The 72,089-nt window shown below is 37.0% G+C and overlaps 1 protein-coding gene across 4 annotated transcripts; it reads right to left on the reverse strand.

Annotated features, from left to right (window-relative positions):
* Positions 1-8,843: 8,843 nt before the first annotated feature.
* Positions 8,844-53,978, reverse strand: ZNF280D (zinc finger protein 280D). Of its 4 annotated transcripts, XR_005955282.1 has the most exons (18): positions 53,761-53,978; positions 48,965-49,116; positions 45,143-45,208; positions 44,667-45,037; positions 38,200-38,317; positions 31,267-31,376; positions 29,439-29,668; positions 27,157-27,314; positions 26,595-26,695; positions 26,354-26,500; positions 25,675-25,809; positions 24,269-24,513; positions 22,991-23,131; positions 21,308-21,370; positions 20,652-20,770; positions 20,438-20,474; positions 18,063-18,160; positions 9,962-10,096 (listed from the first exon to the last, which is right to left on the reverse strand). XR_005955282.1 is itself a non-coding variant. In XM_041469065.1 (17 exons), exons 2-17 carry the CDS (start codon positions 49,107-49,109, stop codon positions 9,463-9,465), a joined length of 2,820 nt encoding a protein of 939 aa, XP_041324999.1. In that variant the 5' UTR covers positions 49,110-49,116; positions 53,761-53,977; the 3' UTR covers positions 8,844-9,462. The 4 variants fall into 4 exon arrangements, 3 of the variants coding, with proteins under 3 accessions (XP_041324999.1, XP_041325000.1, XP_041325001.1); XM_041469065.1 differs by lacking the exon at positions 18,063-18,160 and having other exon boundaries at positions 8,844-10,096; positions 53,761-53,977; XM_041469066.1 differs by lacking the exons at positions 18,063-18,160; positions 45,143-45,208 and having other exon boundaries at positions 8,844-10,096; positions 53,761-53,976.
* Between the last annotated feature and the right edge of the window lie 18,111 nt (positions 53,979-72,089).

A 72,089-nucleotide genomic window follows, 5' to 3' on the forward strand; every position in this document is an offset into this window, starting at 1 on the left:
CTTCAGTATTTTAAACTATACACTATTCTCAAAACTTGTGTAAATAATGGACAGGTGAGACTGAGAGTTTCCATCTGCTCTGGTAACAAAGAATTTTCTTTCTAGTCACTTGGTAAAAAACGATTCTGATATTGTGTTCTTCTATTAATTGATATATCCAGGTAATTTTCAATTAGTAATAAATAATTACAGGTTCCAAAAAGACAATGCTTATTAACAGTTTTGCAACCCATTAGAATACTCACTGTAGAACAAAATGAGCCCCTCATATGCTCATCTGTCCTTAAAAGAAAAATTACAGAAATAAAAATAATAATAAAAAATATTTAAAACAGTTGTTGTTAATGTGTTTGTGAGAGAAGGAAAGAGTAGCTTTAGCTTTCTGTGCCAAAGGTGACAAAATACTCTGGTGAAGTCAAGCCTGTTAATTGTTATTTTGAAGGTAACAACCACAACTATTGCAAATGAAGGGCCATTTTCAATCACTTGTAATAAAAGGGATGTCTAAAACACATATCCAGAAACAGGTTAAGAACCATCATACAAATGAAAGGCAATTTGCACACACACAGAATTTCACATTTGAGTCCAGAAATATCAGTGTTGTAAACTGATATTTAAAATTCAGCATATTTAAAACATAACAGAACTTTTGCAAAGTAACGTTTTCCCAATTGTCAACCATCTAAGTGAGCAAGGAAAACTGAGTCCAAGAGAGACTCTCTTCCTAGAGTCCACCTTCTGCAGTGAAATTTAAACTATGGTTAAACCCAGTTTTTTAGCTAACTACAACACAACACATTAACCCCTTGCTAGTAAATTAATTAAATTAATTAAATTAATTTTTTGCAGACTGAGGAAAGCAGAAAAGAAAATATCAAATTGAAGATCTAAGGTGAATAGAGCACTAGTCTAATTTCTTAAACAAGCTAAACCTATCCAGTGGCTGGAACACAGGGAGCACATGCTACTCATCCCAGAGCTGTCTGAAGGTTAAGTGAAAACAGGCTACATCTTGCAGCACTAACTCATCAGCTGCCATGGAGAAATCTGCTTAAGTACAGAGTGCTGGGAGTAGTTTGAAGTGTATACTCTTCAGAATGTTGCTGGAGAAATGAGGGAGTTACAAATGTATTTGAAAGAGAAAGGACCTGACTGTAATTAGGGAAGAAGTGAGCATTAAAGGCTTTTAAAATTTAATTTGGATACCAAATTACATCTTATTTCTCTTTCCTTAACAAACAACAAAAATCTTATGATCTAAAATAAGCTTCTTTAAAACTCAGAACAGCAGCTATTACTCTGTGGCTATATTGTACCATCGCCATGAAAGTATCACCCAATAAGGTCTTGCTGTACTTGCCCTACAAATATATGAACCAATCCCTATCCTAAAGAGTTTGTAGTTCGCATGTTATAAAGTCTAATTATAGTGTGAGCATAAACCACAAAACCTCCTACAAGTGGCAAAAATCCGAAAAAATCAAGATAATTACAACCCTTGCTCATCCTGATTTTTGAGGCTATTTTTAGAACAGCATAGGCTGATGTGCTCTGAGCTTTTTTATATTTGCATTAAGTCCTCTGTGATTCCTCCTCTGAAATGTGTGCATATGCTGAGTCCATGTGAGATGCTACCACTGGCGCTTGTCATAAGAATTAAATCCCTCTCAAGCTTGTTTACAGCTCAGCACTTGTCATACTGCTCCCCTGAGCTTCATGGCTGGTTGGGTTTTTTCTTTCTCTTTGGCTTTGTGAAAGATTTAATTTCTTTTTTGTTTATGTGTGTACTTACACTTGCAGGTGCAGAAAAGAAAAAAAAATCACTGTACCCAGATGTTCTGAAGCTGCAGTAGCATACATACAGCTGAAATTAAGGAGAAAAACTGTAGCAGATAAAACCAACTTTCTCATAGCAGATAAAACCAACTTTCTCATACATTCTATAGCATATGTAATAAAATTATCATGTTTCATTGACAAGAAGACTCTGAAATCCATTTTAGGAAGACCAGAATATTTTATAGTTGTTTTCTTTGCCCTTTTGCAAAGAGGTTTTAACATCTGAACAAGGTCCAATTACTCCTATTTTCAGTTTCACTAATATCCTGTTGCAATAGTTACAGACTCCATCACCACTGCAGCCAACCAAACTGTCTTAGCTCATTACTGAGTTTGCTGAAGCTCACAGTTTCACCCAAATTTTCACTCATAATTTGAAAATTATATTGTACTGTTAAAAACCCCAACAAACCCAAAACAAAAAAACCCCAAAACCAGCAAAAAACCCCCTGAACAACCCTCTTGCTTCTGTAGGAATAGGAGAAGTCATTGTCTGGATGGCCCATAGGGACTGCAGTTCTGATCTCTCATATCATGTCTAGTTAAGCGTGTCTCCATTTCACAACAGTCACTGCTTAACCCTGCAATTCCTTTACCCACCAAATACTGCACCAGCCTGTGAAAGGGTGAAAATACCAGTAAGCTGTGGTTCCACAGCTACTGCAGCCATCCCTGTACACACAGAGCAATGGCTTGTCTGCTCCACCTTCCCAGCAGCTGCAGGAACAGCCCTTCCCAGGCAGCACAAGAGCTGCTCGTGCCTTTGCTCCACCTCAGCACCTGCATGAAGAACCTTTCCACATGCATGTTGCCGGGCAGTCCAGTTTATTCACACAACTGTGCGTGGAACAAAAGAATTCTTCGGTGGATTTTTTTCTGATCAACTTTTACCTTTTGACTTTTCGAGTCATGCACAATTTGCAGCACAGAACTTGCTGACAATAGAATAACAAATACAAGCATCTGATGCAGAACCCACTGGAATTTTGAAGAGCACTCTTATGAAACCTAAAGAGATGAATCTGCATTTTTTTTAGCTGTTTTCAGCTTCAGTAACCTCCTTTAGAGCTCCACTGGACACTATGTGGAAGAGCCTGATCAATGGTTCTGTGACATGACCTCTACAATCACAGCATTCTGTCTGCTGGCACAGTGGGAAAGTAAATTTTTTTACTTTCATACCCAAGTATTTGTTGGGTTTTCTCTGTATTTCCAACATTTCCTGCTCTGCATGTTCAGCAGGGTAAATGAAACATAAGAGATCCTAGTGGGTAATGCAGGTGAGGTGCAGAAAGTGCTTTTCACCTCCCCATAGCCAGATACATTGCAATGATAAATATTTCACTTGATGGACAGGAACTATGTTTTGACCAAGTGAACTTCATAAATTATTGATCTTTAACTAATTGGTGTAAATTAAATTCAAGAATATCAGTTTACAGTCAGGTCAAATCTTTGTCTGTGAAGTGACTGGTAACAGTTTTGTCTGATGCTGAACAGTATCTCATGTTTCCTAATAGAGGTGTCTACTCTCATTAACCATACTCTTATTAAATAAAAGACTAAAAGTAGAAGCATTTTGCTTGTACATGTTCTATATTCCACTCACAGTAAAGTTCTCATTTTCTGCTGCTTCTTATTGATCTTTTATTGCAATGAGGTGTCTTGGTAATCCAATAACATCTTTGTTTGCTGCTTTGTATTTTCTCTGGAGATTCTGTCCAGAATTCCTATCACCTTTAGCATCACCTATAAGGAAGAGAATACAGCTCTTATGGCAGGGAGTCAGTTCAGAGTGGATATATTTTACCCACTCTAATTAAGGATAAGCAAAAGACTGACCTTTTAAACATTTTTTTTCATACTTCCCTCTCCTCATTCCCCCTGTTTTGCAGGTTAACATACATATAAAAGAGATGTGACCAAGAAATTCTCATAACAGTGCAAGTAGATTCTAAGCTCTTTCAAACAATACATTTTTTTTATGTACAGAACCAACACATTTGTAAAGACTGTGTAAACACATTAAATAAAGAATACATTAATATAAACCACAAATTATGTGAGAGGACAACAGATAATTTTACTACTGTCAAAATATGAATATCAATTAAGAGGCAACAATATGTTTGAAGCTTCCAAGATAGCTGAGTAGCTCACCTCGTCAAGAAGTATGCTTGGATTAGTAAAATGCTCTAATTCAAGTATAATGGCAATTTTAGAACAAACTGTTTAGACAACTTTATGCTCAAAACAGCCTAAGGAATGCAGCTGAACTCTTGTTTTTAACATGATAAAAACAAGATCCTCTTTGTGTTTTACTACTCCATTCAGGTACATCAGGGAAAATAAAATCAAGTTATGTTGTCATTACAGATGCACATAACTCTGTGTGTGTACACAAAGGAATGAAGGAACAGTCCAATGTAGCTAAGGCTTCACCTGACTTCCTACACTGCCACCATTTATCTATCAAGTATCTGTGTTTCTGAAGTTTTCCTTTAAGGATGAATTATTCCTAATTACTCACAGTACTGGGATTCATTTTGACTGCCTCTAGTCTGTCCCACTTCAATGATATCTAACAAATATACTGGATTTCATCAAATAACCAGGGAAGTCATACTATGTGCCTTCAACTTGCTGACCCCAAGAAGTAGTGAAGTCTTTCCAAGATTAGGTGGAAAGACAAATCTTGTCTGAAAACCCAAGAAAATGGTACACAACATTCAATCCTCATTTCACACAGTAAATATGCAGGTAATTAAAATTCATACAATTTAAAAACTATTAAGCATTCATGCTCCAATTTTACAGCATTAAAAGAGAGGAAAACAAGGGCTTCAATTTGTTGCTAGAATATCACGACAGAGCCATATGAAAAACTCACAAAAGGCTGTGGAACAGACCCGCACGTGATCTTCCTTTAATCAAAAGGACTAATTCTTAACTACACTATTTATGAGCAAAACATATGAAGGTTACATTTTCAAGGCTACCACACTATTAGTATGAGACAACTTCCTTCTTAAAGAAACTGCTTTATTCAGAAAAATTTTTGGAGAAACCAGCTCCTTTGACTTAAATGCCCAGCACTGAGAGTTTAGTGAACTAAAGTACGAAATGCAGTTTATTTACATTAGATTCATAACATAAGCAACCTAGCAATGCTGCTTAAAAATGGAGAATTGCTTGCTGAAAAGCTACTGGTTACGACCATGGACTTGATCTTATTTTGGCCTGATTACAGCCCACACATGTAATTTGAGCAGTCAATTTGCTTAATATGAAGATAAATTTGCCCAAACATAAATGCAGATACAGATATAACATCAGAGTTATCTTTCTGGTTGTCAGAAAAAACTCAGCCTCTCTGATAAAACGGTTTCATGTGGAAAGAGCCTCTCAACACACCCAGCACATTTTGATGCCAACAAACGCATTAGCTTTATGGCACCTCGAAGGCACAACTACATTCACCTCCCTCAAAGTATTTCATAGATAAACGCTTTCCACTTGTTTTCTTTAATCTGGTGCAAAAAGGAAATACCAACTTTCCAAGGTTAATTTGGGTCAATGAAATGACTGGGTACAAAATTTTAATTAGTTGTCTTTGAGCTATAATAGTGATCCAAAACTCAAAGGAACTCTGCATAGTGCCCATGAACTTGTAAACTAATATGAAATACCAGACAACATACTTTCACTTTTGCACAGAATTAATTGGGAAGATCAGAGTCAAAATCCTGCACAAAAACAGTGCTCAAAAGAGATAACATGCTATCCTTCATTGAGGGACTGAGAACTGTCCTTCTGAACTACATTAAAACTGGAATAAACATTTTCTTCAAAGCAAAAATCATTCAATGTAATCATAAAACATACTTACCTTTTTCTTTTATTAAGGGCATATGAAGCATACATCAAAATATACAGGCTACAACTAGACAAAGTAAGTTCACAAGCTGCAAAAACCAACACTAATGAAAACAAAAAGAGAACAATTAGGTATAAATTTGCCCACCACAAAAAAAATCTCAGTGGTCTGTAACAAAATTCTGCTGTCATAGCCTATGGTCACAGTCTTTAGTGGAATATTTGTGTATCTGATAATATATTAAAAAAAAGAGCCTTTTCTGCATGCCAGTATATAAACAACAATGCTTAAGGCCTGTAGAAAAGCTTTAAGATCTTTTATTTAAGGCGTTGGAGAACACAAGCATTTTTCAAGATTCTTTAGCCTGACAACATTTAGTTTCTGATTCCTTCCAGAAGTAGTACAACAGAAATGAGATTTAACACGTATTGCCCAAGCTTCTTCTCTCTCTCTGCCCAAGGAAAAGTAGGCAAAGTTCTGTCATAAAACCTTTCTTCTTTAAAATACATAACCCAATATGTAGAATTCAGTATGTGCTACTATTGGATTTTTTTTTTTTTTTTGCATTTACTCAGCCACTCCATTTAGAAAATCTGAAGCACAGGTGAACCAAAGCTTCTCTCCCAAGCTGCACAAGGCAAACAGACACTGGTTGCACTTGAGGAAAATCCAAGTGACTGAATGTTCCCTGATCACCATGATGACTGCAGTTTTCTATTCAATGTCAATAATGTAGACAGCATATACGTGGGACACAACTTCCTTAAAAATTAGCACTATATAAACAAGCTGCAGTGATTATTCAAGCCAATATGATAAAACTCCTGAGACAAGGGAAAGGGTGATTCTACTATGGACACCAAGAATTAAATGACTGGTTTTTGGTAAGGCAATGAATGAAAATTGGAGGTGAAATGTCTTCTCCAGGACAAAGAGAGGTGACACACTGTAAGAACTACTGATGGCTGGATGGAAAAAAAAAACTTTTAAATGACTCAGAAACAACAAATTGAATGATGTGCAATTATGTTCAATTAACTGAAAATGCATTAATGAAACTGGATCCTCCACAGCAGTTTCTGCCAAAAGTACCAATTTAACTTATCTTTTCTTTGGGAAACTTCCCAAATTGTGGAAATTTGTCTTTGAACTTGTGCAGTTTCCTGCAGTGTTTATGAGCAAATCTATTACTTCATATAGGAAAAACAGCAACGAGTTTTAGTTTTCCTCCTTCACAAAAATACCATGCCAGTGTTTTCATGATATTCCTTCACCGCATAAGAAAAGCTGATGCTTTTGCTAGAACAATCAAGTTCTTTCACCTCTTCTTTCAGAAGGATCAGAAGATATTGGAGTGGTTTTTACCTAATGTTACTTTTTGCATAAGCATTGTCAACATGGTTTGAAACAAATGACATTTTACGTAATAAGCAGCTGAGATGACACGGATATAATTCTGCCAAATAGGCAGGTCTTTGAGTTCTATTTACCACTTTTTCTCACCACTATGTGGCTAAATCCTTCCAAATTCTTATTAAAATGGTAGTTGTTTTAAAAGTGTAAATGCATAATAAAGGACACATATGTGGAAATTTCAAGTATCGCAACTTCAGTTGAACTTTATCTTTGGTTCCAGTTGAACTTTATCTTTTCTAACACCACACATCACAGTACTATTGAAAATATATAATTTGCATAGAAGATCACCAACCAGATGAAAAACACTACAGATTTCCCTGGGTTCCATCACAGATGCATTCAGAACTCCCTTAGTAACATACACATCCAGTTTTGTAGTTGATTATATGCTTTAAACTGCATAAAATAAAGCATCACATTGAGTAACCTTGCAGGTGGAAAAGCATGAAGACATCAGACCAGTTAACCAAAGCACTATTTAATGATTTCACTAAAATTTTTAAAGAACAAAGGAATAATGCAACTTATTCTTCTCAGCTTTTTCATGTATTGTGGTATCTGAAGTTCTTCAAGAGGCAGATCTCAAAGAGCTGTGAGTACATAAACTGTTGCACTTTTATTTTTTAAAAGTCTTCCACACGTGCATGGATGACAATGAAGATGCAGTCCAAAATTTAAATTATACATCTCTTTAGAGCTTGAAGGAACTTTTGAAGCTGTTGAGATTTGTTTTTTTTAGAGATTCCAATAGTACGCGGGATGGTCTCTAGATTTTAATACTGTTAGACTCACTTAGCAGCTGAGCTCGGTGAACTTAAGAGGACAAAGGAAACTTAAGCTGCAGACTGATGGGCCAGAAAAATACCTGTATAGTCTGGAAAGGTTAGCACATCATATCACAATACGCAGGTACAAAAAAAGGTTTATGCATAGGCACTTGCTCATTTAATTCTAAAATAAAACGAACAAACAAACCAATGAAAACCTAAAAAAAAAATCCCTGAAGAAACATAGGTCTAGAATTCAACAATAATGAAGTTATTTTTTGGGAACTGTCACTAAATCTTTTTAAAAAATAGGAGAAGACTATGCCCAAAGCTTCAAGTTGAGCATAAAATTATACACAAAGACAAATTTTTGTTGCAAATATTTACTCAAAAAGTAATAATTTACAGCAGTACTTTAACAGCTGTTCAAAACATGTAACATTCATTAAAAACAAAACTGTAAGTCAAAAGCACATTCTGAATGTTTCAAATGGAGCAATGAAATCAAAGGAGCAAGCTACTGTTAATCATATGCATTCCTAAATCTAGCTAACTAGAAGACAAAAATAACCCCCAAAACCAAACCAAAACGAGCAGCCATCTTTTTGTACATAAGTTAGACTACAAAAAGTCCTGAAATTGAACTGTACAATTCTACTTTATATGCCCTTGTATCCTATTAAGTTAGCAAGTAGCAGCTGCAAAATGGCAAAATGCATGCCAGGTGGTGTTTCCAGTTTGGAGTTTTCCTTATTTTTCCTTAAAACCATTTTTACATCAAACCATACTTTGGTGTGACTTACAGACCATTCCTACGGGTCTACGGCTAAGAGTAATTAAACCAATGGTAAAAGCCTAACAGCTACAGTACTTTCAGCATTATGTCCTACTTTATACAGCTATGTTCGGTATTTCTGCACAGCCTGCACAGTGAAAACTCCACAAATATATTTTTTTATTGTAATAATTTCACTTTCACTGAAAGTTTATTAAGGTAAGTTTACAGCCTGGCAGGATTACACCTGTACAGAGGTGCACAAATTCATATACTTCTGTTTACGTGCTTTTACAGACAGGAATGTGACACCAAGTTCCAAGGTTTATATTTACCTAAACTATCAGCAGACCAATAACCTTCATTATAAGTGTGCTCCATATCAGCATCAGAAGCGAATTCTTACTCAATCCCCAGTTCAATGATATTCACACTAAAGAATTTAGAAAAATACTTTCTGGGTGAACAAATCACCTTATCCTGGGCTAGTTAACTATAAAAAAATTAGAATTTATACCTCTTTTCAAGTATCAATCTAATAATATATCACATCCAAAAGACAGGAAGATATATTTTAACATGTTACCTTTTTGAAGCTTAATGAATTCAGTCATACATACACATACATGCCACCTCCATATGCAAACTTCCCTTTGGTGTCTCTCTCTCTCTTCTCCTCCCTTTTAAAATTTTTAGTCTTTAGCATCCATGAGCACACTCATCAGGAACGGTCCATGGTGTTCTCACCGTAGTTTAAAATAAACAGTAAAATTAACACAGTTTCAGCTTGCTTCATTCTCATCTGTCTTGTTTGCAGTTGTTTCCATTCTGCTGGGATTGCTTTCTCTAGACGTCTCATCTGTTTGTTCAGCGAGCTGTCCCGCCTTCTTGGATGAAGGTGCGACGTTACCTTTTTGGAGAATTTCAGTAGCTTCGTGCTCTAGTACTTCTGATGGAGTTAAAGGCTCCAGATGAATACTGCCTTGCTCACTTATGTCTGAACTAACAGATTCAGGTTCATCCCTCTTTCTCAGGAACTGCTCAAAACTGACATCTTCACCCAGCGTCAGCTTTAAGTCCCTCACATTCTTGGCTGAAAGCACAGTTTCATCCCAGGTACGCACTTCAGTCTGCTCATTCAGGACAACGTAAGGGGAACTTTGGCACATTTTCATCTCGCTCTCATCATGAATACATTTTTGTTTCTCATCTACTAACTGTTTCCTACTAGCTGAATCACAGTATGCTCTTTTCTCGTGCAAAGAATTCTTTGAGCTGTTGCCAGGGAGTTCCAAACTACGAACGTTTTCTGTATTTGACAGTGATGAGTCTTCCCTCTTTTCAACGGATGCAACTTTTTTAGTTTGATTTCTATTGCGTTCTTTTGTTTCATCTGAAGAGTCATGCTCTTGATTGCTGAAAAAAACCAAAACAAGTTATTTTTAGATATGATTTTTATAATTTTATGTCATAAATTAAATAAAGCAATGCTTGGCTATTCTCTGCAAAGTGACACTCAGAGGGGTATTAAAGATTTCCGCTTTGGGATTTGTCATGAGGCTTCATAGCAAGAAAGGCAGAATTTAACTAACAGCTATATTTCCTCATCTATTTACAAACTCAGCTTTTTATTTAGCAGTCAATTAATACTCTAGTTCTTGCATTTCAGCTCCAGAAAGGAAGGTTGTCTTGGTGTGACACAAGGAATTTCTCAAAATAACACCTGTAGCTCCTCTACCTGCATAGCCTCTTTGACACAGATGCAGATAAAATTGCTTTATACTTTTACACCACCAACTGACTCCGCAATACGCATGAGAATAAAGCTAACAGCTGGAAATCTAAATTAAACAATCCAAAATTTATTTGAGCAATCACGAACTGGATTCACTGAAAAAGTAAATCTGTGAAGCAGCATTTTCAGTCACCTTTCAGAGTAAAACTGTGTGTTTATAAAAAGGAAACACAGAAATAGAGATGTTCAATTTTTCAGTAAAGATTAAATCTGGCAAAAGTTTAATACCATTTTTAATCAACCAAAGTTTTTCAGCATGATAAGCAGATTGAATTACCTAAAATGATGATGGTGACAGACAACAGAAAGTGTAGGGGAGAGGAAAGGAAAAGCTGGAAGAACCAGAATTTGTCTGATTTCTAATAGAAATTCTATAAACAAAGTGAAATTAAAGAGTAAATTCTCCCAAATGACCTTTTTAAAATTTAAATTGAAAGCAATAATTTGAACAGTAACATGCAGAGAAAAGCTGTGAGAAACACAATATCACCACTTAGCTCATTAATCAAAATGCATTTTTATTTTATGTCTTCAAGTGGTTTTAAACATTTTTTGGCTAAAGCCACTCAAATTCTGTAAGCAACACACAGTTCAGAACTCTTAAAAGAAAGAGCCAATTCCCTGCTACTATGTTTTTTCATATATTTTCAAGCTGAAAACCTATGTTCTACTCATCCTTTGAATTTAATTTAAACTAATTTAAAACAATTCCAGTGATTCAATTATATCATAAATGATACTGAGTTCTACAGAAAATAGCTATTCCGGAAAAGGAGCTACAACCATTCAGAAATCTGTTTTCAAGTTTTACTTTTATTTAAATAAACTAATCCAAGAATATTCCATTTCTTACTTCTACTCTGGGTTAGAGGAGTAATTGAGCAGGAGAAGAGACTGTTGGGATACCCTTCAGTGGTGAAATTTCAGTGGTCACTGGGGTAGTCATAAGAATCTTTTCATCTTGTTACACTGACTTTCCATTTATTATAAGGAATGAATTCAAGAGATAGGCCAAACTCTTTACCAAATTACATCCTGTATTTGCTACTTCTGTCAAACAGAAATGTTAGGGCTTGGGGGTTTTTCTCATTTAGTGGAGTAGCTAAATAAAGAGTAGATGACATCCTCGAATACACAATTTATCTGTCCAAGTTCTTCTCTCTCAAACATCTAGAAAGAAAAGGGTAAATAAAGTAATATTGGAAGGAAAACTCAAGACTAAGTTCCAGTACAAAAGCCAACGCTCAGAAGCACCTGTCAGCTGAGGTTGAAATAACTGGTTTGTCAAAACTGTTCCTGATTTCTTCATCTATTCCAGAGAAACACTTCAGTTATAGAGAGCCATATAAACACTAGTTCAATATTTAGAACTGTTTTCACATGAAAATCTAGTCAACTCCTCATGAAACAGTGCACACACATATGACCTTTAGCTGCTACTTTTCAACAAGCAGCTTGAGGGCAAGATGAGTTGCAGAGCTAACAGGCACAATATTGTGCTTTACATGGGAAGTTTTGAACAGATATGAAAAACCAAAAAAAAAAAAAAGGTTTGAAATAAAGGGATGACTAATAACTAATTATCCACAAAGAGCAGTGTTTCCACACTGAAAAACCCAGATGGATTATATACATGCGTATACACACAGAGACAAGATGCACATCAAGAAACTCCTCAAAGGACAAATAGGCCCTTTACATATAAAACAGATTGTAATCAATCTTCTTCACCTTCTAGTAACCAAAATCCCAGCTTCATCCACCCAGCCCTCTTTTCTCACTCATTTTTGCCAAAACACAGAAAGAGAGGAACAAGTGGTAGGGGGAGAAAATAAATATATACACACATGTTGCGCAACAATCACATCCCAAAAACAATTGTCCACAAACAACAATGATCTTTCAAATTGCTAAACACAACAATAAGTTCTGTTAGTTCTCCAAAGAAATAATTTGCCTCTGCAATGAACTGCAGATCAATCAGCAGACTGTAGCAATTGTGATAATCTAAAATATCACACTAAAAGAAAAATCATACAATATTTCAAGAATTCTTTCTGTTGGTATGTCAGCAGCTGACAAAGAAAAGCCTTCTATCGAGTACTAGCAAGTAAAAGTACTCTTACAGTGTGCAAATAGGACTGGTTGCAGTGTAAGAAAACTAGAAATTCAGCCATCAAAAATACAGGAGAATGCAAGAACATTAACAGCTATATTACACAGAAAACAGTGAACATTTGGAATGCAAAATCTGACTTCTGTTTAATGAAACCAAGGAGTCCAGGTTCATGGCCTGACCACCAAGTATGGGAGATATTAATGAACTGGCTGCCATAGAGTCTACCTGAAATCAGGGCTTACAAGACCAAGGGAGCAGCCAAGCCACAGCTCTGAATGTGAGACATGAGTTTACCAAGTACAAACACCCGCACCTCAAGACACAGAAGCTGAAAAATTACAGCAATTTAGTTTTCTTTTTTTCTCATTGTACTGAAAAAGTAAGATTTAGGTGCAAAGTGAGGCAGAGGTAAGCTAGGCTCTTATCACTTGGTGCTTCAAAATTCTACTAGCTCAAGCTTTTTTGCTGCATTATTTAGAGTATTTTGTTCTTTTGTATTGGTTATTTCATATTAGGATTTGAAAGGCAATCCAGGGAAAAATTCTACAGCAAGAAAGAAAAAACCCCAACCCTATTAAACAAGTGACATTTACACATCTGCATACAGAGTAGTTGCAAAGTGTGTGCAAACACTCCCTTCAGACTGTGAAAAAGGATTCTCCAGGTAACAAAACTTGTATTACAGCTGCACTTATATTAACAGTTTGGTGTGACCCACTCCTTGTTGCTCCTACATAACTAGTTGAGGAATGATCTCCACACCAGAAAGGCCTTTTAAACCATGACTGAAGTATTTTAAGATCTGACATGCTAAATTAAGTGCATAAAGCCACCTGACAATATAAGCTCAGTTTTCTTTCATTTGTCTACCATAACCCAAACACCCAGAAGAGAGCTGTAGTTTACTTTAGGACAACAGTAAAACATTGCAGCTGACCTCCAACTGCTATCTGGAGGGGGATGCTTTCTGCAAAATACCTTTAGAGGCACAGTCCATACATTAGATGAGCTATAAATTATTTAAATTTATTGACTTTGAAAACCACATTAATTAAACAGCTTATCACAACATCACCAAAATTGATTTTCTGTGTTTCTGTAAGAAAATGTTATCGCAGAGATAGCAAGAAGTATCTCCTACAAACTTGTTAAGTCATCAGTTCTAACAAAATCTAACCTTTCAAAGGTTTCTTACAGAAAAAAAGAAAAAGCAAACAAACCCCTCAAAACTGCTTATGCCTAAATCTTCTTTGTCGATGTTGCATTAAAGGCAAATTTAATCTGCTGAAGTATGGTGCTGCTTCTATTATATTTAGATAATGTTATTAATCATAAATTAAATTATTCACAACCTCAGCGAGTCTTAATGGTTGTCTACAGGGTGCAAAATACTTGACATAAAAAAACAGCTTTACCACTTAAATTTGATGAAAACTATATACTAATATTAGATTGATCAACCACATGCATTTTCCTAAATCCAAAAAAGCAGTCTAATCCCAAACCTTTAAAAGAATTTAAGCACATAGTACCTGCACACCATGAATACTTTCTAACATTCATGTTCTAGCAGCTAACCAGCATCTTAAACTGTAGCATAAACAATCACATATTGTTAATTACATCTTAATCTGCAACAACAGATGACAAAAATATCTACAAAAAAGGATTGGTTTCAGTAGCACTGTAAAAATACTCTTCTAATCAACAGAGAAATAATCAGGATAAATCAAATGAGAACACATTTTTTGGGTCAGGACTTTAAATACTCTGAAGTATTTAATCAAGAGAAGCCACACCAGTGTAAGATGATGCAACACCAAATATTTAGCATTACTGATTTATAGGCAAGAACTTAAAACAAGTATGTTGGAAATAGCCATTTGTCATAAAACAGTCAGTCCTGTTAGACTCACTAACTTAGACATGAATAGATCAGATATTGCATATCTAAGGACAAAACATCCTGTTCTACTTGTCTCAATAAATTAAAGTTGTGCCACTAAATTAATGTTTGTGAATCGGATCCAATATGTATAGATTATTTTAAATCCATTATAAATGTTGTTTTACATGATCAAATTTGAGAGACTTTTATGTTCATGTTTTATATCTTATAAAGTAGATTCCAACTGGCTCACTTATGCTGGTTTGGAAATGAGCAGAATTTGTAACATTTTGTTGTAACCACATCTTTGCTATTTTGGTTTACTTTGGATGCATGATTCATTTTGCTCAGGTATGGTTTTAGAAAGCAGTCCCTTCTAATTTGTGATTGGCAGAAGTTGCATGAATAGACAGTAAATCATAGAAAATTATCACCTTGTGATGTTCCCAACACTTCTCTGTCACAAGAAATCTTAAATCCCATATATCTCAAACATCAACAAAGGCAATAATTTCTCATATATGTGAAGTCACAGTGGTTCTGGAAAGAACATTATGAAAATAAACCAAAGATTGTGACCACCTCCAGTAAGTACAGCCTGTTGGTCCAATAGTTTGAGCAACTCTGAAACCTTTCTAGAACTCCCCAAAAATTCTTTACTCTACATGAACTTCTAGTTAAGAACAACGAAAAATGCCCTTTCATTGTCAATCCTTAAAAAAAATTGCCCATAAAAAAGGAGCAGCTGAGCACAAAATTTCACCTTGAGATAGCCAACAGAATGGATCAGCCATAAAACCAAAGTGACTCAGAGTAAAAGTGAAGTAAGAACATTAATTTAGACACCTTGAAGTCTACATTCAGGTTGATCTGAAACTTTGATAGATGAAAAGACACCTAGGACTAACGGAAGAGATCTGGAGTCAGTAACAAAAGCTAGACTCTAAAAAGCAGTTAAGCACAAAAAGGAGTATCCTCATTCCTGGAATTCAGTCTCATTGCTTGTGCTGGTCTCACACAATAAAACTGTATATATTTGCACACATACACAAAGCTCAAATCATGAGCCACTGTCTTCCCAGCAATCTCTCATGTTTTCTTACAATCAAAGGCTCACTGGGTAAGTAGAACGAACTCAGCTGGAATCTTTCGCCAAACATTTCTTTTTTGTCCACACCTAACCAAAAGTAACTTTTTCTGGGATGACTGCAGTTTCAAGAATTTCTAGAAATCAACTTTAAGTGGCTCAAGGTATCTTCCAGAGACTCAACTGAATCATATGCAGATTAAAAAGTTTAAATTTATTTACACCCAAAAGAATGGAAAGGTCATTGGATTTGGGATTTTTAGGTGTCGGCTTTTTTTTTTAATTAATCCCACCTTCTTGCAAAAATTCCCTATTTTGACAGAAGTAACTTCAAATGCTACACAGTTACATTGAACAGAAAACCAGAAACAAACATTTACTTTGTTTGCATGACTTTTCAAACAAAGATAAAACATAACTGGCTAGTCAAACAGTGACACTCAATGTCCTAAAAATAAAAAAAAAGATAGGTTAAGCTACATACAAATGAAATTTCAATTCTTTGACCGTAAGCTGAACTGGTTATATATCATGTACATTCATGCTCTGCCCTTGCAGATATGGTCCAATATGTTGCATTATTCTTATAAATTGTTGGGATCATAAGAGAGATTTAATACTAAGTCAGGCATGTTTATTTTAATGATTTAGACGTGCTTTTATGAGTTTTCCACAAAAGTAACTTTTCCAAGATCCTCACATAAATGGAAACAGCATGTCACAAGGCCAATTGAGTCTACATGAACCATTTCCACAAATCTCTTGTATCTGTAAGTACCCTAAGAAGTGTTTAAAATGCAAGTTTGAAACTTAAATTTCTGTAGCGAAGCTGCAAAAGAACAGAAGGACAATATTCCAAATAAGCATTAAAATAAAAGACATAGAATTCACATAACTTCAAATCCAAGTTTCTATCTAGTGTCACCTCTGGGAAATTCTTAGAGAATGTTTCTGAAAGCCACAAAACCTGCAATCACATTCCATTCTTCTCGTTGTCAGAAACCTGAATGAAAGCGAAATAGGAATTCAACTTCCTCTGAAATGAACAGCATGCTCATAATGAAAACAAAGCCACTATGCTTTTTTGAATGCTGCTGTGTCAAAACAAAATTAAGTCCTGCAAGAAAAACCTGTAGTAGGTAAGTGATGCTTGAGTCTGAACAGCAGCATTCAAGATGGAACACAGCTTCTGTCAGAAGGAAAAAAAGTAGCAAAAAGAGTAAGACTTGAGGGTACTGAGTAAGTGTGCAGATGCTCAATCACAAAATATGTGGAAGAGACCATGGATGACAGGATCCTTGTCATTATTAGCAATACTAAACAGCTGCAGAAGCTCACTATCACCAGACCTGTGATTGAGTACTAAAAGTCAAGAGGACAAAAAAACTGGTCAAAATGAATTAATCTCAAAGAATTTGATTATTCAGAAAAAGGAAGTGCTGCAAATCAAGAAGCTTGCATCCACCAAAACCAAATTCTTACAACTAGGAAGTTGTATCAGTGACGGATCCTTAAGTGAGGTAAGCTGTATCTATTATGCTGTTTTCAGGCTAGGAAATGAGAGATTCAACCAAAACATATCCACTGTTAAACAGGAGGCTGGGTTTGGAGGAACATTACAAGTTGATCATGGCAAAGCAAAGCTCATCAAATATCCTGATGGATAAACTTGCCATAGATAATCTAGAACTGAAGATGAAATCAGAAGCAGTAAAATCAAAAGCAGCAAATGTCCCACCAGCTTGAGTAGAGCCTCCTTGAAGAAGAGAGATGATCCCAAAAGAACAAGGTGTGAAATCAACTGGAACTGTAGCTGCTCCACCCTCACAATATCAAGGCTCAATAAATGTATGTATTTCCATTACATGCTTTCCTCCTCTCACAGTATTTTGGAGCAAAAAGAAGCTTAGCTACCAGAGAGCAAAGCAGCTAATAAATTTCTTTGGCCAAGACTCAGTTTATGTAGTTACATGCAACAGAAGACACTGAAAGCATATTTTGCCACTATATACCATAAAGTCACTGGCAGAAAAAAAAATGTAACTTACTTGAATGTTAAATTGATCAGGACTCTTGCATGCTTTAGTGAACACCCAAAAAACGACAAAGCCTTTTAATTTCAGAAGGTGGGATCAAGTTCAGAACAAAATGGGCTTTGATGTCAGCCCATATACATCACCATTTACTCACTACTCTAGCTTGGGATGATACTGATAGACTGGAGCAGGGAAGAAATGCCGCACATGAGCAGCAAGGGAACACTGCACCGTGTAAGTGACACTCCTGGTAAGCCTCTCTTCAACAGAGCACAGCCCCCAAAAAGCTGTCAATCAATGCTGTAAAGCAGAGAACATTATCAAAAAAGGCCTTTGACTACAATATTTGGAGAAAAGACCAGACGTGCTGTCTAGAAGATGCAAGAAGAGAATACCACAGCTTCAATGCATGAAGAAAAAGGAAAAGGTCTGGTCAGATCCTTGTTTGCTTACATACCAAAATAATCCCAAGCTGGACTGGGTTCAATTTTCTGGTCCACAATGATGTATCAGTGAGCCAAGGCAGTATAGGATACCTGCTCACTTTCAACTGCCCTGCAACAAAAATGTCTTCTGTCAGTTCATTTAAAAATATGTTACTGGTTGTGCAAAGCAGAGAGTTGAGCAATTAGAAGAGTACTCACATAGTTAATAAATTTTACTTCCTCAGCACAAGGTGGATCACCAAATAAACAAGGAGACTTATGTAGAATAAAAATTTAGAAAACAAATTCTGCTGGAATATCCCCAGCTAGGTTATCTGTATTACTAATGGCAGGATTCTGGTCCAAAGACAGGCTCTGTGTAACACTACACAGAGTTCATGGAACATGTCTGATCATTAGCAATAAAGATGAGTTTTAAAACACATACAGACAACCCAATATATAATAAAAGACACCCAAAGATACCATCTGAGAGATGCAAGAGAAGATCCAAAAGTGTTCAAGATCATAACTGAGTCATTGTTTCCAATGATGAAGTGATTCTGAAGAGTCCCATTAAAATCATTGAATTATAGGTCAAAGAATTGGAAGAAACATTCAGAGATCATTGAGAAACTATACAGCAGAAGTTACAAATATTGTCTGCAAGTTCCTCTTTTTCCAAAGAAACCAAAGAGTACCACTAAGAACCAGCCCACAGAAAGATGAACTATTTTTCTGTACTCTGTACAGCAAATTATTAATTAATATATCTGCTACAGAGGCATACTCTTCAGTTTAGCAATGATATATTCTTGTCCAAGTATCAGAGAACTAGCATAGGGAACAGGACAAGATTCACTAAAATTAATGAAGTCTACAGTTTCAAAAAGCACTATCATTGATTTTCTATCACTTCTTGTGGTACCAGTAACTAATTTTATGTCGGCATCAGAACTCTCAAAAATAATGGCTATCTGCATCTGTCTAACATCTTGGACAAACAAACCTGCATAAACTCTTGACTTTACTTCAGATCTTTTCAGTGCTCACCCATCTGCTTCTAAATGACACATATATGTATCCATACATTCAACATTCCTACATATTTCCATATGTCTCTGCAATGCATTCAAGACAGCAAGATCCTTTTGCAATACTGATGACAGCCTGCCACAGCTGTATTAGTGTACCAGCTGTACATCTTCAGCCACCATTCAACATATCTATAACCTTTCCTTCCATACATTTCAGCAGGCATTCATTCTCAACACCTAATGCCAGTTCCAAATACAAAAGCTAACATTTCCACAAGTATCATAGCTCAACACTTGATTTTGTCATTGTTTGAGTTTCACTGAAAGCTAAACTACTGGAGGACCCCCTCTTATTAGCCACTTTATGGAAACCAAGAAAGAAAATACTTAATATTAAATAATCTATTTGGGAAATCTCAAAAACTCAGTGAAAGTTGATTTATGCTTAGAGGCCTAAGAACTTATCACTGTGTTAGAAGAGTTCTCACCATGCATGAGACTATCTAAACTTCTTTTAGAATCCTACTAAAGGCTAGATGGGTTATCAGGATTAAACCATTTTGTTTTATCTTTTAATATATTTCTTTGAAGTCTGACTGACATTTTTCATTCTGTATTCTGAAATGGTATGAAGAAAACACAAGTGTTTGATTTAACTGACACACCTCTAAACCTTGAATAAAGGCAAAAACTACACTATAAGGCCGCAGAAGCTGCTCCAGGATAATCAGGGAGAGCTTGGCATCTCTGATTCTTCTAAGGTTTAAAAAACCCCAAACTAACACAAACTGAAACACAATCTCCACAATACTGCAGGTTCTTCTTCAAATCCTTAAAAAACCCTGATTAATACATACTAATTCCTCTTTGAAAGTCAGAATGAAAAAGCTAATACAAACCAATATGCCTTGGTCATATGAATAACATAATTTTTAAAATAATTCCTAAATATTTTTAAATATTAAGACTGAACTTGTCCTACTTCAGTAAAGGACATTCCTTTTTGTATTCATATTCATATTACATAAACAACATAAACCACTAATTTGATAAACCTAGTGTTAAGCAGAAGGTAACAATCTCATTGTATATAGACAGGTCAGAATTGAGAAGTTCCAACATGACAATAATTATTTATCTTTCTTCAAACTGAATTTGTTTTAGCTGCAATAGGTACTTGTTTTATCTCTTCATTCTTGTAGTTGTGGACATGGTAAGATGAAAAAGCACTAGTACAGTAAAGGCCTGTGTTCATCCATACATTTCAAATTCTATGCAATTGAAAAGAAACCCAAGTTGAAAGTGTAAATTTTGGCCATCTATCACTAAATTAATAGAAAGAAAACATTAAGCAGTAAAATAAAACTTACTGAGACACTTGTGCAGCAGTTGTATTATCTGTGGAAACTGAAAATAAAAACAAAGAATTTAATTAAGAATATTTTAAAGCATGGAAATACAGAAATATTCACTGTTAAATGCACGTACAGAAATAATGCAACTCAAAATAGGACTGTGATAACACAAGAGACATCCACATGTAAATACTTATATACTGCATAAAAAGACACCACATGTACTCACCTTTCTCTACAATAACTTGACAAGTATGAGTCTGGTTCTCACTCAAATGTGTGGCCATGTTATCCAAGCCAGAAACATCAGCCAGGAAATCACAGTTAAGACACACTACAGTCACACCTCTAGGAAATAAAAATCAAAAAGGAAGTGCAATTACAACACGGTCATAGAAACACTTTTCTTAACTTACAGCAACTGGACAGACTATTAAAAAAATCAACTTCAGATGATTCACAAAAACATAATCTTACTTTTTCTACTGCAACTAGTATCAGGAAATTCCCATCAATGAGCAGGGCATCTCCATGCTGGATATAGTACAAAGAACATGACTTTAGACAGAAATTTATCTGTAGAGCATGAGTTTCTCTGATTGGATGGTGGTTTCTTTTCTTTCCCTGACCCCCTCCCCATTTTGCATCTTATGAATAATCAAAAATACTACTAATAAAAAAATTAAAACTTCTCAGAATTAAGTTCATAAACATGGACAAATAAGTATTTGTCACTGACCAGAACACTGCTATTGGAAAACCTAATGGTTTCAATTCTCTGCTCTAAATTGTGGAAATGCAAGAGGTTACAATCTCAACCTAAGTTATCAGTTCAACATCAGAAAATAAAACCATAATGATCTGTAAGTGAAAATACTGAATTACCGTAGCACTTCTGAATGCTTCTTGAAGATCCAAAACCTTTTACTCGGACGAGCACTGTGAAAACTGAATATATGAAAACATGACCACTTAGACTGGTTTTCTTGTATACATTATTCTGCATAACCCCTTCACTTGTCATGGTACTGCAATTGGCTTAGGACAAAACACAAAAATAATACTGAACTGCATTATTCTTAAACATTAAATTGCTTACAGCTCACGAACTCGTGAATCTCAACTTTAGTTTAAAACACTGGCTCCCTTGTATATGAGCTTGGGAGGAGAAAATCTACACTTTACTGGCAACAGTCCTGGAAGAACGTAATTTTACTGTTTCCATCAGCAATTCAGCTTTTGAAGAACCATGGCTGTAGCTACAGAGTGCACCCTAAAAGAGCTAAAACTTAGCTGAATTTGTGCTTCCTAAAGAGATGGCTTTCAACAAGACGTGAAACTATCAGATAACCTGTAAGTTGTCTCTTATGCAGCTTAAGTATGTACCAACACTGTTCTCTGCCATGGAACAACATGCAGGCAGCCAAGTACAGGAGCTGCTCCTCCACAAACACCCTCCCCCTAAGTCCTCTTCACCATCCCTTTTTCCTTACACTCACCAAAGAGGTGATGGTAGGTGCTGCAAAGGATCACAGTAGGAGATGCATTAGTGCATCAAGGGGACAAAGGACAAAAGATTGGCAATTCTACTGCACAGATGAATTTGACCTGCCATCCAGGCCACTGGCAACAGTAGGAACAATACACCTTAGATCCCTCTTTCAGTAATTTTTTTAATTGTATGGTTGGAATTAAGCACATTATTTCCTTTATTTTTTAAGCATGCCAACAATAGATTACACACATAAAAGCACACAAACTTTTTCAGCCTAGGACTTCTATGAGCATTGAAATTGGTATTAATAGGTCAAAATACAGTGTATCTAAAAACTTAGATCACAGGTTCAAGAATCCTAACATTTACAAATGCCAAGGCATTTCCTGTGCATATGAATTCAGAAAGAAAATCACATTCACTATTTTCCACAATACAGGTGGCTTCTTCAGAGCACAGGAGTAACAAGTAGGTTTTTAAAATTTTGTTTTACTGTCACTGCTACATGACCTGTATCTAATTATTGTATAGCATAATTCTATGGCTCTGAAAACTATGCATTTGTTTTCTTAACAGGCTTTTTTACAGCTATCATCGCTACTGCCCTACGCTGCCCCAAAACTGCTGACAAAATGAGATGTTATTTCTGTGGATGAGCAGAAGTAGTGTAAGGAAAAGTATCCACTTCAGTTTGCTATTTGAGATATCCTTCAAAGCTGAGCACAGACCTTACTAGCGATAGCTGTGGCCTGTATGCATTCAGCACTTGTAAAATCAGACGAGCCATTCAGTCTGAAACCCAGAAAACATCAAAGTCATTATTTGCCAAGTCAGGCTGAAATGATTATGGAATATACCACAGAAACTCCGAAGCAAAGGTACAATACTGCCTGGACCATTGGATTTTTAAAGCAAAACAAGAACGTGGACTTTAAGCCTTTGCCAAGAAATAAAAAATCCAACCTTATGCATTTCCCACCAGTCTGACGACCCAGTTCAAAATTCACCTGACAAACACTTCACACCTTACATGAACTTAGGAAAAGCCAATAAAAACTTTGAAGAGTTCTTACCTCATCATGTGATTCACATAGGCTTTGCTACAGCTGGTGTTGTATCTGCATAAACTACAGTGGACGTAAGCATGAAAGTGATTCGCAAAATCTTTTATTTCTGAGAAACACTCAATGCATTTGTGAGTTCCCCCATGATACCTAACAGTAACATGAAAAAGTTATTAGTTAATAGCAACACTTTCAGAAGAGATAACTATTAAAAACTTTTTGCTTTAAGTAAGTAGCAAGCTTGCCTATACTAGGGAAAAACGAGGAACTTAAAAAATGCATCAGCTAAATACTTAAAGTTACACTAGCAGAAATGAAGAAAACTTTGCTTTTACTTGTACTATGATTTAATTTTGATCCTAACAAAAAGGTGAAAGTTAATATATGCATCCATTATTGGCCACTCCTGGAAACAAGAGATAATGCAGTGGATGAGAACCTCCAACTTCAGCTGCTGCTGTTGTCTCTATGTACTTGAGAAGTATTTCCAATAATTATTTCCATCCATCACAATGCACAGAAAAAGCCTTTGGCTTTTCTGTCACCCCAAGATTACCCACAAGCTTGGAAACATCTACAAAGCAAGAATATCATCCTTCTCTTCCCCAGTTTCGCTGACTGGTTTTGGATCTCTCCCAGAGCTACACACTGAGAAGTTAGAAACTGGAGGGGCAACATCTTCCATCTCTGACCAAAAAAAAAGCTAACTCATCATAACCAAAGAAACTACACTCCAGTGTAATAAACAGTCCATAAAACACCCAAGAAAACTATAACAAAAGGACAGCAAACCCCAATAAGTTTTCAAGATAAGGACAGCATTCTCCCAATAGCTTGCTTTTACTTCCTTGATTTATTTTAATTAGCTCCCCAAAATGCTCTCTCCTAGGAAAGACAGGATTTTCTCTTTTAACTAACAGATTCAAATCAATAAAATAAAAGAAAAAAAATTAAGAAAAAAAATAGAAAAAAAATTAAAAATAAAAAGAAATAAAAAGAAAGGCTCCATGCAGAGAAAATTTCTAAATGTGACACAGAAGTTTGCAAAACACTTGTTCTTCCATCATAAATTAGTCTGCCATCACCAAAATCAGTGAATGAAGATTCAGAATTACAACCACAGTACCATTATGTCGGAAGTTTATGCATCTGCTTTCTTGGCAAATCTGAGGTGCCAGATCTTCTATATTAAAGCATTAAAGTTACTGAAAGACCACTAAATGATCAGTTATTTATTTATTTATGTTCAAAGTGTACTTAAAGACAATTTTAATGCTAGCATTTTACCTTAGATTATGAAACACTACATTTGTAGGTTCTTTTTTTTTTCTGCTGTTCGTCCATGTATTTTGTTTCCTTGATGTAGATTGTTTTGATTTTCCTCTTGATTTACTTGTATTAGATTTGTTATTGTTTTTAGTGGTTGTACTTTTAGCTTTAGGTGATAACTGAAATGTGGAACTGCTTGTACTAACAGAAGATGTAGCTGATGATCCTGACTGATGAGATCCCAAAGATGCTCGAATAGTCACCTACAAGTACGAAATTTAAAAAAAAATTGTTTAGATAGAAGCTCTCCAAGTTCCTACTTCTATTTGTCTCAAAGTTTAAGCCACTTTACAGCACAAATCATAGCACAAGAAACTCACCTTATTAAAGATTACTTTGAAAACTACAAAACACTGGACTAGAGTTAACCTCTAATAGCCAACTGGATGGTTAAAAAGTTCATTTTGGTTGAAATAGTTAGGGATGGCAAAACACATTTTCTTTCCAGAGCTGCAACTGGCTAGATCCTCCTTTCTTAAACGCAAAAAAATGTAGCAGAAGTGTCAGGCTAATCAATCCTACTAAGAAGAATATCAAACCATTGCATCAGTGCCTGGATTTAACATCAAGTCCTGTGTCTTACTGCCTCATGATGAGCCAGTCTACTCCCTTCAGATATGTTTGTTTCTCAAGCTAGAACTCCAGGGAGTAATTCTGGTTTTTGACCTCTTATCTGCCATTCTTGAACTCCTTTGTCATGCTCTCAAATGTGGTTTTGACTCACAATATGACTAATTACACTTCTTGCCCATACTCCTAGTTTAGAAGCACCTCATCTTCTATATCTGGTTCCAGGTTTTTCAGTATTACCATTTCATCCTGTCAAGGTCTACTAACACGAATTTTAACATAATCTAAGTTTTTATTAGATCACAAAGACCCTGAATCTTTAAAAAATTGAGGTATCACCATAGAGTAAAGTATTGGTGCTTCACATTCCTTCTGCCAAGCAAGACAATCAACAGCAACAGGAGTAATTTTCCCTTCCTGGTTCTTCAGCAAATGAACCGTGAAGAGCCAATCAAAATGTTAACTTCTCTTCTTCCTTGCAACTGAAAGGACATATATTTTGATACTCTACTAAAAAACTGTTGGAAAAAGTCCCAAAATCTAAAAGAAAATCCTAGTCTAAGTAGTTCCTTCTTCAGAAATGGAAGACTGACTTAAAGACAGTGTAAGTGTTCCAAGGGGACCCAAGTTTTCCTCACATACCTTCAAATGCTGAACCTGGTGAACCCAGTTTTAAGCATATATATTCTACACAGAAGAAAGGAGAAAAGCACTTCTTTCTATTCTTTCTCTTTTCTCTACCAAGACCTATTCTTTCCCTTTGTCCCCTCAAGTTTTCCTGCATGAACACTCACCTTTGTTCCAGGAGGCAAGCCTTCTAATTGCTTGGGTTTCCTAAATGTTCGGTGATGCTGAGTCTTGTGATCCATTTTTTCTTTGCATGTTAAAAACTGCAGTCTGCATTTAGTGCAACGGTATATTCCCTTTTTCTTTTAAAGACAAATGACAATCTATAGTAAGCATGGATGGCATGACAAAACTCTAGCCTAGGCTGTCTCAAGCAATGCTCATGCAGTTCCTAAAACATGAACAAACAAACTCCTAATACTATACAAAGATAAGATACCCTGTAGGAATTAGATACTTGAAAGTGCAAGGCAGTACAGTTACTAAGAGGAGGAGGAATCAGATTCCCAGTTACAAGACACTTCATTATGTTTTCTTTATTTGAACTAGTGGCAGGTTTGCTAGTAACCTCAAGAAAAGCAGAATCAAATCACTAAGATGTAATCAAGAAGCCAAACAGCAAGATTCTTCCAAGGATATTCAGAGATTACTTTAAACAGGACGCTGCTATCACACCAAAACAAGACAATTCCCTCAAAGATTTCTGAAATTCTTCTAATGTATTCTTATTAACTACTCTTACCCAGTAACAACCATACAAATCAGTCATGTTTATTTATTCAGAGGGAGATTGCTTAAATGTGTTTAGCATTTTTCTAGCATTAAGGATTGAAAAGATCTGCTTACCTGATGCCTCATGTAATGATGCATATACGGTGCTCCAATTTTAATAACTTTGAGGCAAAACGGGCATAGTAAATGTTTTGTGTTTTCATGAACCGTTCTAAAATGTGTTTCTACATCTGAAAAAGCTGAGGATCTGTAGCTGCACACCTAAAATAAGAAGTTTGACTTTTTTGTTACAAGTTTACTGATAGTGAAGACAGGGGAGTGGTGTAATCTAAATACAAAAGTCACTCTGAGATACCTGGCAAACATACGGCATTTCACCTGGCTTATGATTGTCCTTCATATGCTGCAAAAGAACTTGCTCTGTTTCAAATGATAATTCACAGATTTTACAAATCGCTAGAAAAAGTGAAAAACAAGAAAAAAGTAAAAATCTTATAGGGATTGTATGTACATAAATTATAATACACATATACAAAAATATATACACACATACATGCACTGTATAGATCACTAAAGATAAAGAAATCAAATGATTATTCTACTCTTTAGAAGAAATTCCCTGTACAGTTTCAGAAAGCCAGTAAGGCAAGGGCCTTAAACATGAGGTCTTAAAGTAAATGTTTCTATTAAAAAATAAATAAATAAACAAAAAATGCACGGGAAAAAAACCAAAGGCTTTTAAAAATACTTTTTTGCATATATATTGCTCTCAAAAGAAAAAAAAAGTGTTCTGTTACTACATTAAATCTCAAGGTTATTGTTATTCAAATACAATAGATTTATTCTGAAATTACAATCCAGGAAATAAAAGTTGGGAATTTAAAAAAAATTTTGGCTTAGAAAAAAATTCAACTCACTGGACGACTCATAAGGCGTGTGTGTACTCTCGATGTGGCACTGCAGCTGGAATGGCGTGGGGAACTGTCGGTAACAGTGCTGGCAGGTGGTGTGGCTTTCCCAGCTTTCATTGCTTTGCTTCTCAAGCTCCAAGTGATGTTTCATGTGGTTCATAAACCTTTACATTAGAGTGAACAGGGGCAAAAATCTACATTTGAACATTCCCTATACATATCATATGCAAGATGTACAGGATTCTTTAGAAATTTTACTCTGTAAGGACATCTCAATTAAAAAAAATTAAGTAGTAATTGTTTACTAAAAAAAACAGGCAACAAACTTAAAGCTGATGAGAAATCTTGACTAACTCTTTAGAAATTTTACTCTGTAAGGACGTCTCAATTAAAAAAAAATTAAGTAGTAATTGTTTGCTAAAAAAAAACAGGCAACAAACTTAAAGCTGATGAGAAATCTTGACTTAAAGGAACGCACATTAAATCTAAAACATGTTCTAAGACTAAATCTATTACATTTCTCATGTTTGCTTAGACAAAATTCTTGCCTTGAAATATAGGGATATAAATAAAGAGGACAAGAACACAGCAACTGTTCACACTTTGTTCACCACCAGCAATCTCAAAACCCCATTCTGAAACACATGTAACTTTAGCTCTGCTGAAAACTATTACATAGCAAGAATGTATCTGAATTTGGACATGACAGTTTTACGTGAAACCACAGCAGGAATTCCAGGAACATTCTTTGTCTAACACATTTAGGCCTGACATTGAATTATGAAGGACGGTTATCAAAAATGCCTCTGTGCAGCCAACATTAAGACTAGGAGAAACTGCTATGGTACTAGTTGAAGTTACCAGCTTTTCCTCATTGATCTATGCACCTGTCTGAAGGAGGAACCTATTCTGGCTGAGAAGTCCAGGCACCCGTGACAGCATCAGCAGATCGCTGTTGCTGGTGGAGCAGCACAAGGACAGGTTACCTACAAACCCACTACAGTTCAACTTCCAAAATTCCTGTTCTGAATGCACTTTATTTCAGTATAGCCAGAAGAACTGTTAAACCTAAGTCACACTCACAAAAGGAATGCAGACCCTGGAATTGGAAAAAACAAATGAGCAAAGAGAATAGTCTCTTGAGCTCAAGCTTGTACTCAGCCAACTGAGTCTCTCCAGTTTGCTAAGCAGACAAAAGAAACTGACACTATTACTGCATAATGCCTTAACTTAAAATTATTGCAATGGTATGTCCAACCACAAATCTTTTAAAGAAAGCAGTGGATTACCATGATGAATCACTTTCTGCTTTTCTGAACTTAAGTCAAAAAAAGTTATACTTTAATTAGAATGGTAAATATATTTATTTTGTCCACTACACATAAAAGTGCAAAATAGACTTTGGAATAAAAATTCTTAAGTTATAGAACTATGGAATAAAGCTACAAGGTTACAGTCAAAATGAATATGGTTAAAGTCAATGCTACAGAAATTAAAGAAAAATAAAAGGCTCGTACATTTTTAATGACTTACTGTGGAACACATAGGCACCATAGCACCAATTGCTTACAATATAATGCTGAGTAGAAAACAGTGCCTATTTAATGATTAATAGCAAATGTCATTGTTTTAATTACAGAAAACTTGTTTTTTTCAATAATATGTGTCTAATGTTAGCATAAACCTGCTCATTTTAACTTGCAGACTGTGCCCTTTGAAACAATAGTCCATTTTTCAATTTTACATTCTGCTACTTCAGCTTCCCTTGAAGAACGCATGTAAAAAAGTTCAGTGACCTTACCTTCCAAAGGAACGATGACACAAACTTGTCTACCTACTAAAACAGCTTACTGGGGTTTTATCAGCATTTGGAAGTAAAATTACTCCAACAAAATAACAGATGTTACATAAGTGAACTACTGACTATTAGTCATTGTGTGTCCCTAAAGGGAATTCACACTCGCATCTACCAATATCACCATCAATCCAGATGGCAAATTGTAAAATCCTTTGTGTTGCCCTTTTTATGCCCAAAGTCCTACAACTGCTCTTATCAAAACTCTATGTTTATGTTAGACACCACTAAAATTCACACTCTAATATGTAAAAACTTCCAAGTTACGGCCATACATGCAAAGTAAAAATTAATTCAATTTCTGTTTAGTCACCCAATATTATCAGTTTTCAGTACAAAAGGAACTCTACTCCAGAAACACAAAATTTTAATACATGAGACTACTACGGACTGTAAGTGATTAACAAATAATTAAGGAAATGAGTTCAAATACCTTATGTTATTTTTAAGAACTTTGAGACAACTGATGCATTTAAATGTCGTATGAGTCTTTTGCTCCTGCTGTACCTGCTGGAGGTCACCTTCATCCTTCCCATAATAAAAGTCATTAACTAACATAATCAGCTTTCCTTTCTCAGATTCAATGGTCTTGCTTGTTGTGCTCAAACACTCTGTTTTGACCATTTCCGAGAAAAAGTTATTTACCATATCTGGACAACAATACTGGATGCAAACAGGGAGAAGAGATGAGACACAGAAACAAAGTTATCAGTCTCACCAAACCACATCAATGACAACAGCACTTGAAAAAATAAAGGCACTAATGAGAGATGCAAAGCTTAATTCTGACACACTGAACTTAGTCATATTCAATTTTAAACAGTGTTTAAGTAATAAAACACTACATATTATAAAACTGAAGAAGATTCTCATTGGTTCATGTAAGATAAATTTAAGCAAGAAAACAATACCAGTGTTGCCTTATTCTTGCAAAAAAAAAATTCTATTTCTTTTACATTTAATAAAACGAAAGAAAAAAAGCAGCTTTCATGCAAGTATTTCACTGACAAGTGTAAGCTATTGAGAACTTAATGGGAAGTTTTGTCCTTTATTTCTTAGGGCAGAATGTATGTTGAAACCTTCAAAAGTTCTTTCCAGCATTACTAAAAAATTCAGAATTTTGAGTCATATAATAGACAATGTTCAAGTTTCTTTATGTTGAAGTATACATAAAGAATGCTTAGCCCAAGAGCCATTTCATGAAACTTATCACTTAAAAAGTACAGCATACTCCATAAAGAAGATGCTAGGAAGTTTCCAACAAAATTAGAATGTTTCAGAGGACAAATTTTTGTCCTGCCAAATAATGGTTCTTACCATGCAGGACTACTTTCCATAATCCTACTAGTAAGGAGCAATTTCCTGCTGTGGAATTGTAACTCAGTATCCTAAGTAAACACAGTTCTTCAAAGGTTCCTTCACTCAGCTGATGTGCAAAAGCTATTCTGTACAAATAATTATGAGAATAAGTTAAAACCCTTGGGGTTTTTTCCACTGCTATATGTATTTCTTAATTATGTTTGAGAACCAAAGGAGACAGCAATTAGGGTATTGTAACCCTGAAAATCAGAATCATTTGTGAGAACAGTAACTCAGATCCTCACAAATTTGTGTTATACAGTAGCTTTTTTTTGTTGTTGTTTTGGGTATTCACATTGCAAAGCCATTTCTCTGTCCCTGAAATGAAATACACGTGCCTGAGAATTGTGAGGATCTTTGCCAAATGATAAATATTTTCCAGGAAACAATGTTTCCAGAAATAGTAGTAAGTAGTTTCACAATCAAATTAAGTAATGCTCAGTTTCTGAGAGTTTTGTTTACCACAGCGTTTGAGTATGAACTACAAATGAAATTCTTCCCCACAGCTTAAAAACTCTTATCTATTAAGTATCAAGTATTTTCATCTTGCTCTACCAAATGATACATCAAGATAAAACAGTAAGTTTACACTGTCATCTTGGTGTCAGCTGCAATCTTACACAGATGTGGGTCACCTGGCTGCCTATTCTCATAGACACTTACCCTTAGCACATGGAAACATGAGGCAAAAAGTAGCAAGATTAAGAGCTCCCCTGCTGCTGTCTTGTTCTCCACAACTGCAAGACATTGAGCATTTGGCTCTGGTTGACAGCAGACAGAAGCCAAACTAGCTTCCTATCAAACCATGACACTCTTCCATAACCAAAGAGCAGCCCACAAAGTTTCTTCTAATGCTTCGAACATTTTTTTATTTTCCCCAATTATTTCCCAAAATATTTTACCTTCATATGATTTTTTAGAGGATCCATAAGATTGAAATGTATATTACATTTTGGACAAGCTCGTGGAAAAGGTCCTCCATTTTTAATGGTGCTGGATGCAGCATTTGTTCCTGTAAAATTTAAAACATATAAAGACTCAGAATTCACAAGCAAAATACTCAATTTAGTAGCAGTGACAGTATTCTAGTGAAATATGTTACTTCAAATAAAAACTATTACCATCAATGAAGCTGTAGTAACCATAAGCAAGGCTTTACAAACATCTTTTAACTATTCTTCCTTTTTCCCAAACTGACTTGGAGTTTGCTCTGCTTGACATAGACCAATAAACAGATTTTACAAAATCTTACCAACAAACAAGGAAAAAACACATGAGGAGATGAAGGCAGCTTGATAGGAAGAAAGCATTTCTTCTGTGCACTACCAGCCCACCCCATGCTGGATAGGATGGATTTTTGATGTTTTAGTTTCACAAACTTTTCAAATGAACATGTAAAGCCTGTTTTCTGCCACAACCTGATCATCATCACAATAGGGTTCAGACAAAATCCTATTGGTTTGGAAAGGAACTTCACCATTTGGTTCTCAATGATGAGGCTATTTCTCTCTGGATATTTGTTGGAATCTTGGCTTATTCAAATGCATTATTTCTGTTAAGCAAAGGTGTCTTTGGAGAACCTAGAGAATAAATCCTCTAAATTAATAATTACTCCCAGTAATTAAAGGAAATAACACTTCTCTTATCAACATAAGTGATTAATACCTTTTGAGCAAAAGAGATATTAAAGCTTTTCATTAGTTTAAACTTTAATGATAAACTAAGCTTTGAATTTTCTCCAAACTGTCAAAAGACATCAGAGCAAGAGCTAGTTTTCCAGATGAAATTCTCTTGCATTCTCAAGTCATTCACAGATTTGGAGGACTCCATACTAAGTAAGTAGTTTAGAAGTTAAACACAGGAAACAACATCTCAACAGGAGAGACAACTGTTCCCTGCCAGGACTAGGAAAAGATGTATAAAAACAAAAACAAATACAAGGGAATGAATAGGTGTATGACTTAAGAGATGAACATGCAATAGTGTTTTACATTTTTACATAAAAATAGTCCTGCCTAGACCACAAATAAACAGTAATTTTCCTTAAGATAACAGTTTTGCTAAGAATCATTATTAAGCAGAAAGTCTTTCATGAGTGGATGGCCATGTAAAAGATGTACCACAAAACAGTGCTGCAAATCCTCACTATTACAGCTGGTAAAACATTTTGACACATCACAGCTAAGTGCAAACTGAGTTGAAGAGAGCCAGTTCTGCAGCAAAACCTTGTGTTCTGCAGTGCTTCAGTGCTGGATTCTGTGACAGATTAGAAATTGCTATGCCAGCATGCGATGGCTTAGATACAAACTCGGCAAAATAAGGTTCTCAGCGAATATGATCTACTTATTTTTTTACTGAATTTAGCAAGATCCTTCAGTTATCTTCTTTTATTACAGGCTACAGCACAATATCTATTTCACCTGAAAGAGGGTGGAGAAAATTTTTTTTGCTGAAATGTTCCTGTTATAGCCACGTCCTTCTCGTAGCTGGGAAGAGCAAACAAGCTCTAAATAAGAAATGCAAAAAACCCAAATCTGAAATTATTCCAAACAATCATTTTAACATTATAGGACACAGGATGTCTTGGAAATGTCTCAAAAGTCAAGAATAAATCCTGGCCTATTGCAATTACTAGAATACACCTTTTGGCTCAGGACAAAAATGCACCTAATAATTAATACTCTGAAACAGCCAGACCAGCTCTCTTCTTGCAGGGAAGGCAAAATCTTTCCAACAACATTGTTTCTTTGAAATAGACCTTCTCCCTTCCCACTACTATTTCAAAATATATCAGAAACACTGCTGGAAAAAAAAAAAAAAAAACCCAAAAAAAAACCAGGGGCACAACTGGAAAACACACTTTGCAATAATTAGTCAAAGTACAGAATCACAAAATAATTTTGCTTGGACCTTTGGAGGTGGTTTTCTGCAACTTCCCAGTCAAAGCAAGTCTAATCTTATGCTCAGAGCATGAGAGTTCAGTCAACTTCTGAGTATCTCCAAGGTTGGGGATTCCACAATCTAATTTGTTACTGCCTTGCCTGGCATTGCTAAAATGATTTTTTCCTTCATCTAATCAGAATTTGTTCATAAATTCAGCAGTCATAGAATTAAGTCAAGAATTCTTACAATCTTGATTTTCTGGTTGATTGTGTTTTGAAGTTTCAACCCCCTACTCCCTTCTTTGACCATAGAAAATCTGAACAAAAAGAATGAGGTCAGGGGCATTTATTTTTATCATCTGTCTTCAAATGACTAATTACTGCTCTACAGAATTCAAACCTACCTACTAAACAATAAAGGTCTAAAATTTGAATAGGTAATAACCTCAGGTAAATTAATTTGTAAAGGTATACAAATTCTTGCATAGAGTAGCTATTTTTATTTTACAGCATAAGAACATTACTTACTGTTACTTACTTACACTGCCTTAAGAGCATTAAAAACAACTGAAACACTACAGATGTGTTAGCTTTTTCCATGACACGGAGGCAGGACTGCCAGCTAGACCATTCCATCTCCCTACTGTTTGAAGATCCATTTTGTACCTGTGCAACTGTTGGACAGTTAACTATAGGTGAAACACCCAAGTTGCTTCTAGCATTGACCTCAGTAAGCTTGGCCTGTTTTGGAGCTATACTGTTGCCTTCAGAAGTAGCAGGTAGTTTAGATACAAAACCACTGTCATTCAGACCTACAGTACTGTAAATTAAAGAACCTCAGTATTTTCCCCATAGTAATTAGAACACATTAATGATGATTGCAATTTAGAGTCCAAACAAAGCAGTTTACATATTTTCCTAAACTAATACGCCATATTGAAGTAAAGAAAATATCCAACACAGACTGAAGGTCCAGGCCAGTGAAGCAGGAAAGGGTAAACACAAGAGATACAGACCCACCTCTGAAACCCCAGTAAATCATACTGTGGCCACCTGAATACATTTGACCTACTTTTCACATTTGACCCACTCCAATCTGAGACAAGGTGAGTTCACAGTAATAAAGTTAAGCTAAGCAGCTGGTTTCTGCAATGCCCGCTATCTGGAACAAGTTCTGCACCTCTGATGAAAAACACCTCTCCTTTTTTCTGGTTCTGCATTAATGCTGTTTTAGTTTCTTACATAACTCTGTAAACTTCAGTTTGCATGCAAAATGAAAAAAGTGTTGTAACTTCCAATGACCAAGCACAGCACATCTATCTGCTCTCTTCTTCTGAAAGAACATTACATGTCCTTATGGTTTGCAGTATTTCTTCAGAAGAAAATCAGTAAAAACAAGCAAACCAAAAAACCCCAAAAAACACAATAAAACAGAAAAACCCACAACAAAAGAAAAAAACAAACAAAAAAAACACAAACAAAAAAACCAAAACAAAACCAACAACAACAACAAATAAAACAAAACCTAACAAATCCATAAAAAACTGAACCAAAAAACCCCACCAAAAAAAACCCCTAAACGCCCCACAAAAAAAAAAATCCACCAACAACTTGGAAACTGGGCGGTTCGGTGGCTGATTAACATGCCCATAAACACTCAGCTCCATCTGGTCAGAAACCCATGTTTCTGTCACTGTAAGATTACCCTTGATGATATGAACTAAATACAGAGATCAGTCCTCAAGTAGACCTGAAAGACAAAGCTACAAACCAAGAAGTCTAAAGCGCCAGCACGTCTTGTAAACCTCTCACAATGACAGACTGCAAATAGTCTTAAGACTATAATAAAATATGTCAATGTTCTGGACACAAAAAAGAATGTTTTTATGGGAAAACATAATTCACTTGATATATAGAGACCGAAACATCCTAACATTCTCCTCTGTAGTACACCTTTCCTTCTTTTTGACATAAATAAACATATTAAGCTCAAAGGTCTTGCTCTATGTGTTATTTGCCTTAAGGTTCATTCATTCACACATTCACAAAAATGATCACATTATTAATTTGATGCTACTACTTCCTACGTGGTTTAATTTACTTACACTCACTGTGTTCAGTATATGAGCTGCTTACATGGACATACGTCCTGTTCAGCAAAGGCTTCCACAAAACTGGCATGACCTTAGCATTCATCTGCATCACTTGAGGCCATTTGAGCATCTAACCATCAACCTACAGCAGGAACTGGTGCCGCTGTGAATTAAACTATGTGTAGCTCTGCAATGAAGGCTAAGGAAAAGACACAAGGTCTGACTGAGTTTACAAGGATCTTCAATGAAGTATTTTATTTGACTGCAGAAACACCTATTTGGAAACAAGGACTATTTTCATATGTTAAAAATACTTTTCATAATTCCAATTTTAAAAGCTTAACACTTCTGTGATAAAAATTTTCAAGACTTTTATATATTTTTAAAGGTGAGTAGTCTTAGTCTATACAACTCTGACTAGTAAATTCTCTTTCAGAAGAACTATAATACACAGGTTTGCATTTTAGTTCTGTTGTTTGTTCATGTCAAAAAAAATTAGGCCTATTTTGAAAACTAATCACCAACTCCAAGTATTATTTAATGACTTGCTGGTATAAATCAGATTGACATCTCTTATCATAAAAGTTCCTCTCTCAGCTGGAGTGTGGACACAAGAATTCCTTGAATTAACCACATTCCAGACTAGTTTGTCCAATTCTTGACACAGCAGGTCACAGGGACTCCAGGTACTCAGGACAGCAGGGAAAAGCAGTAGCCAAATTATTTTTTGGTCACTTTGGTCATTTGGTGCTATTAGTGAACACTTCTGTAGCAATTACCCAGGAGCCGGCTGTGCTCATACACACAATATTCCTGTGCCATGATGGCAAGGAAGGAGCAAAGTATACTGGCTGCAGCACCACCTTACTAATGAGTTTCTGAACCCACAATACCACTGTAAACACCTTAATGCTGCTCTGTGCATCTGTGCTGGCTGGGTCTGATTTTATAAATGATGGAAAAAGACATAACAGTTTAACCTAGAGTAAAAGCACCAAATCTACTGTGATACCAGAATAGGCACATGAAAGGAAAATTGCTTCAGGCCTCTCAGAAAGCAAGCTACATTTTACACACATCCCCAGTGCCATCCAACCTGCATGCAAGAGTTACCAATGCCATTTACCCAAACACCACCACCTATTTAGCAGCCTAAGAATATACTTGGCTAGTGTCCATTAGCAACCTGCCATTTCCCTGCTTAGACCTCAGAAATAAATATTTATGCTATACTGAGCTCAGTGGATCATGAAAGACATAAAAAATGTCTCTCATGATCCACTTGCATAAGTTATACTGTCCTGCAGAGCATCAAAGGCCAGTTCCCAAAAGGATTCTGCTTTTAAATACCATATTCCAGAATGTCTTGTGCCCAGAGTGCTGTATATGAATTAGAGAAGCATAGCACCAACACAGGCTTTGGCATACATGAACATGAATTTAATCTCATTACATGGCCATTACCAAGGAAGCCAAATCACACAATACACAGACACTTCCTTTCTGCAAAGTGAAATGTATCTTATATTAGCCTTGTGTGTCCAAAATATTAATGTTTCAAGCTGCAATAATAAAACTTTTATTTTAACGTTCAAAGCCTACTGTCATCATACAGAAATAAACATAGACTAAGTATGGCACATTTAAAATGCTTTCAATTGCACACCTCAGTGCTTTAAAGCATTTTATGTTTTCTCAGTGAGAGACAAATACAAGTGATTTTTAAGTATGCAACCAAGTCTCCAAAGTACAAAAAACCAAACCCACAAGCAATTAAACTCTAATACCTGTCCTTTGGACAACAAGGGCTGGAATACTGAACCATTTGCAAAAAACAAACCATTTTCTTATTTGACAAAAAGCTATTTAACCCAAGACAAGAATGACGACAACAGAATTGCTGGACACAAGCAAGATAATACACTGCTAACCCTTCACTGATATATTTCTGGAGTGAATACCTGAACTAAAAATGCAAAATCATCATGTGAAGCTGAGCAAACTAGCTATCCCTCTATCCTACGTAACTTCTTAACATGACCAGTCAGGCCATTCACTGTACTTAACCTGTTACCTCAGGGAAGAATCAGAAGTCATTGTCACCCATAACTTACACACAGACTAATGGGATTCTGGTCAGTTATCACAAAAGTACAATCCTTCAAAAAGGAGGAGGAAAATCCCAAGTTGTAGCCTTCTGAAGACTGAGTACACTGCATGCTTCAAATCTACTTTATCTGCTGTGACACACACATACAAAAAAGGTGCTTTTTGGCTTCATTTTAAATAGATTAAATACTTACTGCTGAAAAGCTAGTTGAAAAAAAAAGGCTTTTGTTGTCAAATTACACACTCTCTCCCATCCCCTCCTTTTCAGGAATGATCCTTTTGATCCCATCTACTCCAACTCCTGCATATAGCAGTCAGAAAGCCAAGATCATCATTACAGGGAATCCATCCAGCAGACTCAGTTCTTCAGGTACTATTCACAGCCCCTCTTTTGCTAACAGTCTTTTCCTATTCCCACGGGCCAAAGAGTGATTAGTGTACTGAAAACAAACCTTCACCTGTCAATAAAGATACAGTGGATCTGGCAAATGCTTTTTCCCATCTAAATGAGCATTACAGGAAGACATCAGTTGATTTTACAGTCAGTCTAAGGCACTGAAAAGCAAAGTCTGACAACACAAGACTCCAAAGTTTCTTTCATTAGACGTTATACAGTGTTATGTAGAGGGGAAGAAAAAAGTAGCTATACTATGTTCTAGAAATCCTATTTAAAGTTATAACCCACAGATCTGCACTAGAGTTAAATGACATTAGCTTGGTTTCTCTTATCAACTACTACAGTTATACCCACCTGTTACATTCACTGCTGGCCCAGTCTGGTACTGTGGAACTCCCGAGTTCTGCCTCACACCAAACAGTATACCAGATGTATTATCTGGTGCATCTGGTGGAGAATCCATAATATAATCCTGATATTTTCAAGAGGGGAAAGAAATTTGAGATTTAATTTTTTTTTTTTTTACTTGCAGGCTTCAAAGGGTTTATTTTAAAAACATAAGATTGCTTAAAGAAAATACTCAGTTGAAAATCAAGTTCATTACAATCTCCCCAAAATAATTTCTTTTGACATTTTAATAAGGCTGCAATTCTCATCAGTGCTTGTTAGTTTTTATAGCTATGTATTCAGAATAGTAAAAACAATCATAAGACCTGGGAAAGACCATTTAATGAAACAACACTAATCTGTTTCAACAGCTAATTGTAAAGGCTTTTGCTCCAAAAAGTCTGATGATGTTTCAAATTATACTTGATTATTTTTCAAAAAAACCAAATACTTTTTCCTTCAACCTAAACTCGGGCATTTGCCTGCTACTCCTGCATAACATCTTGCTGCATTTCAAAAGATCAAAAACCAGAACTCAAAAGCAGTACAAACTTGTAGCAAGTAGAAGCTTCATAAAGCAACAGTAAGGTAGAAATGGAAAAGTATTGGCAATTTAACTGTGAAATAATACAAATTGTTACACTTCATCATGCTGTATTGCGAAACAAAAAACTGACAAAAGTAGGGTTATCTCCCTAAAATAAAAAATAAATTTTAAAAACCATCCAACACACAGAGACCTTGTCATCAGCAAATCCATGAGACAAACGCCAAAATACATTTGCCGAAAAAAAACCAAAAAACCACCAAGCTCATAAACTGCTTCCCATTCACAACTGTGCTACTTATCTGAAAACATCCTTGTACAAGTTATCACATCTTTAACTACTACCATGCAAACCAAACTTAATGGAAAGAAATCTAAAGAAGCACAAGTACATAAACAGGTATGATAATCTGGTTTAGGACTCCTAAATACCTGCTCCCCATCCTGCCTTTTTATTGTACATCTCCTTAAATGAAGGCCCTTCAGGACCTTAATAAAGAGCCACTCATTCTTCTGGTGAGTGACCTAATCCACTCTAACCAAATTAAAGACAGATGTTCAGGAGTAGCTGTGGAAATAGTTACTGAATTTCTGTGCTGTATTTGCTAAAAGTTACAGCCACATAAGCTGCAGTCACAATAGGGCAGGCGTTACTGGAGTCACAAAAGTTTCAGAAGAGCCAGTGAAAGGACAGCAAAGCACCTCAGCCTTCAGGCCACGCCTCAAGAACAACTAATGCTCAGGGGATAAACCTGTGACAGGCTCTGAGTGCAGAGCCCTATGCACTCCATTTACATTTGAAATGTGACCAACACAACAGCTACATGCAAACACTGCATCTCTTACTAGTCTGTAGTTTCTATGTTTTTATGTCCTGCCAATATTTTAATTTTCAACAAGATCATAGTTTGGGTATTTTGATGGCATGGATACATCCCCCCAGTATATACTAAACATATCCAGCAAGCAAAAAAACCCATAAAAACAGACACACTGATAATTTCATTGCCTAATTTTCAGAAGTCCTTTTCTGCTAACAGGTATTATTTTAACATAACTTGGCTCTGTCATTTTTCACATACAAATCACCGAATGTTGTCCAATGCTTTAGAAAACAAAAATGTATAAAAAAACCAAAACAAAACAGCTTTACCACATTGGTGAAACAAAACAAAAACAAAACAAAAAACAACAACAACAAAAAAATCGAACTGACATGTATAGGTGCTCTCACATGCAGAAAGGAAAAATAATACATCTTTGTAAGGGCTCAAGTGAAGAGAAGCATTACACCACTACTTTTAGTAGTGGTGTCTACTACTACTAAATACTACTACTGTTTGTCACTACTACTAGTGACAATATTGGGTTCATAATCTGCATCCTAGATTTTCAACTGTGGAAGCCTATATGGCAATTGGTAACTAAACCCACCCTGAAAAATTAAAATGTATCATACTGAACCTTTGTTCTCTCAAAATGACCTAGGAACAACCAGAACCTGAGTCACACTGACTGAGAAAAGTGCCTAGTAAGTAAGGGAAAGACAGAATTGGTTCTGGCTTAGTGGAGAGCATTCTGAGCACTGAATTACAGAACATCATCACTGCTAAGAACAAATTTTTCTTTAAGAAAAGGATAGTTCTATGCTATGAAATGCAACAGTAGCTCTGCCTGAATTAAAACTGCTGCAAACTGTATGACTGAAATAAAAATCAGCTCTGAACTTCTGGAATTGCACAGCAGTTAGTAGTACACAGCATGTAGTACAGTAACAACACAAAAACCAGACTGTCTTACTTAGGAAGTCAGCAAATCAAGCTCATGATTGGAAATGTGAGAAATGTTTTTGTGATCCGTGTCAATCGGCAATGGAATCAGCAAATGCTTGTATCCGCTGTGTTGAGAGTGGACGCATTCCCTGGGATAACCACAAAGAGTTTTGGAACTTTCTGACTGAACAGCCAAATAAAGCATGGAACAAGAAAATAGAAGTATAGTAAAGAGATGAGGCAGCAAAATGACTGATGCTTAGAATAAAATAGAGGAAGTTGTGGTAAAGCTAAGGGATATTGCAACAAAGCAATTAAATGCTTATGTATAATAAAAAGCTTGATGCACTTGTACCAGACTAAAATTATTTAGCAGACACTGGTGAAGGGCCTTCCTCCAGACAGCACAAGAAGACAGGAAGCCAACGACCACCTGGAAAGATGAGGAAATTGCTGATCCCAGCTTATTGATATTTGCTGATTTGGACTAACACAAGCACACTGGAAAATGCCTTGTAGGCTTGAAACCAGTATATATACTTTGCTGAACTTGTAAATGGTGTGTGCCACGAGTGGAGCAGTGACTCCCCGGCCACCCAGCACTGCCTGCTTGCTTTCTTTAAAACAAAAGATATAAAAATGAAATTCAGTTTGGCTATCGAAATTTTCTATCAGAAAGGGGTATTTCAATGATAAAACTGGAATACGAAACATTGACAAGAGGCAAACTACAGACCTGTTGAGAAACAGGATATATGTGTTTCAACCCAGTAGGCGATCAAAAGCAACCAGTTCCCACAGAAAAAAAATCTTTTGACATCCTGAAATTAAAAAATATTGCACTGTATTTTGAATGCAAAAGCACTCTGAAAGATGTTCAGCTAAAAAGGGGTCCTATTAGTGTCTAGTTATACCGTATCACAGTGATCTTCTCAACATGGTATTTTCAAAGGCAACTTTCAACACCTGGAAGCTGAAGATCCATTTGTCAAACACTTTCCAGAAAAATTTATTTGAAGCTTTTGCCACTTAGAAAGAATCAAGTTGGGAAGAAACAGAACATGTGTAAACAAAAATGTCACAGAAAGCCCAAGGCAGAAAATCATCACTATAAAACAGCATCCCCCAGTGAAATATACACTAGATGGGCAGCAGCTGAGGGATCCAAAAACCCTAAGGAGCTCTTGAATGAAGAAAATTCAAACTAAAGACATGGGCCAAAATACAGGTAGTTCAAATATAACATTAACAACAGGAAATGACATCATGTGGCAGGATTAAGAATCACAGAACTTTGCCCAAGACACTAAATTATAGTACCTCTAAAAAAAAGGCACATCAGACAAGTTTCTTCCTCCATAAAAAGTGTAACACCATCAAGGAGTAATAACAATAACAACAAACAAGGAAACAAATTCTAGATAATTCTGAAACTGAAAATACAGTTCTGAATCTAGATGAGTTAAGTTGAAGAGATGGAAGATTCACCATGTTTCAAGCAAGGAAAAAAAACACAAACAGAAAACTCTTCTTCAAGGTACTCAAGAATTTCTTAACATCCAAAGATGTTACATTTAAGACACCTTAAAAAAATTAAGGGCTCATGAAAACCATGATCAAAATGTTATCACTGTAAAGAAACCATCTAAGACCATAACTTCAACAAACAGCAGAACCTTTAAGAGACCACTAAATCTGCTCTGGAAATCCTAGATAAGGATGCATTGCTTTCTAAAGCATGTAAGTCTAACCTAGAATAGACAGAACTATTTAATGCATAGTGAGAGAACTTTTTCCATGCCCTATGGCTGCAGCTTCTTCAAATAGCTGTTTCTCTACTCTGCCATGGAAAAGCAACCTGCAGATTTTGACAAAGTAGCACTATAAATACTTCACTAAAGCCTCATCAGTAACATAAATCAACTCAATGAATGAGAAAGAAGTTCACAAAAAGAAGTACACTCTCCAGGCTCTCTTTAAAGGAAATCACTGTCTTGGTGAGTTACATCCAGCTTACGTATAGTCTGTGGAATAGTTCAGCTTTTCTAGCTCTGTTTACTCTGGGGTTGTGTCATAAAAACACTGTAGAAGCCCCTACCAGCTTTATCTGTTGGAACAAAAACATGAGCATGTGTGTGTGAGGGAAGAAAAGGAGAGGGCTTTCTTCTGCAATAAAGATTCTGCAGGACATATTAGCACACCTTGATTTCATAAAGCATACTATGTCATGAGTAAACTTGCAGAAAACTTCACAGACTTGTAATATGTGTGTACACCATCTGAAGTACCAAACCTTTCTGTTCTAATCTGTCCTGCTTCATAAAGAAAGATTTAAGATGAGTAAAGAAGCAACCTAGATCTCCTACTGATATCTGGGCTTTTAATGATATAATTTCTTAGGCCTTCTTAACAGTGACAGACTTATTTAGCTAACCCACTTCACCAGACAGATGCACAATTTCTCTCTGCAAACTATCAATCAACTGCTGAAGACTCAAAATGGAAAAGTATTAGTATTTTTCCTGCTGAATTTGCTGAAGATTCAGCTAGCCAGTTGACAGGCAATGATCACATTGCTTTGTTTTAGCTGTTTTTCTTAAAATGCTGCCTTTCATCAGTAATTATTTAGCCACAAGTCTTAAGAAGGCCCAATTCCAATCCTCATGTCCTAATGGCCTAATTAACTCTGCTCATTCACACTGCTTGCCCTGCTCAGCAAATGCAGAATCCATTAAGCTGCATGATTTTTATTTACACCAAAAGACTAACAATTGAAACAACCTCAGGTAAGAGTATTTGGATGGACAATGGAGATGGTGCACACTGTCAGGCTTCACTGTGACCTGACAAAAGTAACTAATATTACAGGTACGTGGTCTAAACAGTTTCAGCGTAAATTATTTTCAGTGAAGGTACTGCATCATAGTTTACCTCATACAAATATGGAATTTAATCCTCATTCTTTCTCTCCCACATACATCCTGTAGCCATATTTTATGAAAAATCCTTTGCTAGGATTTTTTCTCCTGAGAAGCTGAGGAGCCTCAGGAAAGAAATGTAAACAATAACTATCTGCTGCTGTGGAATGCAACAGGTGCATCTGTGATTGGTGCATGTTGGCTGTTTCTAATTAATGGCCAATCACAGTCAGCTGGCTCGGACTCTCTGGGAGCCAGGAGCCTTTGTTATTCATTCCATTCTTGTTCTTTCTAGCCTTCTGATGAATCCTTTTCTCTCTACTCTTTTTAGTATAGTTTTAGTCTATCATTTTAATATATATAATAATATAATAAATTAGCCTTCTGAAACATGGAGTCAAGATTCTCATCTCTTCCCTCATCCTGGCACCCTCACACAAAGCATCAACCAGATAAGGCAACAAAACAGCATCTAACTCAACTCTCTCGTGGCAACATTTTGGGGTTCTGTGGCAACCCAGGAAAGTCTAAAACACATGACCTATGTGCACAATTCCCTTAGGCATTTGAAGCAAAACCAATATGTTGCAAAATTGCTTCACCTGCTGATAATGCAACTTTTGGTTGCTTACACCTCTTGCCATACTATTGTTCCACAATGCTTTCACTCTTGTGCCACACGAATGAAAAGCAAAACCCACTAAGGAACTACTACTACAGCATTCTCTTAAGAATCAATAATCCCAAGGCAAGGCACTGCAAAAACAGGTGGAAAACCCACAAAGTTGCTTTACACACTAAATGCAAGCTATTTAAAAATGAAATTAAGTTATCAGTGCAGAAGATTCATCTCTGAGCACAGAAATATGCAAAATTTAGAGAATGAATTTGCAACATTTCTCCTCAGAACATAAAGAATCTAAACAGTACTAATTTCTCTAGTGTCTGGGATTTTCATTTAATGCTATTTTACTCTTACTAAAGCTATAATCTTTCAATCTTGCAAATCAGTATTTCCAAATATATATTTTAATTTATCAGTGCAAGGTTATGGTCCTAGAATGCTTACAGCTTAGACAATGCTAGTTTATAATCTAGTCCAGATCTTTATAATAGACTAGACTGAGTCAGTATGTTCTTCATCAATTTATTCAAAAGTAACCATACCTTTTACATTTTAAATTAATAAAGATTTACCTGATTGAGTATTACAGGCTGTGCTGTTGCAGGAGTCTCTGGCCTGGATACAGGTTGAGCCACTACAGGAACTGTAATATTTCTTGACACTGGCTGTGTTGTCACTGGAATTGTTACAGGTCTGCTAACAGGCTGTGCTATTCCAGAACTTGACCCAGGCACTTGCTGTGTCGACAAACATCCAGCAACTGGTCTCTGCAGTGTTTGTGTAGCTCCTGAAACATTCACTGCTACAGCCAATGGCTGAACTGCCACCGAGCTGGTCGCAGGTCTGGGCACAGGCTGAAAGACTGATGGGGCAGGCAGGGCACCAGGGCTGGAGGCAGGCGTCACGTAATGCTGACTCTCAGACGTGAATGTAGTGACTGGACCTGTTGCAAAGGATTCCAAAGTTATCTTTATGTAATTTTGCAGTCAAATGTTTCATAAGTGTTGTGGATTTTTTTTGTAATTACCATATTAAGACAATAAAGTACCTCTACTGGGTGCACCATTCTGTATCCCCCTTCGTGGTGAGCTGAGGTTGACTCTGTTCAATATATCTGTCAAAAGTTACATTTATCTTAATTGCAAATAAATTAATAACTTCAATGCTTTTGAAATTTAAAAGCTGCATTTATATACACTAATTATGCCAATTAGGATTTGGCTTATAAATTAAAATATTATTTCTAAAACAAAAACCTGGCAAAACCAAGTGTCATTTGTACAAATTATGATATGTTCTTCCACTCCTCTTTGGTTAAGCTAGTTCACTTAACAATCTTAATGTTTATTCTCTTGGAGACAGGTTAACACATAGGAAGAACACAAACAATAACAAAAAAAGGACATGGCATTAACATTTCAATTTGCTGATTACAGCGCATTAATTTACATCTCTTTCTCACATACACATAATGTTTCCCAAATACTAGAACTGCCCTACATTAAAGGAAACATTTTCTCTAAATCAATAATGATATATTTTGCCTCTGTATTAGCAAAACACAGCACTTACAAACTGGATTTTAGACTTCATGATATCAGTTTTCCAACGTGAAAGGAAAATCAACAGATCAGCAACCAAAGGAGCTGTATTAGAATTGCATTACAAGAGCACTGATTTTCTTACATATCCTACATGGTAATCTGTGTCCTGAGTTCTAGCTCAGCAGGAGCACACGGAATTTCTTAAATTACATTTGCTCCCTAACTAATGCCACTCATATTCCTCGACCTTTTATGTCTCAGTCTGGGATTTCTGACAATTTCAGAAAGTTTCAAAAATATTCATCGAATCAAAATACTCTTCTACTCCCAGATTCTCAGTTCCATTAGTGTCGCTGACAAGTTGCTTGCTCTGACCTGTGAAAATATGCATACGAAATTAGATTGGTTCTCCTAACATCTAACCCAGAAGGCTTGAAGTAACTTCTCAAACCAGGGTCAAATGACATCAAGTTCTCAGACAGCAGATCTCAGAGTATCTACACATTGTGTTTAATAAGCTTAAGGCTATTTCCACCAACAATGGCTCATTAGTATACACTTCACCAGTTGATAAATACATCAAATACCAGTAGAGCTCATAACACCACAGCTTTCAACCTGCCACCTGCATTTAAATCACACTAAAAAAAGCAGCTGCAACCAACATATTCAAACAGGTTTGCATTTTTTAAGGTATGATGACATTTGGTCCTGTAATAGTAATACTATTTTTACTTCAACATAACAGTTACTACAAACCAGGATTAAATTAGTTTGGTATTTAGCTGAATACATACATTTTGTGAGTGTTAACAAATCTATACCTCACACATGAATTCCAGAGTGAAATTAAACTAAAGCATCATCTATTTACAAAAGAAGAACTTTTATAAAAGTTATGTCTTACAAAGCATAGTCAAGACATCTGATGTGCCCACATTCTAAATTACAAAGGTAGATTTTATTGTTTTTAAAAAGAACATTTCAGAAAGCCAGTTAATTGAAATTATAAACTACATTTACATGACTCAACTGATTCATCACAGACTTGATGCACACTTTCCCCTCTTCCATCAAAGAATTACTTGCCCTGTTACTTGCCCCCTTTAGGTAAAACGGCCCTGAAGCACAAGCATGCAGACATGCAGAGTAACATTTTAAAACAGTAATAAATTACAGGTTTGTATCATTATGAAACAGGAAGCAAGAACAACAAGCGGTAACTGTAGGAAAAATGAGCAGTTGCAGAAAAAGGTAAAGTGTGAATTACTTTTCATCTCAGCCAAAACAATCCTCCAGTACATCAGAAGGGACACTTGATACTACACAGCTCTCTGACAGCAGGTCAACAGTGGGGTATTTACTATTTCCTTCAAGTTTTCCACACAGTCTGTACAAAAACTAGTAACTGTACTGTCAGGAAAAGGCTAAGAAAATGCAATGCATTGTAGAAAGTACATCTTTCAGAAAAATTAAGACCTATATGTGAGCTTCTATTTGTCATCCATTTTTCATCTGATCAGGCGCAAACTAAACAGTGATAAGCAAAGCTGAGCTCACCGTTATCTTGCCTATCACCAATAACAAACTGAAGCCTGACTACTGCCAGGTAGTACTACTTACAAGCCAGAGAAGAACTGAGGTCATTCTTCCATAGCTGTTTTTGATAGTGAAGTATAAGATTAAAAAGAGAAAAGTTGAGGAAAAGGAAGGAAAAAAGATAAAGTAACAAGTTATACCGTAAGTGATTTTACTTGTGTCAGGACGGAGTATGGACAGCACCAGAATAAGAAGCAAACATTTTAAGTCTCTATCTTTCACCAAAATTCTTGAAGTTCACAGAATCATACCAAAATCATAGTTTTCACCTGAATTATTTCTATCCTGTCACTACAAAAAAACTTGGAGGCTACAAAAACTGCAATCAAACTTGCGTGTTTATTGTTCCAACACATGCTAGTGCCTCAATAGTTGTTGTATGCCACGACCTACTGCCAATGGCCAACAGCAATCCAGAGGTCTCTGGACCTCCAGAAAACAGGGTATTTTTCAGACATTCCATATGTCTGTAGCTGCAGAAAACTTAGGAATAACTTTTAAATATTCTTCAGATTTTTCAGAGTATCCAGAGTATTTTTTAAATATTCACTCTTAAAAAAAAATTTTCTGGTGAGAGTACTTAAATAGCAGATTCTGTATTCTTCTCATACTTGAAATCAGTTTTTTTTTAACCTTGTGTAAGAAGCCTTAAACTTGCTATCCTAGTGAGCAAAAAAGTAATAGATGCAGGATGAAAGTATTGTGAACTAACATGACTGAACAGCTAATAACATCTCTGAAATCCATGCAGCAGAGTGTGACAAACAGCCTCATGTAACATTTTGTCTTGAGATCCTTTACTGCGAATTACACATCTTCAGAAAACTACTATGGAAATCTTAGCTACAAGCATTAGTAGAGATAAGGCACAAACTGTGAGGAGTAAACCTCACCAGGCAAAGCCTTAAGGTATGTGACTGCTAGGGAGACCTTAGGTCACAGCTCTTAAAAACTGACTACAAGATGGATACACAAAAAAAAGTATTATTACTAAAGTTAATTAAAATAACAACAAAAAAAAAGTTCTGCTTTATTTACCTGCCAAAGCCCAAGTATACGATAAACATGGAATCCTGACACATCTGCCATCACAACAACCTAACCTCACTCACTCCCTGCACTTAGGAGAAAACTAAGGAACTTGATGAAAAAACTTTATTTCATAAAGGATGGGTAAATTTATCAATAAAAATCTTGTACTTCACAGACAGGCTTTCAGTATTTTCACATTAGTCACTTTCCAAATTGTGCTTTTATTATAGACACTGAAGACAGTTACCTTGGTTTTGTCAGAATGGTGTTCACCAACATATGAAATGAGGGGTGGGAGAAAAAAAAAGTGTAACAGGAAGACTTAAATTCATGCACATTCTTTTAGGAGGGAGACACTCCCAAATACATAACTAAATTTTAACTATACTTTAAGCAATTGCATGCATGATTTCAACATTGTATATGCTGGCTTTTAAACTCTGTCACTAATGCTAAAATCTTCACATGTCCTTATTCTGACCTCAGAGATTTAAGGTTAGAAGTAACCAGAGCTGCGCATAACCTGGGATTTAAGACAGAATTTCTTAACAATTCTGATTTTCAGAAAGAGATGTACAGTTTTAAGGTGTGGAATATCTTAAGTCATGCTATTAAGAATCCTACACTTCCAAACTAAATTGAGCTTTCTATATCTTGAAAGAGCTGTTTTAAATTATGGAAAAGTGTTGTCTTACATGTAGTGGCTGGCTTTGAGCTGGAGATTTCCCCTACAAAGATTGGTTCATCATCATCGTCCTCATCATCCTCTTCCACTTCTCTCACTCTCTTTTGCCAGGGTTCTAGCTCCTCTTCTTCACATTCCATAAATAATTCTGCCATCTCGAGACTGGACAGTAAAACCAAAAAACACACACACAAGAAAACATTCAGTACTTTCATGAAATACTTCACTGTTCAATAAGGAATACTGCAGTTGTCATCAATTCCCATAGAATGGTCTCCCTCCCTCCATGTTCTTTACAGACTGAACATGGTCTGACACAGGAGATCTTCAAAGACTGACACCACATCACCATTCTGACAATTACTTGGATGCTCATCCTTGCTATTAAAGAGAGAAGATCAAAGATATCCTCCAAAGAATTTAAGCTATTTTTGTATAAAACACCAGTAACTATCAGAGGAAGCCTCTGACACCACAGTGAAAGGCATCTTTTAAAAAATACTCCTATTCCAGCTAAGTGACTCACAAGAAACATGAAGGGCCTTCTACAAAGCACATAACTGAGTTAGTGAAACACTGATGACAGCTTTATTCTCTTTGCATCTTAAAAAACCCAACACAAACAAAACAAAATCCCACCCAAACCCATAGCCTCCCAAATTTTCTAAGATTTTGCCAGGGCTTCCCATAAGGTCACATTTTCTTTAAACCCCAACAAAACCTACACAAAATTCCCTAAAACCCACAAAACAATATCAACAAGAACAAGCAAACCACCCACAAAAAACACTTCAAACAAAAGAACTCCACAACAGCAAAATCCCCATGCCTACCTACAATGCACTGCTTACTGCTTCCATTAGCAATTAAGACATGATAAAAATTTTGCACAGATCTCATTAGATGGAGTCCCTCATGCCTGTAAGATGCTTTCTTGCATTAAAAAAGTCATGTATAAAACTAGTCATGAAAAATATGTACTTTTTGGAATTAACCAAATTTACATCAGCATATCTTATCGCAATTGATTTTGTTTTTTAAATAAACAGAGATGGCCAATAAAGTTTTCTTTTAACATTCTTTAACATAAACTTACACGTATTTCTGAACAACAAAATTAAGTAAGAAGTTTTGCTATTTCTTTACACGGAGTACCAATCTAATAAGACTGCAGAAATAATTAGTCTGTAACAGCTTATCACAGGGGAGCAGACAATCATCCTCTACTTGTATGAGAACAGGGCTGCTGGTGTCACCACATGTTAAGACCTGAGATGAAATAAAGTAGCAAAATGCCCTAGGGTGACTTTATGATGCTTGTATCCCCAACCGTCTGCTCTGTTTATGCTGGATTTATGCCTTTGGCCAGCGCCAGACCTACTATACAAAGCTGAACTCCTCCTTTGCTTCCTCCATCAGCTTCGGGTGCTGAAGTCAGACATGGTGCTAGGAAAGAGGAGAACAGGACACTAAACTAAATTTCCACTTGACAGAGACTACATGGGCCACATGCCAGGTCTTGGAAACAGAATCAAGCCTAACTGTAACTTTTTCTTCTCTGTAGGACATTCTTTAGAATACTGGGTTTTTTTTTTTTATAACACTGAGGCAAAGTTTAATAGGCTTTAAGGCAAAATAAATTACTATTTCAGAGACTTCTTTTATAGAACAGACAACATAAATGATCAGTGTTGTGATTTTAAGAATTTAGTGTTACTTGACCTGAGGGGAAAAAAGGAATAAATTATAAAATGTGCTCAGAGGATGCAATGCAATTTATACTAAAAACAAAAAATAGGCACAAGCAGAATCCTAACAAGATATCTGTGATAACCTCACCTACACTATAAAACAGACAACTTCTTTCTTAAATACAGTTAAAAGAAATTTGATAACATAGCTATGGGTTTTTAGAAAGTGACACCAACTGGTGATACCTCTTATGGATATTTCATTTTATGCATCAGGATATACACATTAAGATACTCTTAAAGGTGACTCAAAATGCAGAGCATCTTTTAAAAGACAAGTATCATGATTAATTTCACATCTTTTAACTTAATTTTTTAAAATTTCAATGCTATAATTTGAAGGCAAGCTTTCACTGACTTCTTTTTTCCTGGCAAGAAAGCTGGCCTAATGAGTTCTTGCCCTGCTCCTGCACTGCGTCCTCAGCTGGGCCAGCCCAACTTTGCACACAACTATGGTGTGAAGCAGGGCAGGTTAAAAATAACCTGGCCTAGTAACAGTTTTATCAGCACAATTGAGAGGTCAAAAATCTGTAGCCTGAGCAACCAAAACTGCAGTAAGGGGTAATTGATTGGATTAGAGGAGATGTGCAGGAACAGCCCCTGCAAGTGGTCTCCATTGCCAAAGGAAACATCTACATCCATTTTTAGAGTACAGTTTCCAAATTTTTAGCTTATTTAACTACATTAACACACAAAATGTATTCTAGGAATCCCACTAGCAGTACTCTCAAAGACAAAACCAACCGTGAATCTTTCCCCCATTCTGCTTAAATATTTCCCAATGGTCGTGCAGACACCAGTGTAAAAAAAGTAAACCCACTGACAATAGACTTTATCTTCCTCATTTTTTAATGTGCATAAGCATATATATTCATGTTTATACACATTTCCTTAAAGGTAGTCCATGGAACTGAGAGGTCCAAAACTCCAATGCAATGCCGTATGCATAGACTCAAAGAAAGTGTTGAAACCAGTATTGTAAGGTAAAGCATCAAAATTGTGAACAAGTGCTTTAAAACACTTTAAAAATAGCATTACAGACTATATCAAGATATTGCTTTAAAAAGTAACTGCCCATCTAAAACTAAGCATAGCTATGGAAATTCATTAGGCAGGCACAAATAACCAACAACCTGCAAAAACTTAAGTCCCTGGAACACTATTATAATTACTGAAAAGTGATGAACTAAAATCCTGATACAGGACAGATTACAAAATGAGAGCTCATTACCCTAAACAGCAATACGCCTTTGATGAAATAGCTGTGTTAAAAGCACTATTTTAGCCATCTTTATCATGGCAATTAGGTTTAAAAATACTATATTAAAAAACTTTATTAAAAGCCAGCTGTATTTATAACCTGTTTTTCTTTAAAGCTAGGATTTAAAAGCAGTCGCATAGAAACAACAAAAGTTATCTAACTTAAGTAAATGTATCAAAGAGTGTAACAGCTGGAGTGAAAACAGCAGAATGATCTGTAGAAGAGCACCATAAGGATGGACAGAAATTGGCACTATAGAAAATCATGGTAGATACAGCCACAGAAAGACTTAAGAGTTATTGAAAATCCAGTTATCACTTCAAATGGAAATGTTGTTCCACTGTTAAGCGCAAGTGAGCCTTCCAATACTCAAAACTTCCTTTGACTGGCTTAAAATCAAATGACTAAAATGAAATTGGTAGTGAGCAAAAAGAGTGAGGACATTTATACTAACCAGAAATTTTTCAGACTAGCCTTGTCACCTTTTCATAATAGAATCACAGAATATTCTGAGTTGGAAGGGTTCCACAAAGATCACAGTGTCCATCTCTAAGTCCTGCACATGACATCCCTAACAATCCCACCACGTGCCTGTGAGCATTGACAAAACTCTTCTGGAACTGTACGGTTTGCTGCAATAACCACTTCCCTGAGGAGCCTCTTCCAGTGCCCAACCACTCTCTGGGTGAAGAATCTTTTTCCAGTATCTAACCTAAATCTCCCCTCACACATTTAAACCATTCCCTCGGCTCCTGTCACTGGTCACCACAGAGATCAGTGTCTGACCCTCCTCTTCCCCTCATGAAGACTGCCATGAGGGCTCTCCTCAGTCTCCTCTTCTCTAGGCTGAACAGACCAAGTGATCTCAGCCACTCCTTGTACGGCTAAATTATAATTTCTCCCCCACTTTAACAGTTGCATTTCAAATGCCCAGAGAAGTTATCTTATTTACAACACACATCACACAATGGATGTAATTTCTCAGATAAGGTCCCATACAGGCACATAACTTTCCACCATATTAGCTGATGAAGGGTGTACAATCCACAGCTCCTCCAGGACTGGGAACAACTGGATTTTAATTGAGGGCTGCATTTGTTTAGTAGTAAAGAAACAATGATCAAGCTGAAACTGCACCTGAAAATCGTAAAAAAACCGAAGCGTAAACCCAGTTCCCTCAAACACAAACCTCAGCAGCCAACGCTGCCCGCTGTGCCATGAGAAGGAACAAGCTCCGCCTAGGGAAGGGCAATATCGGCGGTGCCAGCCCGCCAGCAGCTCACGCCGCCGAGCCGCGGTGGTACCAGGCCGCGGGAGCAGCCGAGTCCCGAGCGCAGCCGAACAGCGGCCGCTCCAGCCTGACCGTCCCGCGCCCCGCGCCGGGTGACCGCCGCCACTCGGCTGGAGCAGGGGCTCCGGATGTGGGCGAGGCCCGCATGGCAGAACAGCGGCCGGCGGGGAGGAGGCCGAGCTGAGCCGCGCCGCCAGCACCGCTCTTGCTGTTAACGCCCGGGGCCCATGGAGGGCCCCACGCGGCCAACCGCGGGCGGAGCGAGCCCTGCCCGGGCCGCCCTCGAGGGCAGAACCATCCGGTGCCAGCGGGGCCCGCGGGCGGCTGGCGGGGGCCCTCACAGCGCGGGGGCCCCGCTCGGGGACGCCAGTCCACGCTCCGACCTAAGATGGCGCCGGTCTCGCCGGCGACAATCCCCCCGCGCCCGTCCCCGCCGAGCGCCGCTCCCGCCACCCAGGGAGCGCGGCAGGGCGCGCCGGGGGCATGGAGCGGGCCGGCCTTACCGTGCTTCGCGTCCGTAGGGGCCGCGGCGGGACCGCCACTCCCTGCCGCCCGGGCCGGCGGGGGATGGGACAGCGCCGGCTGAAGCGCCTCGCTCACCTCACCGGGGCGCGGCGCCACCTCAGCGCCGCCGCTGCCGCCGCCGAGGGAACGCGGGCGGGAGGCGGGGGCGGCCACGGCCCCGCGCGCTGCCTGACGGGAACCGCGGGTCGGACACATCGCGGTACCCGCGATCGGGGCGGGGCCGGGCCGGGGCGGAGCCTGCGCCATGTGCTGGGCCTCACACCCCGGGACGGCACGGCCGCCATGTGCTAGGCCTCACAGCCTGGTATAACCCCGCGTGGTGTAACATCACCACCATGTGCTGCGCCTCACAGCCTGATGTGACACCACCGCCATGTGCTGTGCCTCACAGTCCCGCTACCAGGACTGCTGCTGTGGGCTAGGCCTCATGCCTAGCAGCCCCGGCCCAGCCTCACACTGCTTGCTCTCTGCTTTGGTGAGGGCACACAGGGCCACTGCCATGCTGTTAGGTAAACCAGCCAGTATCAACAGATGCTGGGGACTGAACAGATTGAGAGCAGCCCTGCCAAGAAGGACTTGGAAGTTCTGGTGGACTCAAGACTTAACATGAGCCATCAGTGCTCTCTTAAAGGCCAGAAAGCCAAAGGTGGCCTGGGTTGTATCCAAAGCAACAAGGACAGCATGGGAGGGAGAGGATTCTGCCCCTCCACTGTGGTGAGGCTCCACCTCCAGTACTGGATCTCTTTCTGGGGTCCCAGCACAGGAAGGACCTGTTGGAGCAAGTCCAGAGAAGGCCACCAAATTGATCAGAGGTACAGAGACCTCTCCTATGAGGAAAAGCTTTTGAGATTTGGGATTGTTCAGCCTGGAAAAGACAAGATTTCATAGTAACCTAATTCCAGCCTTTCAGTAGGTGAAGGGAACTTCTGGGAAAGATGGAGCAAACTCTTTACCATGAGCATGCAGTGACAGGGCAAGGGGGAATGGGTTCAAATTGAAAGAGAGTAGGTTTGGATATTAAGGAAAAAATTATTTACCGTGAGGGTGGTGAAGCTCTGTAACAGGTTGCCCCAGGGAAATTGTGGCTGTCCCATCTCTAGACATATTCAAGGCCAGGTTGGATGGGGCTCTGAGCAACTTGGTCTCATTTTACGTGTCCCTGCTAACAGCAGGCAGTTTGGAACTAGATGATCTTTAAGATCCCTTCCAACCCAAACCATTCTAAGATTGTGTGCTCCACTACCTAGGAACCGCTCTAGCTGTCACATTTCCACCACTTGAGCTCGGACCAAAGCCCCTTTGCAGCTGCACCTCCCACCTGACACAGACCAGATTTCCTTGCCAGCACAGGTTTCACATAGCAATGCCTCAGATGTCCCGATCCTTAAAATAATTTAATCATGGGCGTAACTAAATAATAAGGGTATATTTAGTGCCTCTCAGGAGGGCCTCCTGGGTTTTTATACCCTCACAGTCTAAGGGTATGAAACTCTGGGGTCGTTGGCTCCTGTCACGTCTGTGTGTGTCCCTCACACACACAGACCGGGCCGGGCCGCTGGTCCCGAGTCCTTTCTTGTGCAAAGGGTCGGCAGTTCATGCCTTCTTGCCGGGGCTCTCCTGCGCGCCCAGGGCTTAGCCTGCAGCTCGAACTGCAGCTGCCCCGGAGCTGCCAGCACTGCACGGGCTCTTCACAAACGCGTCCCGGGCCCCAGGGCCCAGCACGGTTCCCCTCAGCGCGACCCCGGGCGCAGGCCCCGCTCGCGGAGCCGCGGGCCAGCCGGGGGCGGCGGGCGGGCCTTTCCCTGCGGGGCAGCCGAGCGCCAGCAGCGGGAACTCCCCACAGCCCTGTGGGCGAACAAAGCCGGGGACAGCTGTGCCCGGAGTTCACATCGAATACAGGCAGCGGAGAATATAGCACACAGCGTGCTGCTGCAGCCAGTGGAGCAGCACAGATACTAAATGCTGTTCACACTGAAGGTTCGTTGTGCACCTGTGTTCTCAATTACCCGCTGGGTTAAATATCAGTCAAATATATGATCAACTCTTCTAAAGCTTTATTGAGTAAAACATTGCCATTACTTTCAGTGGGATGTGGCAGAACTGCTGGACACAGCCTTACCTGGGCAATAGAGGGACAGTTGATGGAGAAAACAGCCCTGGAGCACGGCACCTGCAGGAGCTGCGGTTTCACTCGCCTCAGAATTTGCATATGGAAATCTCTGAAATGAAAGGTGACGTAATGTAATGAAAAATAATGCAGTTTTCTCATGCCTTTTTGTCTATAGTGCAGTCTCACCCTGGCCAATAACTAAGAATGCTCCTGAGTTTGAATTTGGGGTTTTTCTCAGGTTTTCTGTCCATTATTCCCTTAATTTAAAAACTCCAAAAAGGCCTGACCATCCAGCCAACCAAAAGTTAAAAAACCAAAACCAAACACAACACAAAACAAAAACAAAGAAAACCCAACCAAAAAAAAAAAAAAAAAAAAAAAAACCAACCAAAAAAAAAAAAACCAAAAAAACCCCAAAACCACAAAAAACCAAAGACCATAAAAACCCCACCAAAGTGTGATCATTTAGTAAAATGTGAAAATATTTCTGGAGATTTTTGGAGATAAATAATAGGAAAGTACTTAAACATGTTATCTATATCTCAACTTTTTCAGGCCATACTTCTCACAACTTATTGTACTATCTTCCATAACTACATTCAGAAATACACAGACTATTTAATGTAAATTCCCTCTCAAATATAGGTATTTTTTCAGATGGATGAATGAAGTGTCCCTATCCTTGTGAGCTTAAGCACTAAAGATTTGAATACTGTGTTTATCCTGGAAAATATTCTGTTCATTTTAACTAGTATCTTTAGTCTTGAGATGCTTACAGAGTAGTCTGGAATCTTAGAGAAGTGGAGAAAAAAATTCATTAGTAATTGAATAATTTCTGTTTAGTGATTATGTCATTAAATAATTTGGTTATTACAGTTTAGTAGTTAAACAATTACTAAACTGTGCCCTTCTGCCAAAGAAGGATGAAAAAAAGAGAGAAAGAATTATTCTTAAATTAGGCAGAAAACAGAGCTAAAAAATAGGAATCAGAGTTGAACTTATTTTAAGCAAAGTGACTGGGAAATAGTCCTTTTACTTGAAACACACATTTTCAACTACTAATTTACCTAATGAGAAATCATTGCAGGTGTTTATGTTTCTTCTAAAGCAAGATAAACATAAAGAGAATATGGAGATTGCAAGGTAAAATATTGCAAAATTGCGAAATAACGAAACTACAATGCACTCTGTACATTTTTGTAATTAAATTTGTGCATTCCAATGGTGCTCAGTTGCATACTGTCTGTTCTGCAAAGCCCTGAGTCCTTGGACAAATTGGACAAATACACTCTAAAGAAAAACTTAACAGAAGCTGATAAAACAATTGAATTTCATGCAGTTGGGCAGCATTCATGTACTGTTGACTGTAGCAGTGCAGCTAAGCTTGACAGTTAACTAGTCTGAATTACTTCATCTGTTATTACAGTCTACTGGCCTGGGACTCAGTTGCTAAAGAGACATTCCTTCACCTAGAAAGGTATTGACAGCAATCTCTCATCAGTTTCTGGGTTTTGCCTTAAAAAGCACAATCTGTGCCAGAGAAATTGATTGATTGCCATATCCTTCAATGGACCAAACTGCTTCTATTGCTTGTTGCAGGTTAAAAAAACTGGGGGAAGCACTACTAAATTACTGTGACAAATACACCTAGTGATGATTTTTTTTATTACTATTTTTATTTTAAACTCTCCTAAATTTCATGTTGTGTCTAGTCACAATTTGAACGTGATCTGGGAGTCAGAAGGCAATTGTCTAGTCCTGATTTTGTATGTCAGTAAAACACCTGGAGCAGAGTGGGGAGGTCTTGCTCATTAGCACTGAAGTTTGGTTTTGTTTAATATTGTTTGTTATTCTTTGAGGCACTAGACACAGACAGCAAGTACCAACCCGTATGACACTGCAACTGGAGCTGCTGCCAAAGCTTCATTAGAATAGATATGTTCAGATGGGAAGCCTGTAACTATGAATGCACAAACAGATACTAAATGAACATCTGCAACACAAACACTATTCAACACATGTATGGTTTACTCATTTATTCCATAAGGTACACTTGTAAAATTGATTGCATTTGGTCTGCTGTGGTTTGTTCTTGCAGTATCATACCTTCAGGAATTTGGCACAAGTATAAACACTGAGGGGTGATCTAATGTGTTTATAACATTATTTTGTAATGCTTGTTAGGCACATGTAACATGTTTATAGTGTCCTTTTTAAGACAATATGAAAAGTCTCAAGTATGCAACCCTGAAGAAAGCATAAGCTTCCAGTCTTTGGAAGTATGCTTCTGTAAATGAAGGAGAAAACCCCAACCCAAACCATAATCTGCCTTTTTAAACACTTCCAACATATCATTATGCAGAATAATAATAAAAAATTAGCATCTAGGAGAGCCAGTGCCTCATCAGCATGTGTATATTTCTCCTGTCAACATTACCCTAACTCACCAGATGAAAACACAGTCTAAACTGCTTGAAGTTACAAGAAATGTGTGAGTTGGATGAGCTGTATCAGAGTGAAAATGGCTACAGAGCCATCACTATTAAAAATCCAGTTTGTTCATTTGGAAGCAAAAGAAAATTTTTTTTTTTTTTCCTGAGCAGTTTTTCATGGCAGCTTCAGGTTAAAAGAAGTTCAGTAGATTAACATAAATTGACATAATTTAGTTTTTATTTAAGAAATTGATCCTGGAAGAATGATGCTATGTACATCTACTTATTGCAGCTGCTCACCCAATTCTCAGAGCAGAGGCACAGGGCATACACCTTGTCTATTGGATTTTTATCCTTCCTATTCAAAGAAATTAAATCCAAAATGTCTACTGCTGTATGTAATCCACATAGTAAAGGAAATCCAAGGGAATGGCTCTTTGGTTTAGCCTCTGCATACACTTCTACTCAATTAAGTAATTCATCAGTAAAGAACATTGTTCCGCTGAGGTGATTCCAGACTGTCTTATATTGACAGAAGTCTTAAAGAGCATGAAAGGTGACATAACAGTAACTCAACAAATGACTTGGATGTCTTGTTGAAAAATTACACTACTGGGTAATGTTTACAGTCATATTTACTGCTTTAAAAAAAAAGGTGAGTAATATATATTTATTGGAGCAGTTGTTTTATTGACAGCAATTGTCATACTGACAGCAGCTGTACTGCAAAAATCCTACAGCTAGATTGGTTTTCTCTCTCACAAGCCTTGTCAGAGAAAGAAAGGGTGTTGTCTGTTACTTTGCCAAGATACTGTAGTTCATTAAAATATGGTGAACCGATATTCAACAGCATGTGCCCTTGTTAACAGGAAGTGAAAATTTCTTCTATGATGCTTCCTTTTGTTGTGATTTGTAAAAATTAATTAACTCATGCAAAATATTAACCATTGCTTATATAGGATTACACAAGCAAACCACATCCTTTTGAGCAGACAAAAGTAGGATAATTCCTTAAAAAAGGGAAGGGAGGGGAAAAGGAGCAAAGAGAAAAAAGAAAAGACGACTCCAAAAAAGTGAGATAAAACTTGTAGAAGTACAGTGTTCCAATGCAACTTCTAAACTATTGCAGATAGTACCAGAAGTGATAATTGATGAGGCTACTTTGAAATCATAAAAGTAACTCACATTGTCTCACAATGAGTTGCAATTGGGACAAATTTGAAAATACCTGATGAATAAACAGAGAAACACATTACTAAGCTTCTAAGCAGCATTTTCTCATCATCCAAAACCCCCAAACTTATAATAAGAAATAAAGACATAAAATCTGTTACATGTAATATTCCTTTAGCACAATATTTTTCCAAACTTCTGCTGAGGTATCAGGAACTCCAGATCAATCACTGTAAGAAGAAACTGACACACCTTTAGATTGTTGAATTTCTTTATGTTCTTTAAAAGTAATCATGTGTTTGCTTAGGAGTTTCTGTTAAGAAAACTAGAACTGAAGTTAATTTCTTGCCATTATCATCACAACTGTAAAACTTGTCAATGAATTCTGAGAAAGTCTGTGCCAATAACTGTTTTTTATTTATCAGACTGGCTGCCTAACTGAAAGAAAATATTAGGATAACAAAACAGAAAACAATGGGAATTTCTGTTTTATCCAGTAGCCAATCAGTTACAGTTAAGGGGACGTGTCTTATATTTCATAAGCTGAACACTTCCCACAGATCTGATCTAACCAGGGTGGGGTGCTCTTCTCTGATTTATCTGTTTCACTTCAAGAATGTTAAATGTCTATGTGAACTGAGATTAAAAGTCGAGAATGTCCCATCTCCCCAATGTGTGGTTTACATATCAGACTTGAGTCATTCTGACTCAGTGTACACTTAGATGAAACAAAACAAGGAGGTTTATTTCAAAATCCCTTCTGAAAATAGCCTCAAACAGGCACGGGTCTTCTCTGTCTAGTGCCTTCTCCCAGATGAGTGCATTAGTGACTGGACTTTTGAATGAAAGGTGGCATCACTTCCAGTTTCCTTTTCTTGCTTATTAATCTAGCCAGTCGTGTCCTAGGGTTTTGCATTAATGCTGCTTTATGAAGTTTAGAAACCAGCAGAAGTATTGCCCTCTTAAATACTTCATTTCATTTGACTGCTGTATCGTTGCCTTTCTTTGAACAGCTTTTTTTGCCAGGCTCTACTAAGAACAGTCTCTAGAATATAAACATATTTCAGTTTTAGAAACTTCCTCTGTAACACGTGAATGATAACTTTAAAACAGTAGAATTATATATTTTAAAATAAAGATTGTGCTGTTTTGTTTGGGTTTTTTTTTTTTTTTGTGATCCACTGACTTCTATTTATAAAGCTGTCCAACAGGCCTCATATCTACACAGCTATTTCTTTTTTGCCTCAGTATTCAGCAGTCAACTTGTTTATCTTTACTTCAGGCTCCTTTCTTTGGACATACAGTGCTTTTAGAAGAAGTTTTTGTATTCTTCAAGAAAACCTACAAAACAAAATTGTAAGCAGCAACTCTAAAACAGAGTTGATATTGTCAAGGCTCTCCATCATCTCCAGATTTTTGAATATTTGGTCCTTGACTAAAATTTAGCCAATTTGGAGTTCCCTTGCCAAAGTACAAAGCCAAATGCATGCATCCTACCTTGGCTACGTCTGTCTGATGGCCTGGAGTGGTTTGTTCTTCAATCAAAATGCAAAATGCATCTGAATGTCATGGTGATGCATGCCTCATTGGTGTCAATATTGACTGGGCTCAGACAAGGCAGTCATTTGCTGGACAATATCTCAGGTTACATTCTAAACAGCTTGATTGAAAATTGCTTGTCATGTAGAAGCGTAGAGGAAGAGTCAAAAATTCATGTAAAGAATATAATTTCTTGTTTATTCCTGCACATTTGGATAGTAGGATTAGCATGATACTAAATTCAGTAGAATTGTCTAAACTAAGTTATTTTTTTTATGTCATTTCTAAAAGATTAAACTTTCATTTGGCTTCTTAGAGGTATTTGGTCTAGTTTACTAAGGAAAGGAGATTTAACATAGCACACGTGCCCTGTTAATAGGTTTTGAGCACATAGGCTGATTTGAGACAAATTTGATAAAATAGTAGATACTCCTTTAAAGTAATTAATAAGTTCAATTTTTTTTTTTAAGAAACTATCCAGGATGAGACTCAAAATGGAGAGATGCTCATTCTCTCCAGGAGAGGTCTGAGAAATGCCACAAATGTGGCTTCCATCAGTTTATATGCAAGAGTCTAGTTTAATTTGTTGTGATTCTCACAGACCTGAGGTAAGAAAAGGAAAGCACTGTTATATCCCAGTAACTCCTAAACTCTGAGGGCGTGGATGGCACATGAGTGATCAGAGTCTGAGCTGGCTCCCAAAAGACAGCTGAAGTCCAAATGACACTCTGTGTGTCATTCTGTCACTTCTAACATTTCTTAGCTGTTTTCCACAAACAGAAGTATTTTGCTGAATATCTGTATATTACTTTTCTGAGTCCTACAAGTGTTCTTAAAATAATACTAGTCTTAAGTTTCAAACTAGAAATTACAGCTCTTTCTTTTTCTGAGAATTTCTATGCTAACCTCACTTCAAGTTCAGTATCTTTGCTCTGTTTTCTTTATCTCAACACTCCATAGTTCTCCATTTCCGCTCAATATGCCCTATTATTATCCCTGTTTCCAGGGTTGCATAAATGCATAAAATTAGTAAAAATATCCTTTAATTTCTGTCTTCAAATTCTGTGTCTGACTGGCCAATGTAACTTTTCAGCCCAGCTAAGTAAAGTTGTGTGTAGTAGACTCACATAATGGGCTAGTAGCAATAGAGGCCAACCTGGCGTCAGAGCCTGTAGTGATTGAAAGATTGTAGAACTACATCTTAAACAGTAGAGTTATAGGAGAACAAAGTTTGGCAGATGCTTGTTTGATCTCTGAGTAATGATTCACAGAGAGAAACTGGAATTTCATATGACATTACCATTGATAGTATTGCATAGGCACTGGCTGAGAATTCTTGTGGCTGAGGACAGCAGAAATGCCATTCTGGTGTTAAAACAGCCATAGATTAAGTTAACATTTTATGAAAAAGCAGCATTAAATCACAGCAATGCAATGGCAATAAAATTCATCCTGACAAAAAAATACAGGTGAACAGAATCTGCACAGAATTCTTTAAGGGATCTTGATCATAACATTCTGCGTGCCACAGATTTCTAACAAATGTTTTTAGGTATCAGTAGCAGACATTTGCAGGGTGATTTCCTTAATTATGCTACTGTATTAGTACAAATCTGTGTGCAGTAAAAAATGCTTTTTCTAGACCTTGAATATCTATCAACACACTGAAGCCCTAAACAATTTGCGGTTTGTGGTTAATTTTGTTGTCACAAACAGAAGATGTCAGACTAGTTGTTTTCTCCAGTGTCCCACTTCTAGTATACAGGTTCCTTGGGAAGCATTAACCATGAATCAGTCAACTACTCTGCTTGTTTAGACAGGTGGAGTACAGATATTAAACTTCTACAATAAACAAGATACCTATGTGAATATGACAAAATTTTAGAAAGCAGTATTTTGGCATGTTTTCTAAACCACTGTAAACACTGTGCATATTCTTTACTGTAAGCCAGGATTACTCACCAGGTCTGCCAGTCCCCAGAATCAGTGTTTTAAAAGGCCATGTACAAGTCAGTGAAAAACAGCTCATCACTTTGGTGGTTCAAGATAGGGTAATGTATTTTCAGGAAAGAAAAGTATGAGTTGCCAAGAAGAATATCAAGAAGTGGTATATATGAAGCAATGACACTTAGCCTTCTGTTCAGAGCTGTTATTATAGAGAAGACTTATTGGCATTGACAAAAGGTTAATTTTTAAATAAAATAATCTTTCTGGAAGTTAACCAAGTGGAATTCACTTACAGATTTAACATCACACCTTGCTTCTATCAGTATATGCTGTGTGGACCAAAGCTGCAACTGTCAGCCAAAATGCCAATACCCTGACAAAATATATAAAAAATGCACCTGTGAAAAATTGGGCATTAATTATAAACTGTCTCTAGTGGCTTAAACTACAGGAATGCTCTTGTTCAGTGGCAAAGTGCTCACATGGGAAGCCTGTGTTATTATTTTAGGCCAGTTTCTCAGATGAGTTTTCTATTTCAACAGCTAATTGAAAACGATTTGCAGAAGCAGCCACATTCATTCATTCACATTGTTAACCTCCTAATGATCTGTAATAGGGGAAGATATACTGTTCTCATAGAATCATATAATCATCTAATTCTTCTAAGCTACTTTCAATTTGGTACTATTTTGGAGAGGAATAAAATGTACCCACATAATAAACTGATCATTTTAAACATCAACCTCCAGATACTCTTTTATCCATTAACACAGTATAGCTTTCTCACTATCTAGAAATATAATATTGGGCTGATTTGCATAACAGTTATTTAACTTTACTGATTTCTAGTTAGCTTGTTAAAATAAAATGTTTTTAAGTTAGAAAGGCTTCTGCAGTGTCTGGTCAGATATTTATTGCTTTGGTTCAATTTCTTAAGAATTTTAGAGAATACTGAGAAAATGATAACATAACATAAATTAAAATCCTGTTTGAAGAGGAGTTAAACAACTAAATTAAGCAACTAGAAATTAGGCAGATGCAGAATAGCAATAGTTGTGATGACATCAGTTTTAAGTTATGCTTTTCTTCTGTGATCTATCCCATACAGATAGGACACAGCATCTTCAGAGCTTTTTCACAGCAAAAAACCAACCAAATTTATTTGGTACTCTTTGTGCCTAGCTGCTTTTTTTCTTTTCATGAGTCATGAAGAAGTCTAACATCCATATGCAACCTAATTCCATTTCCTAATTCCCGATAGTTGAAGTCCGTGCTAAAACCACCCTGCGCCTGATTTCCATGTTTTTATGAAAAGCCAGATCTTAGACTTCATGCTCACCATTTGAAAAATACATTAACTCATTCACCATTTTCAGAGAAACCACCTCTCCAATGCAAATATTATGCTTGATTTCTAATTACTCTTCTTGGACTTTTTAATAAGGTAAAGTGAGAAAGTGGACATTATGAGAATTTTAAGGAATGGTCTGAAGTAAGTCTTCTTTTTAACTAATGGAAGGGTTAGGTGCTATCCTGGCTGTCACCTGGACACAACCTCAACGTGAGGCTGAAGTGAGGAAGAAGGACTTCAGTTAATGAGGAAAAAAGCTTTTTAAAAAGCCTCTGATTTGCTTTATATTTGCAGTAGTCAGGATCCAGAAGAATGAGAGCTGGCGAGATGGCTGAATAAGTGGACGCTTGGGCAGAGGAGACAGCCTGGTCTGTGACAGTGCCTCACAGAAATGAGAAGAGACCCAAGAGAGATGAAAATTAACGTTTGCATCAGCAGACCCAGGTGGGACTGCTGTGACTTACAGTGCAATGAAAGCAGCAGGAACCAGTGACTGACACGGGCCTGATCGTTGTCTCTGGTGGCCCTGAGATCATTTGGCAGCAGAAAAGAAGGTGGGTAGTTTATTGCTGTTTTGGCAGAACTCTTGCTTTTACTACATGAGATGAACCATGTATCTCACTGCACTACAGCATCTCAGAAATAATGTCATTTTGTGTTCTTCTTGGCCACTGTATAACAAATTTTAGTTCTTAATGCAGCCTATATCAATGGCTGCTGCAATTTCTCTGTTGTATGAGTAACTCTGTTGGTCTCACCAGGTGTTCTATAAAGGAAATCTGACTTTGTCATGACTTTCCTCTTCCCACAAGTGATTTAAGATTGGTAGAGCTTGACCTGTAACACAGCCCAAAGTACTTCGCAAGCTTGTCTCTGTATATCTTCCTACGAGCAGTGAATGTTTTGGGCTGCTGTTCTATTTTTAAGTCTTGCTTATATCAAAATCTGACACAAATTTGCTACATTTTTGAAGGGGCCAGTAAGATTTTAATTTCAACCATTGCAGAGACACTGCCAACCTAGAATTAGTTCTTTTGGAGGGAAAAGCTTACCGTAGAAGCTATAAAGCACCTGTCTTACTTTTTGCTACATCCCCTTTAAACAAAAATCTGTGTTTTTTTAACAACATGGGTTTCTCTTACAAAAAGCACCAATACCAAGTGAATAATCAGGGCTTTCCACCCCAAAGTTCTTGCACTGACTACAAGATATTATAATAATCTTCATTCAGTGGGTTAACACATGAACCAAAGGTCTCACTACATGATTCTCAGTGTAAAACCATAATGTTTTGTACTATTCCATTTTAAATTACAGTATTTCTCTATAGACATTTGTGTGAATCTGACCTTTCTAAAAGTTTAGTAGAAGATTTTAAAATGTGAACAAGAACGAAAATAACCTGAGGGTCATTGTAATCTGCAAGAAATACATCCCATACAGTAAAATATTAGATTATAAACTTACCATACGTTGCACACCAACCAAAACATCCATTTTAGGATGTAATGAAACTGATAATTTTGTACCAGTGTATCTTTGAATAATATGTGGACTTATTGTATTAAAAGAAGATGGGCAAAACCTTTTTTCACCAATGCTCATGTGTAATAATCTGAAGAACCTGTATGGAGACCTTGAGAATAACACTTGCAAACCTATGACTGCTTTAGGAATTCAATTCCATCTGTATGCGCTACTAAGGTCTCTTTTCTACAGGTACACCATCTATTTTACAATACTAAAGAGGATAACAATGCAGCATGCAACAAGGGCACATTGGTAATAATCCCATTCCCATTAAATATTTAGAATTCTGTCATATTTCATAATTGGAACATAGAAGTAACAAATTACGACAACTCCATGCTGATGAAAATGACTAGTTAAGAATTAAAAGCTGTTAGAGGAAGCCATTGCTTGAAAACAAATTCCTCAAAGGGCAAAAAAAAATGTAGTTACAATAATTTCTAAATGCTTTCTCCCCTTGATTTTTTTTTTTTCCTTTTGCAGTATTAGGGCAAGAACATAAATTTCTGGATGTCCTGGACATATCTGTAATATCAAAAGTAATAATTTCATCTCTCTCATCTATAAAATTGAAATATTACAGCTTATATAGGCTCGGGGCTGTTCTCATGAGAAATGGAAAACCTCAGTTTGCAGTGATGCTCCTTAAGTTTTGCACTGAGTCAGACCCTGACACAAATCATAGCAGCTCTAATGCTGTCCTGTTGAAGCAATGGCTACAAGTCTTTGGCTCTGTAGCTGTTACCACATAATGAGATTGGAACTACTAATGAAAAATTGGAAAATACAAACAAGGAGAGCTGCAGCCTCAGCAGTTTCCAGCAAAGTATTTGAGCTTCCCTCAGCTCTCAGACAGTTTTTAAAGGTTTAGGCAGGGACCCTGACAAGCAGGACAGAGCTACAAAGCTACCTACACTGGCAGCACCTGGATGGGAGAAGGGCAGCAGGGCCTCAAACTCACACAGCAATGCCAGAGATTTCTGCTTCCTGTAACCCACCCAGATTTGTGTTTGCTCTGTGCAGTCAGATCAGAGCAAAGCAGATGGGCTGAGGCTGGTTCCCACCAGTACTGAGTAATGCTGGTTATAGCTTTGGATGACAAAACATTGTCCATTTTTGTTTTAGGGAAAACATAGATAGAGAAGCACCCACAATTTCACATTAAGGATGCTTTCTTGCCATCTTCCCATTAAAAGATCAGTCTTCAGTAATCATGTTTGCACTATTTCCTTACAAAGTAGTTACACCAAAATCTGTCATAGCTCATCTATGCCTTTGTAGGGGTCTATAAATTCAATGAAAGTAAAACATCTCCAAGTATAGTAGTTGGATATTCTAAAAGTTTAGGAATATTCTAGCACTTACATGTTAAATCTTATTACAGAAAATTCATATTTCCAAGGGACAACACAATTTTTATTACCAGATATCCAATGGATTTCACACTGTATTAGCAAGTTGTGGACAATTAACGAGATTATTCTATTCTTTGACTTCAGACTTTAGCCTTTTTCAGTCTGGAATACCAGTGTTTTAAGATTAGTATTTGTATCTGAACATGAGCAGTAGAACTAAAAACTTAATTTAAAACCTGTTAAGATCCTTTAAATTATATCACAAATCATACCCAACATTAAGTTGATATGGTGCAACACAGAGAGGTCTGCGGGGAGTGAGTCAGTAATATTCATAACACATGGTTTTATCATAAGCTTCCTTAATCTGCATATGTAGATGGCATGGATTTCCTGATGTTTTGATGTACACATTAAGAGTTTGGTCTAGAGTAACTTTCAGAATGTTTACTTGCTTTGCTTAATATGATGGGAAACATTTTGAATTTAAGATTTTCTGAATAAGGCTCTAAATCTCACACTCTCAACCAAAAATGACAACAGTCTTAGTCACTCATGTCATGTAAAATACCTATTAGATGATGATCCTCAGGAACAACCCAAGACATCCCCTCCTTAGCAATATGTTCAAGTCCCACCAGCTCCTGAGTAGTGTAGGAATTTCAAATATGGACTCTGAGCATTTGTTCTATTGGTTTATCTCGTTATGCCTGTGAATGGTATATATAGTGATGGAAGATTTATAAATGCTTGTGTAACATAGGAAAAAGGATTCTGAGAAACAGGGAATCTTTGGGCAGCATAGGCAAAGCTCCAATAACATGGCCAAGAAACTGCCAATTAGTTGTGGTTGCTAATCAACTGAATGATATTAGCTGTAGGTGCTAAAACTAGAACCTTTGCTAGAAAATTGTAGATAAAAAACAAGAATGCATCATAGAGCCTTTTTTAAAAGTAGGTATTTTAAAATATCTGCAAGATGTTATATCTTTCTTTATCACCTGCTCAATGCAAGAAAGAAATGTGTTTCATGCTGGGATTTATAATCTCTGTGGACTGTACCGTGGTATCAAAGATTAAGTCAGCTACCATCTGCTTCATTTTATGCAAAATGGATGTGGCCCTTGAACTTCTGGCAGTTTTCTAATTCAATCCTCCACGCAGATTTCTAACACTCCTGCTTTACAGGATATCCTATTATTCATCTCAGACAGTAAATATTACTAGTCAAGGTCAACTATTTGTTGACCACGTAGACAGTGAGAGAGTGGGAGGGCAGAAAGACTTCTACTCTTGTTTTTCATAAAAGCCCTAAAAGAATGCTCTGAAACAGTATGTATATGTACACTTTTCACTATAATTACCCAGAGTCGTTCTTTACCACAAGATTTCTGCAAGTGGCACAGAAGTACTTGATTACTAGGTTTTACTCTTTTGAACTTTTTTCTTCAATACACAAATCCTGTTAAAATTCAAGATTAAAGACTGAGAAAGATGATAATTCAAGAAGCCTGATGTGAGCAAGTATTTTAGGAAATTCAGCCATGCCATTGCAGTAAACATTTTGATTTTGAGGAAAACTTGCAGAATCTGAGATCTTTCTCGAGGTATCATTCAGCTTCAATAACATAAAAGTGTAATTTTTCTGCATTGTCAATACCTTTTAAAAATCTTTCTTCAGTGGTTAGATTTTTTACATTTATCTTCAAGATAGCATTTTATTACATGAGGCTGAACTAATACTTTGTAGTTACTATTAGAAAGAAACTTAAAATGTTTCTGTCTTCAAGGATTCCAGATTTGGTGGAATACTGTGGTTCTCTGTTCAGAATGCACTGCAAATTAACACTGTATTTGTTACATTTCACGTGTGAAACGTGCTATGACATTTCACTTCTTTTAAAAAATTCACTCGTGCTTAGTTTTTCATTTATTAAAAACAAAGCATGGACTGTTTTTCCAAAAGTCATACCCGGATCTGCCTGTAAAATATTTTCTTTTTTAATTTTAAGATGTTGAAACAGGAAGTATAGCTCCAAAAAGCCATAATTGTTTTCAAAGTATGTTTTGAAATTTTACTATTTATATTAGGAAAGATAGAAATCAAGAATACCAATTGTACAAAGGTGAAATTAATTCACCTTTTGAAGTGTTAAGGTACACATATTTAGGATTTGATCCTCATAGTCCTAAACAGTTTATCAAATCCAGGGACCCATTCATATTCAGATAAAGGCTGTGATAGCAGGGATTTCTTATCTTCAAAGAAGGAGAAAATTCAGAATCTCAATAGAAAGAAAACCTCCATGCTGCTGATAAGAACTGTAGCTGTTTCCTTTGAAAACCGACACTATGAAGGATTCCTGTTCAGAGAAACCTGAGTGATATCTTTAAGTAATAGTGTCTGGACTTAGATGTCACACACTGCAAAATGCAAACATTTTGACAAGATACCATGCTAGAAGTTGGAGCTTACAGGAACTGCAGTGGGTACAGTAGCAGACTGAACTGGAGCAGTAGCATCCTGGAAGTGGCAGTCTAAACAGAGCTCCCATGGTTACCAGCATTTTCCATTTGTTGTCATTTCACTCTCGTCAGAGAGACATTTATGTCACAGTGACTACTGATAAAGGAGTCTGTGGCACGCCTGCAGTAGTGACTCCAGGTTTCAAGGACTGATGGCTTTTCAGAGACATTCCTAGTTTAGCTCCTTATGATGGATTTTGGCGTGATGCCAAGACTTTTAATTTTGCATTGCATTAAATAAAAATCCAACCGGATAAAAAGAGCAAAGTATTAACTATAGTACAGATAATGCCCCTCTTCTCTATGCAATATTTTGGCAGAATGTTTATTTTTCAGACTATTATCTTGACCAACAAGAGAAATTCTAAGGCTGAGGTAGGTCCAGGTGCATATTTACTGTCACATCTCTGAAAAGCTGTTAGTCTATTGTCCCTTTGTTAAATGTTAAGTCAAGAAGTCTCTAAATGCCATGGGGCATGGAATGTATGTAAACTGTCTCAAGGACAAGAAGGAGATTATGTGCTTCCTATGTGTTACCTGGTAGATTCTGGGACAGAAAAGGTTGCAGCAGAAAGCATTTGAGAACTTTTGAAGGAGGCTGTATAATTTTCCTCAAATGTTATTCTCGTGCTATGTCATTCACTTCCAAGTTGTGCAGTTTTGACCTTCTAAATTTTCCCCAACTTCCTTCCAAGAAACATTTGAGCCCACAGGACAATGTTGAAGATGTTTGTCTTCAAAACTTACTAAATGAACTTACTTTGAAGGGGAACAAGGCTGGCAAACACAACAGAGAAGTTATTTTTCCTCTATAATGATTTAGCCTTTGATGCATAGACAGATGGTCATGATCTCGTCCTCCTCCACCCATGGATTTTTCTAAAATGACACCCAAGTTTTTCTTGGCAGCAGTTAGAAAGTCTGGCAAACAGCTCACTTCAGCTCCAATTATATTGACCACATTAATGCAGAAGATCAGCAAATGAAATGTTCCATATTCATTTGGAAGAGATGAACTAGAATTTGCAATGAAATAAAATAAACATGAATTAGAAACAAATGCCAGCTACTTACCTCCACCCTTATATTTAAGGATTTCCTGTGGCATGTTTTTTTTACAGAACGAATGCTCCTTAAGGCATAGCATTTAATAGAACTAGATTTCTGAGAATGTCTTCATGGACAGAATAAAACCACTTGCTCTGAGTGTTTTAAGGAATATTAGAGAATAACACTTTCCCTCCATTCTCCAGGGACACCAGCTCTTCAGATGAATGTTATCTCTAGATTTAATATCAAAGCTTTTCACACTTCTCTGTGCTTGTCACAAACTCTCTGGAGCATGGGAAAAGCAACCAGGAATGTGACTAATTCCAACTTGAAGGCTTCTAGCTGAATAATTTCTTCAAGGCAGTACCTACCATCGAAGACACATTTCTTTAGCAAGGCAAAAATGAGGAAACCATGCTGGCAGTTCTTTTTACATGCACTTACAAGTTAACTTCTTGCTGGTACTGTGTGCTGTAACAACTGCAGGTTGCCTCCTTCCTGCTTGTAACTGCTGATCAGGTTAGTACTTCTCTACCAGTATATGGCCGTCACAGAGAGCTTTACTTGTGGCAGCCAAATAACATGGACAAGGTATATCTTAAGACAGTTATATTGTAATTATTTATTCATCATCTCTTTAGAAGGAACAGTAGGTAGAGCTGTGTAATATCTGGTATACATATAGATAGATAGATAGATATGTGAATATATATATATAGATATGTAAATATAAAGAAATCCCATTTATAAAAATCCTGGTTTTTTTAAACAAAACTTTAAATACTAGCAAATTACATCAGTGAAGATACCTTTAAGATACCTGATGATAATTTGTTATTCCACCCAGACCATCTCTGAGTCTGATTCATTGGCATGAATAATATAAAATTAATTGTTCACAGTCCCAAGCTATCAAAAAAAAAGTTTCTAATTCTTAGATACTAAATTATCAAAACCTTCTGATCATTCTAGTTAGCAGGAAACCTCTTGTGCCTCTGTAACTATGTTTATAAGAATTGGACATGGGCAATTGTATACTAATTTCCAGCGTTGTATTTGCACACACTAAAGCAAGTTTCTGAATCAAATCTCTTATTTAGGTTCTCCAAATATTTTAAGGAAATGTCCAGTATTGAATCACAGACAACAAGATTTGAAATGCCATCTTAAACCTCAAGCACGTACAGTCCTACTTTTTCATCAGTTCTTATCTTTGCCATAAATCACACCCTCCTCTGCTGTAAATATTCATTACACAGCTGCAGCTCCTCCTTTAAGCTTGCTAGCACAGCTG

This window comes from Pyrgilauda ruficollis, unplaced genomic scaffold, assembly GCF_017590135.1.
Source record: "Pyrgilauda ruficollis isolate IOZ18807 unplaced genomic scaffold, ASM1759013v1 scaffold23, whole genome shotgun sequence".
Classification (NCBI taxonomy): Eukaryota; Metazoa; Chordata; class Aves; order Passeriformes; family Passeridae; genus Pyrgilauda; species Pyrgilauda ruficollis.

What these genes read in the sequence shown, in the direction of transcription:
- ZNF280D (XM_041469065.1), bottom strand. Translation starts at nt 49,109, where the DNA reads ATGGCAGAATTATTTATGGAATGTGAAGAAGAGGAGCTAGAACCCTGG. An exon ending in CTCTAAAAAATCATATGAAG is followed by an intron (nt 29,669 to 31,266) that starts GTAAAATATTTT and finishes GTTTGCATCCAG; the next exon opens with TATTGTTGTCCAGATATGGT. An exon ending in GCTTGCCTCCTGGAACAAAG is followed by an intron (nt 24,514 to 25,674) that starts GTGAGTGTTCAT and finishes TCGTACTTGTAG; the next exon opens with GTGACTATTCGAGCATCTTT.